The sequence below is a fragment of the Emys orbicularis genome, chromosome 5, assembly GCF_028017835.1.
Source record: "Emys orbicularis isolate rEmyOrb1 chromosome 5, rEmyOrb1.hap1, whole genome shotgun sequence".
NCBI lineage: Eukaryota > Metazoa > Chordata > Testudines > Emydidae > Emys > Emys orbicularis.
In genome coordinates, this window is record NC_088687.1 from 140,458,153 (window position 1) to 140,528,695 (window position 70,543).

At 53.2% G+C, this 70,543-nt stretch overlaps 1 protein-coding gene across 1 annotated transcript; it reads left to right on the plus strand.

Annotated features, from left to right (window-relative positions):
- The first annotated feature begins 26,383 nt into the window (after positions 1-26,383).
- On the plus strand, positions 26,384-57,994 carry FBXO41 (F-box protein 41). Its single transcript, XM_065405667.1, has 12 exons — positions 26,384-27,126; positions 35,891-36,101; positions 37,008-37,087; positions 39,803-40,158; positions 42,666-42,907; positions 43,725-43,840; positions 45,195-45,347; positions 53,133-53,228; positions 54,393-54,511; positions 54,977-55,135; positions 56,402-56,517; positions 57,932-57,994. Exons 1-12 carry the CDS (start codon positions 26,384-26,386, stop codon positions 57,992-57,994), a joined length of 2,454 nt encoding a protein of 817 aa, XP_065261739.1.
- Positions 57,995-70,543: the final 12,549 nt, after the last annotated feature.

Below are 70,543 nucleotides of genomic sequence, written 5' to 3' on the forward strand. Positions count from 1 at the left end.
TGAGGCAGACACCCAGCATGGAAGATTTCAGCCGAAACAGTTAAAGTTTGGCAAAGTTACAAGCAACTGAAAACGGGGTCTTATAACAGCCAATGTCAGGCAACCTTAATAATAGGCAGTTCTACCAGCCCTACCTATAATAACCAAGATGACAAGTGACCTACAAAGTGTGAGGGGAGGAGGATATAACTAGATACAACTTTGATTGCCATAGGACAGTTAGTGTTAGGAAACAGCTTTTATATTATGAACGGACCTTTGGATTTCAGCTAATGGGGAGAAAGAGGAGCATGTAGAAGCTAAAGGCTGCCAAGAATTTAGCAGTAAGGTCGTATTGCATGGTTATTAACCTTTAACCCTCATACAGGGCTTTGGCTTTGCAAACAATAACTAAGGAATACTAATGACATCCTGTGATATGTGCAAGTATTATCGGGGGGAAACTGAGGCACGGGATAAACTGATTTATCCACAGCCACACAGGTAACAGACCCTGGGCTAGAACGGAGGAGCTTTTAGATCCCAATACCATGCATCTGTGGAGGTGGGCCTACAACTCTGGTCTTTCAACTCCAACTCCTCCCCCCCACACCAAAAAAAACCTACTAGCGCTAAAGGAAACCTCTCTTAGCCAACGGCAATAGATGCTGTAGGAGCCCTTAGAAGGCGTCAGACACACAAAGCGTAGGCTTGGAAGGATTTTTATTGGTCAATGTTGATTTCACTGTACACATGCGAACAGAGGCAAAAAAACATCTCCACTGATGATAATCAAAATGCACAGAGAGGGAAAGTCAGAAACATGGTGCTTGAGAACTTAGACTTTGATTTAAGGCTTGTTACTTTGCATATTTTGACATGTGAGCGTGACCGTTCGTGTTTTAATGGGTTAACTTTTTTAATCTCAACATCTACAGTCATTAAATAATGACTGCCTGGCCCCCCCACACTCTGATCCCATAATTTCCTGCAACTGTGAAAATAAAAATAGAAAAAAATGCTTAAAAACAAACATGAATATTATCAGTCAAAATGATAAACCAATCAAAATCGAGTTCTCCCAAGTCTAGCCATGTCACGGATCTGGCTGAGCTCTGCCATTGGACACTCATCAGATTGCTGTGTCTGTGTGCTCTGAGCCTCTGGCATCGGAAGAGAGCCCAGACGCTGCCCTTGGCTTGGGATCTCTAGGTGCCCTCTCGGGGTGCGGATCCTCTGTCTAGCACCCCCTTCTGAGAGCTGAGACTCCACAGTCCAAATGCCTAGCCCCTGGGACCAGCGCTGCCCCTTTAGGGTCCCCATAGCTTACCCACACCTTCTCCCGGCACTCCAGCCACGTGCGGGCTCTGGGCTCACAACGGAACTCTTCCACGTGATGGTGACAGCCAACGGCCACGCACAGAGACGAGGCACCATTGCTCTTTACTTCACAGCTCGAGAGAGACACAGATCTATACAAAGAACAAACGCACCTACCTGCATTTCCCTGCCTCAGGTTCCTCACCACTCTGGAGAGCCCTCTGGGATGGCCAGGGTCCTTCCCCTGGAGCTCATAACTTCTCTTGCAAACCATGGAGTCTTTCCAGCCCAGCTAGCTTTCCTCTGACAAAGGCGGGTCTGCAGTTAAACCAGACCCCCTGCTTCCACTCGCCTGCCCAAAACTTCCTTTTCCCATCTGGAACAGGGTGCTGGCCAGCAGGTCCTGAGCCAACCCTCTGTTAGCCCTGCTCCAATTAAGAAGCATTAATTGGGGCTGGCTGAGTATGCCACGCCTAATTGATAGAAGGGAAGCACCTGCGGGCCTCATTAGCCAGGCGGCTATATAGGGCTGGCAGGAAGGCAGTGAAGGCAGGGGGCTGGACTCGATGACCTTTCAAGGTCCCTTCCAGTTCTAGGAGATGGGATATCTCCATTAATTTAATTTAAAGGGAGGAGCCAAGGGCTGTGCATTCCTGCGTGCGGGAGAAGCTAGCTATCCCCCAGGTTGCTAGTTTGGAGTGATCTGTAAATAGAAGGCGGTGGGAGCTGACACTGTAAATAGAAGGCACTGGTGATTGCACCCAGAAGTCGTCTCTGGCTGATTTTGTGGGCGCAGGGGTCCCATAGTGCGAGGGCCAAGCAAAGGCCTCGTTACACCATCTCAGTGAGTTTTCCCAGTTTATATGTTCCCTCTACCAGCACCTGGTTCCTTTGTTCTGCTGCTGCTGTTTTTCCACTCTCTACTTCACCATCTCCCTGCAGACAAGCTGAAAGAAGGAGCTTCTTGGGCTCCAGCCAACCTCCTTAGCATACCCGTTGTTTGGTCTAAAGCACAATCATTAACACGAATGACTCTCCATTGTCCCTCACTGTTCGGTACATGCTTCAGCCCATGTCAGCAATTGGTGGATTCCATATTCACCTAGAGCCATTCCCTGATACAGCAATTTTCATAACAACTTCATCCCCAGACGCTGTCATTTTGTACAGACCGATTTCCCAAATCATTACAACGTGCAAAGCAAATTGGGTTGAAATCTGAGTCCAGCTTGGAAATCTCTGATTTTCTAGTGGGTCTGAAGTTACGCTGAGCCAGTTGGATTGTCACCCTCTTCACACACACAAGTTTCTCCCTAGACCACAACTAAATTATTTGCATCCCTGTAAACATTTCCACCCCAGGAGGCTGGCCTTCCCTTTGTGGTTGCATTTGCAAGGCCTGTGCGTCCTACGGCCGGTCTAGCGGGAATGCAGGGGGTGTGCTGGTAGCTTAGTCAAGGAAGGACAGAGCAAAATGGATCCCATTTGTTTAACTGTTTTAAAAACTGACCGTAGTGCCCCTGGTAGCCCTAGAGACTGTGTTCTTCTGGCTACACACAAAACAGGAACAGCAGCCATGTGCCAATCCCGGTGCTGGAGAGCCCCGTAAAGGAGATAGACCTGGAGCACCCACTTCTGGGGATTGTGACAGTAACCTCTGGAGTCTCTGGATAGGCCCAGTCACATGACAGGGGTCAGCAATCGGGGGTGTGGCCTTGGCATGGCGCTCCGGCTAACAACTAAAAGGTCAGTCTCTTCCTGGCCCTCTTGTGCGACATGGGTGTATTACAGCGGCAGATGGACGTGCAAGCAAACGGAACGATGAAAGCCCCCTGAGGCCGTGTCTAGAAGGGAGCCTGGCGGAGAGACGCCAGTGCTTCCCCTTCTCCCTGGAGCCACGTGGTGTTGCAGAAGCACGGAAGAGGGTGAAATCCTCCCCCGCCACAGGGCCCCGAGGTGCTGGGGATCCACCGTCCTTTCCAAAGGGAGTCTGAAGGGGACTGCAAAAAAGCCGTTCTGCCCATGCAAGAATGCCACAATTCAGGCAAGAGAACCGCTTGCGACGGGCTGTCGTGCCCGGGTCGTGGCATTCTTGCCACTGGCAGAACGACACGGTTTTTTGCAAGGAAATAGCTGCCGGGGAGAGCATTGGCCTTTACAGCCTAAAGCCAAGTCATCTGAATGCGATCAGGTCCCGGATGAATTCATTAGAGGTCACCAGTCTCCTAGAGAGACGCATTCATGTATCTCACATGCACACCCTCTTCCGTTTATTCCAAACCCTATTATCCGAGCGTCGGCATTATCCCAATGCCTTCCCCAGCATAAGAGCGATGCTGCAGAGGGCGCGACTCTTACGTATCTCATGCTGCGGGACAAGGAACGGATGTGGATAATAGAGCCAAGATGCCCGGCCAGGACTGCGAGGAGCTCGTGAACAGCTTGGCACAGCTATTCCTGGGCACACTGGTGCTGGTGCCCCAAATCCATCAGGTGACCCATGTACATGGGGGGATTTCCCAGTGACACGGGAGCTGGAAAAGCTTCTGCGTATTGCACCCAGTGCATACCAGTGCAGGCCCCGCACAAGCTTCCCCTGCGGCTGTGCCCAGGCCCCTGGGTCCAGCACCGGGCTCTGTTGTAATCCTCGGGCCTGTAAACTGACCCTGATTGTGAGCTCACCTGTGAGGATGGTGAAGTGTCACATTAGCCCATAACCATCAACGCTGATGGAAAAAGCTGCCAAAGGGAGACAGACGGACAGACTGAAGTAGTCCAGCGGTTCTCAAACTGTGGGTCGGGACCATTTGCTGGGGCCCGAGGCCAAAGCCGAAGCCCAAGCCCCACCACCCGGGACCGAAGCCTAAGGGTTTCAGCCCTGGGCAGTGGGGCTCAGGTTACAAGCCCCCACCTGGGGCTAAAGCCCTTGGGCTTCGTCTTTGGCCCCGCCCCCCATGACAGCGGGGCTTGGGTGGGCTCAGGCTTCGGTCCCCCGTCCCCCTCCGCCCCCGGGGTCATGTAGTAATATTTGTTGTCAGAAGGGGGTCCAAACAAAGAGGCCTCCTGACAGAACTCAAAGGCTGGGTTAAGATCACGCCTGGTAAACACGAGACGTGTGGGACTGGAAATCAACGGACCAAACCTAGTGTCAGAAATGAGGCCTAATTGGTGCACAAAATAACGAGGGGATGGGCTGTTCTGCCCGTCGCTCCCTTTTGGAGTCCTTAAAAGAAAAGGCCTTTGGGGGAGGAGGGAGAAGAAATCAAGAAGAGGAGAAGCTGTCTGCCAACAACGCTGCCCCAGGCTTTACCATCATGGCTGGGATTTACCATGGGCCTTTGACGTCCTGACCAGAGCGGGACCCGGGTGACATCACCACCCTTATGGGCTAAATCCCAATCACCTGGGATGTGAGACTGTCACACACATCCCTCCCCCAGGCCCCATGTGTCCTTTTCTTTTCCCACTTTAGCTCTTCCCTTTCCCCTCTCTCTCCTTTTGCCTTGTTTAAGAGTTTGCTTAGCCGGCCAAGACTGTCTATTTGACAACACCGCTGTAAGCCCAGGGAGATACAGCCTAGTTCAGGGCATTGTTTTCAGCTGCTTCTCTGTAAGCCCAGAGAAGCAGCTAAAAACAATGCCCTGAACTAGGGTGACCAGACAGCAAATATGAAAAATCGGGACAGGGAGTGGGGGGTAATAGGAGCCTATATAAGAAAAAGACCCAAAAATCGGGACTGTCCCTATAAAATCGGGACATATGGTCACCCTACCCTGAACAGCCCGACACTGGTACAAGTTTGCCAGGGCTCGGACTGGCTGATAAAATCGTGTGCCAGGCCTGTTTTTCCAGCAGTGAGGTGGCAAGTGAAAGTCAGCGCCAGAGATGAAAGCTGTGTTTTCTCTCTGCTGTTCGGTTCTTTGCCCTTTAGTGTGGGTTCGTCTTGTTCGTCTTCTAGGAAACAGGATTGGACTAGAACAGCAGCAGCTCCAGCCTCTCTCAACCAGCTTCTTCTCTTTTCTCCCCGACGTACACTTACTACCATCTTTAATACCACCTCAGAGCTAGTCCAGCAGGGGTTAGAAGGGAAAAGGGAAGGGCCCACAGGTTGCTGGTAGAACAAAAGCCTTACTTGGTATTTTACAGTCCAAAGACTTTAACTGATCACCCTTCTTTTGCTTTATCTTTAATAAAAGATTCTAAAGGACGTTTAATGGTGTGTTTGCCATGTTGCTCAGCAGGCTGGGGTCTCTGTATCCCAGCCCCTCAACTTTGTTTAACACGGCTTCATGTTGGACAGTGACAGGGTCACGTTAACCCCTTGGACTCGTAAGGCACCTTCATTCCATCAAAATACGTACAACAGCTCCCCCACCGCTCTGCCAGGACCCCTCAGTCCTGACCTGCAGCCCCCCCTGCTATTCCTGTGCTGGGCACCCCCCCCCAGCTCTGCCAGGACCCCTCAGTGCTGACCTGCGGTTGCAGCCCCCCTGCTATTCCTGTGCTGGGTACCTCCCTGCCAGGACCCCTCAGTGCTGACCTGCAGCCCCCCTGCTATTCCTGTGCTGGGTGCCTCCCTGCCAGGACCCCTCAGTGCTGACCTGCAGCCCCCCTGCTATTCCTGTGCTGGGTGCCTCCCTGCCAGGACCCCTCAGTGCTGACCTGCAGCCCCCCTGCTATTCCTGTGCTGGGTACCTCCCTGCCAGGACCCTGCAGTGCTGACCTGCAGCCCCCACTGCTGTGCAACATCTTCACATGTGTTCCAATCACCCCTGGAACCGTCCCCTCAACCCCAGCGCGGTGTGTGAGCTTTACACAATTCTTCTCCTATGGACCACGGGCCCAGCCCGTCCCCTCTCCAGACACAGGGACGTGCCTGACGAAGCCCCAGCCCACCTGCCAAAGGCCCTCCCTGCACCATGCTCAGATACCAAGGGGAGCATAAAACCCAGAACAGAAGAGAACCAACCCCCTTCCCTTGACAAGCCTCAGGAAGCTGCCTCAGTTTCCCCTCCTATATGCTGGTCACCCTCCAGCCACAGGTTAAACCCAGGAGTGAAGAATCCTGCATCCCGTTCAACCAGCCGGGGGAATGGAGGGGGTGGAACGGAATTCAGCCAGGACCCCAGTGAACCCCCCTGGTCTTGCAGAAAGAGCCATGGCACCAGTGGTCAGGATCTTAGTTGTAATAGCTCACCTGCAAGGTGTGCCTCCAGCAGCACAGCACCCCCTAGCATCACACGGGGGAAGTCCTTCAGCACTGACCAGGAGACGAGCGCCACCTGCTCCGTCACTCGCGGCAGCAGCTGGTTTTTCTTTCCCGGTCTCCCATTCCGGTGTAGATCGGGCCCATCAGTGCTTAACATAAGTGAGGTGACAAGATCCCAGCCGCAGGTGAGACAGGTCTGGCTGTGCTGTTAACACCACCACCACCCTGGCAGAATACAGGCCGCCCGTCTCTTTCATACAGTAAACAATCATCACTCTTTCCCTGAGAAGTTTGTCATGCATGATGCATGAGCCCTTATTAATACCCCTCAGGAAACCCATCCATTATTGATGCCAAACCTGAAAAGCTCTGCAAAACCACCCGCCAGTCGTACAGCGCGTGATGCATCTCTGTATCACACAGGAGCATTGCATGCCCCTCTCCCATCCAAGCGTCCTCTGTCCCCCGTTAGCTGCCCCCTCCGGGCCAAGAGCGCTGCCTTCCTCTCTTTGTCCATTGGCCAGAATCTTCACGTTGCAATGCTGCAACGCGACATCATGATAATTGCCAATCGCCCCCTCTGCTTCTACAGTGCTTTTCACTGGGGCTGGCCAGGTGTAACTGAAGGTAGAATTTGGCTCTGTGTCATTGCATGTGCAGGGAACACCTCACGCACTGCTGAAATGCACCCACTTCTGGGGTGGGATGCGGCAGCTACTTAACAGTGGCACAGCACGATTTTGAGTTTGAGGCGTTGGTAGCAAGGCAACCCTGCCTGAGGTATCCTCATGTAGCAGGCTGCAGCACGACTGGTTCTTCTGCCTCAGTTTCCCTCCTTCAGAGTCCCCAGTTACACGACATAAGCTTTCTTGTCTCAGCCCTACCCGTCCTTGGGGCCGATGTATTGCAACGTGGCCCAAGTAGTCCATAACCGAAGTTCCAAACCACAGCCCATCTAGCACGCCAGCACATGTAGTCCTTGAAGTCCTACGCTAGCTAGTCAGTCAACGTGGCACATACCATGTTCTGGTGTCTTCTAGGCGCTTCCTCAGTCCTCTCCTGGTAGGACAGTCACCCCCCAGCCCTTCCAACTGGGGTACCACCCTGCGCTTCCCAGCAGAAACCCCCACAGCCTCCCTGCTGGGGGATCAGCCTCACTGGGGGAGCGTCTCTCGCTCCCCAAGGCCCTCTCACTGTTCTTCTGGGAGCAGGTCTCCAGCATGGAGAAGTCAGCAGCTGAGCCCCTCTCCCTGTTACACCGCTTCTCCAACTTCAGCCTTGGCTCTCCAGCTTGGAGGTCAGCCAGCAAACCCTTCTCCAGCCTCTGGCAGGTCTCCCCTTCCCCTGACAGGGGCCAGCCAGTTCTGATTTACCAAGTCTCCCTCCCCACTATGGCCCAGGTGCCCTCTGTTCAACCTAATTGGTTGGTGCTGATCAGTCATATTTACACTGGACCTTGCTCCCTCTTAAAGGGCCAGTGTCACCCTGTGACAGAGGGGTAGTGAATTATAAGTTCTCCAAACTAAGACCAGAGTGGGACTTTTTGCAGGTGGAATGCCATTACCCAGGCTGGAAATGCTGCAAAACTCGCCAGAGGTCTTTTAACAACCACAATTGATCAGAGCCTTGGTTTTCATTAAAATATCTACCTAAAAACTCCCTCCTACTGTTTCAAATGGAGGAGTTCTCCTTCACAGCCCCTCCTAAACAATCGACTTCTTGTGCAGTGCTGCTGGCTCAGAATAACCACCCCAGAAGTGGCTGCACTGGGACAACTTGATCCATCCCCACAGCATAGCATTTTGGGATAGTGCCTTGTGTGATAGAAGGCACTATAGAGATGTAAGATAATTATTGCCCTTCCTAGGCACATGACACCTCTTCATTTCCACTGGGCAGTTAGGTAAAGCATCACCCACCAATTCCTGGAGGGTTAGACACGGCAGGAGGTACCGCCTGAAAAGGCCAGAGTGACAGACACCTGCAGCTGCCTGATTGGTCCACACCAATTATTTAAACCAGGAAGTTGGCCCCAGAGAATTGGTTGAGTGACAGCGCAGGTTCTGGCTTGCTACTCCTACAGAGCTAGTCTGTCGCCTCACCTTGCTCCTGATGCCTGGCTTGGTGCCCCTCTCCTGCCTGGGATCCTGGCCCAGCAGACAGCAATGGCTTGGCCACCATCATGACGTGGGCTCCTGATACCAGGCCACATCTCCTAGCCCTACATCAGGCTGCACTCTAATGCCTTAGCAAAGGCTGTAGGGATGGGGCTGATATCCCTTAGCAGATTTGGAGAGGTGTTGGTGCTTCACACATGCCCATTACTGGCATGTTGCACCATCCCAAACTGGTGGTGACAGACTAACAAGGAAATCGATGCTGCTTCATCCCTCCGGGGAGCAGGAGGGAAGAAATCCGTCACTGGAGTAGAAAGAACGTAGACCCCGACTGCCGAGTAGACACAGCTGGGCCACTAGTGGTTTGTGCTGCTGGGGGCGGGACTGAGATTGTGCTTTGATTTAAGGGGGAACAAGACAGGCCGGGCATCCTTTGGACCCCAAGACCATGCTCTTTTGCGGATATGTTGGCAGCAGGGGCTGCTGGATGCTATTTAAAGTTGGGGCAAGGGGGAGGCAGAGAGGCCACACACACACACCCCACCCAGTGTGTGGGTTCACACAGGTTTGGCCTGGCCAAAAAGTGGTTGGGCCAGGGCCCAGGTAAACCCCCCTCACCTCCAGCTTTGCACCTTATGATGGGCAGCCCTGGAAGCCAAAGGCCACTGTTTATGCCCAGAACAGGCACAACACGGCCCTGGCCGTGCAAGCTTCCCACAATGCACCCTGCTACTGCCTTGAACCATAGGGACCGTGTCTAGGGATGAGGAGGGTTCTGTGCAGTTCTCTCTCCAGGGCTGGCTGCTGGTTCTGTCTTTGGCCTCACTGCAAAAGCTATCCACAAGGGGACAATGTGCTGTATGAAGCCAGCAGTCAGGGCAGCTGAAAAATATTGAAGCCAGTAGGAGCTTGGCCACTGCTTCTGTTGGGAACCCTGAGGCCGGGCAGTGATTTGATCTGACGCTCTTGCAAAGGGAGAGAGGGCCTCGCATTGAGAAAGAAAGGTGGGGTGGGGGTTTTCCCCCATTCAAATGGGCTTTTTTGTCATTTCTTTCTGAAGATCCTCATGCAGCGGGAGCAGACCCCTGGTTCTCTGGCTGCCAGGCGCATGGGGAACAGACCGGGGTTTGCTTATTGGCTAAATCCCAGGAAAAGAGCGGAGCCACCCAAAGGTCTTGAGGCCATCAAGCGGAGCAAGCGGTTTAGCGATTGACGCGGCAGACCTGGGAGATGCAGAGCCGGAGAAAGCCACATGGCCCCAGTGGGGAAGTTATATGCCACTTAGATGGAAGGCACGGATTGTGTAAAGGGGTTGACAATCCCCCCCTCTATATAAACCCCCATGTCAATTACATCACAAGTGAGCTTCAGCTCAAGAAGAGGCCTCTGAAAATCAAGAGCAGACCTGATGTAGGACGCCCCTTGGTGGGAGTGAAGCAGCTGTCTGTGGTCTCAGTTCCCTATGGCTGCTGGAACAGCTCCTATACCGCTGCTTTCTCATGCAGGCTGCTCAAGCCACGCTCCCTCTGTGGGTTTGTGGTGTTGATTATTTGCATTACAGCAGCATCTGAAAGCCCCAGCCGAGATCAGGACCCCCTTGTGCTCGCTGCTGGACTGACACAGTCAGAGACAGACCTAGCCCCACAGAGCTCACAGTCTGAATAGATACAGGCAGGACGGGGACACCAAAGCAGAGACAGGAGAAGTGACTTGCCCACAGAGCCGGCTCCAGCTTTTCTGCCGCCCCAAGCGGCAAAAAAAAAAAAGCGGTAGCTCAAAGAGGAAGAGAGGGAATGAGGGACCCGCCGCCGAATTGCTGCCGAAAACCCGGTCGTGCCGCCCCTTTAAATTGGCCACCCCAAGCACCTGCTTCCTACGCTGGTGCCTGGAGCCGGCCCTGCTTGACCAAAGTCACAGCGGCAGAACCAGGATGAGGTCCCAGGTCTCCTGACACCCAACTCAGTGCCTGGGCCCCTAGGCCTCAAGTGCTGGGCACTGTGGCTATTATAAATCACCATTATTGTCCGCGTTATGTATTTATACCGTGTCGTAGGTGTGCGCCGTGCTTTACACCGAAATAGAAAAGACCTGGTACTTGCCCAGAGGGGTTTATAATGCTGATCACACTTTGCAGGGTGGGTGAGGGTGAATGAGCTAGTGGTGGTAAAACCCTTCTGTGGGTCAAAAGCACCAGAAAGAAATGAATGTCCGTGATGTGCTTTGGAGAGGGAAGGGCAATATAAGTGCTAAATAGTGTCACTGTAGTGACCTGTGTTTGTCTCGCTGCCATCTACTGGAGGGAACCAGAACAGTGTGCCATAGCCCCCTACACTATTAAGAGTAAGGAAGATTCTCCTCAGCTCAAGTAGCAGGGTTCCTGTGCTTGCGTACAGGGGGATCTGAGCCCTGGCTACTGCGTGATGTGCAGCAGATGACAACTGTAATTTGAGAATCTCCACTAAGTTAGAGCAATATGGGCCTTATGACACACACTCCATCCAACAGAGGGCACCCGCACGCTACCCATTGCAGTGCCACAATGCCACTTAACTCTTCCCTGGCACTTTCCTTCCCTGGGCAGCCGTTCCCTGAGTTGGGAGATGCAACGTGTTGCATTATTGATACCTTCATTATGACCTAACCACCCAGTGGTTTACTGAGGTCAGGCGTCGCTTAGATCAGGCAAAGCCGCACATGGGCAAGGGAGTCAGACACACGGGAAACAAATAAGAACCAGACATTTAAAGCAGGGTGATTGGCAGCTAGACCAAGTACAAAATAACCCGGCAGGTGCTGTTCCAAGCTGCAGGGGATCCCAGCCGGGCACCTTGGGTGTCACCGCCTCACCCCTGTACCCACCCCCCGCCGCCAGGGACCTCCGCAGCCCCATAGCCAAGGGACCTTGCAAAGGGGGGGGGGGGGGGATTTCACCTTCCCCGAGCATGGCCTGGCGAGTTTGCAGACGCTCCCTGGCGTGGGGCCCCATGTGGCGCTCGGCTCCCCGGCTGCTCGAGGCGGAGGGAGGGGAGGACGATCAGGGGGCGGTGGGAGCGCGCTACAGCAGGCGGAGGCAGAGCTCGGAGAGGCAGGCCGGGGGGGAGAGAGGCGCACACGAGGCGGAGAGTCCGGCTGCAGAACCGGCAGGGATGCGGCGGCGGCTGCTGCATCCTCCCCGCTCCCCGGGGCACAAGCCCAGTCCAGCGGGGGAGCCGCTGGGGGTCAGGTGCAATCACTGAGCTCCTGCTTCCCCGGCCCTGGGGTCGCTCCTGTCGCTCTGCTGCTCGCCTGGAAATGGAGGTTTCTCTGCAGCGAGCTGGGCGCTGCTGAATTCATCACACGCCTCCTTCTCCTCCTCCTCCGGGGGTGGGTGGGGGGGTGTGTGTCTGGCCCCGCAGCCCCTCGGATGCGGCCAGGCTTCCAGCGCCCACCAACAAAGGCTCGGGTCGGGACAGCCCTAGCCAGCGGTCCCCTCCCTCCGGCTGGCCCCGGTCCCACCCCGTCTCGGTTCCGGCGATTGCTGCCCTCTCTGGAGGAGCCGGGGACAGGTATGGATTGAGCAGCGTCCCGGGCAGTGGCATCATCCGCCGCCGCGCGCCAGGAGCTCGCGAGCCCGGCTCCCCGGGGAGCATTCGGGGGGCTCCTCTCTGCATCCCCCCCTCGGCGCGGAGCGTGGCCGGAGGCGGGGGGCAGCGCACCCGCTAGCAGGTAAGGAACGCACCGATCCCGAGTTGGTTTAAAATGTCTTGGCGGAGGGGGTGGGAAATCGGCACGTTTCATGTGCAGGAGAAATGCACCAGAGAGGGAGACTGAGGATCGAGGATTTCATTTTCAGACTAGATCAGCACACACGTTTCTCTCTCTCTCTCACACACACACACACATGTGCGTGCTGACATAGGGGTGGTTTACACTGGGTTGGAATGAAACAGCTAAGATGCTGCTGATTTTTGCAAGAGCCTCCAGAAGGTGGGAAGAAATGGAGGTAAACAGAGGCTGGGGTAACGAGCAGCAATCGCATGCTGGATGTCTGAAGCAAGATCTTTTCTTCCTTCCCCTCCACCCCATTCTGCCTGTAAAAAAAAAAAAAAAACAACAACCAGGCAGTCATTTCTAGATGGATGGTTTGCATGATTCTCTGCTTCACTGGTTGTTAATTTAAAAACATAACAGATTTTAAGGCCAAATCAGTGGTGAAACTCAGGTGTAACTGATAGAATAATACTGGTGTCAATTTCATTTTCAAACCAGTTTATCCCTGGGTAGTGAGCTCAATCTGTCAGTCTGCATGCATACACAGTAATGCATTTTCGATGATGTTAATGGGAGGAATGACTCCGGTCATGATTCTATTAAATCCGGAGCATTGTTCATGTTATGGAGAGACAGATTTTATGGTCAAGATGTAAATCTCACTTGCTGATGACCATCTATGCATGGCACCCATAGGAGGATAGCACACACATCTTGTTGTCTCTCGAGATACAGAAAAAGGGCCAGATTCTGCTCCCAGTTACACCAGCATAAACCAATAAAAACTCCCTTGGTGCTGATGGAGCTACGCTAATGTAGGAAGAGATTAAAAACTGGGCCATAAAATGTTCATAGCCTCAGGCTGAATTCTGTAACTGTTATTAAAGCTGAAAAGCATCCGGAAGTATGAAAGACTGTATTAAAATAAAGTTATAGGCAGTGTATTGTGTGTCATGGAGTCACATCAGCAGACTGTAGCAAGCAGTAAGTCCTGTGATAGTCATATATTAAAATACAGAATAGCTGATTTATGTAACTCCCGCAAAATCTAAAATCAAGCTGGTGAAGGACCAGAATGTAAGTGTCCAACTTGGACAATTACAAATATCGGGGGGCGTGCTATAAATTCTTCCAGCATAAATGATAGGGGTATTTCTTTCCCTGGATGGTTTTCACTAAAAATGGATCTCCCAAGCCTCATGACTTCTGTGGGAGATCCGATCCCATTTTTCCAAAGCATTCACCGAGCCAAAGTAAAATCACTTAGTGCAGTATCCCCAGAATCCGGTCTGAATGGGACTGCGCTACATATTTCCCGAACTCAGATTGTCACATGGAAACTTATGCGGCCTTGGTATCTATCCATCGCCATGGGCAACTGTTTGGGAGACAGACGTGTCCACAGCACAGGAGAGAGAGCCTGTAAATAAGATGAGACTGAGATTAATGGAGTTCTCAAACAATTGCTTTAATGAAATGGGGGGTCGAGAGAAAGAGAGCAGCTCACATCAGCGGAATGGCTTTTCGGTGAAAGGTTCTTATGGCGATTTAACAAGCTAGAATTCCCGGGGCGTCCTTTGATTAAACAAGTGCAGCGCAGGTGAAGGCAGGAGAAAGCAGTGAAAACTGATGAATGGGAGCCTTGGGCTTCGAGTCTGTGTAGATCCAGAATGGAATTTGGTGCCTTGGGTGTTTTCATCCCACCCCTCGCTCTCTGGCCGGCTGGAAGTTGTGAGCTGGGAGCAGAGCCCAGGTGAAAGTGCTGGCATGTTTGGAAAGACATGGCCCCAGCTGCACCTTCCCCTCTTACCTGCTCACTGGACTGACACGGGCAAGTTTGTCACTCCGGTCAACCCTGCTCAAACAAAGCCAGCACAATGGCTGGCCCATTTCCAGTTGCAAAATCTTCCTTGCTGGCACTGGTGTGGGCCCTGGAGAGGGCTCGGTGGGATGGATGGTGCTGGCGCCAGCAGTTAGAACAATCCTTTTCTGGCTTAGAAAGGGAGCACATCTGATCTGGAGTCACCAAGAGGGAATAAACATGGAGCCGGGTGTTTTTCCAGAACCTCAGGGACTTTCTTAGCAATAGTGGGTTGTCAGCAGTGTCTGGGAGGGACTTTGCAGGCTCTTGGGAAATACACCTAAGGCAGGGGTAGGCAATTATTTTTTGTCAAGGTCCAAAGTCCTTGGTCAAGGTGTAGTCAAGGTCCAGGTTCCAGAGAAAATAATTAAAAAATAATAACAATAATGATGATGATGATAATGAGGAAATAAAAAATATGTCGGGGCCCGTTCAGAAGCGTCTGGCGGGTCTGATTTGGCCTGCAGTCTGTCTATTGACTGCCCCTCATGTAAGGAAACTTCAACTGGATAAGTTGCCCTGGCTAAACTCCTGAAGTCCTGGCCTCTGGGTAACACCTGGGGTGGATTGTCTGAGGCTTTGGTTGTCTCAAAATCCTGGTCAGGAGTATGGAGGGGACATCCCAGGATACAGAGGGATCAAGGACAAACCTTCATTCACGATGTGTCCTGAGTGCCTCCGATTAACGGCACAGTGGTAAAACCCTCTCCACCCTCGCATCCACCATGGAGCTAATGCGGTTCCGTGGGCCAGGGAAGCGGAGGCTGGCCACTGGCATCCCGTCCTTGGGCTCTGCAACTCCTGAATACCCTGGAACCGGAGGCCAGGGGGGTGGTCATCCTGGAGGAAGGCCAGGCTGGGGCAAAGCTGTTGCTCTGTGGCCACAGTGCCAGTTCTAGCATCCCACCAGGTTACTCAGCCTGGGTGCTGGGGCCAGGATCGCAGCACGCTAAAGACTTGCATGAGTTCCTGGGGGAATCGTCTGGCCACCCTTTGTCCCTGTGGGTACAGCTTGTGCCCCCCTGCCCTATACTCACAGAGGCAGCTGTACGTGAGCAAGGCTTTGCCACAGGAGAGATACCACTGACTTCCATCCGTCTTCCCTGGGTACCATAGTCCATGGGGTCCCATATCCCTGGCTCTGGATATCTCCGCTCTAGAACGGGTACCTCTTCCACCACTCAGCCATCTGGGTTCTGCCTGCTGAGGTTGTCCTTATGCACCGGGTGGTGCGTCTGGCCCAGTGCCTCAAGGCGACAGACGCTGCATTGAAGAAGCAAATCTCTTGTGACTCCGTGTAAGGTGGGAAGGGCGCTGTTTATGTGTGAGTGCTCCCCCATCAGTGACGAGGTGGGCCTGGGGGTTAGTTTACATAGGGGTCACCTTCCCATCTGGGGGAGGGCTGAGGAAGGGAATCTTGGCTGCTGTTTGGGTCTAGCTTCAGCATATTATTGTCTATAATAAACAACGGAGCCAGTGCTGTTAACGCCCTATAAAGTCTCCAAAATGGGTTAGGATGAAAAACTGGTTCCTTGTAATTTTTTCCTTTATTGTGAATCATAAAATACAGCTCACCAGGCTAGGTGTTCGGAGGGGGAGTTTTCCCCCCTTACTGGTGTTACGTTGAGAGGTGCTCAAGCCACCGAATATGGGTGTGGATCTGGGACTCTCTGAAGTCTGGGGGAATTTGGATCTGGGGGATAATCTAGGCCTGTGCCTTTGCTGTCGTCTGTGGCTTGTTTGTCTGCCTGTGTTTTGTTTCTAATATTGGAGACGTTCCCTAATTGCTGGTTGGGTTTACATTAGGTGCTGTACAGTGGGTGTCTGTGGAGGATATTCATTGGGCTCTGGGTAGGAAGGATGGGTCTGTGGTTAAGGCACCAGACTGGGACACAGAAGCTCTGGGTCCAAATCCTGGCTCTGCCAGATGAATGTCCTGACTTGATCAGAGCCCCAAGTCCATCTAGTCCAGTATCCTGCCCCTGATAGGGGCCAGAACCAGATGCCTCAGAGGAAGGTGTAAGAACCCCACAGTGGCAGATGTGGGGTAATCTGCTCCCCACAAAAGGCCTCACCCTGATCTCGAATAGCTAGAGATTGGCTTAAATCCGGAAGCATGAGGTCTAATATCCCTTCCAAAATGGTTAGTGTTAATTATAACCAGAATATCCAGAGTTGTTATCCATATAAATGTCCCAGCCCTTTGTGAATCTGGTTAAATTCTTGACCTCCGTTACACCTTGTGGCAGTGAGTTCCGCAGTCTAATTACACATTGTGTTTGATCGGTTTTGAATGTGACCACCTTTTATTGTATTGTATTTGACTGTTCCCTTGTTCATGTCAGACAGGGAGAACAGAAGCTCCTGATCTCCCTTCTCTGGACTATTGTATAGACTCTTCTCATGTCCCCATCTTATTTGTTTCAAAGTAACAAATCCCAGTGTTCTCGATCTCTCCTCACAAGAGGGTTTCCTCAAGCCCTTGATTCTTCTTGTCACCCCTCTCTGAATGCCCTCTAGTTCTCCAAAACCCTGCTGTGACCTTGGCCAGTTCATTGAATCTCTTTGTGCCTCAGTTCCCCATCTGTAAAGTGGGGATCATGATGCTTCCTTTCTCCCATCTTTTTCCAGTCTGATCTGTTTAGGTTGTGAAGCCCTCGGGGCACAACGGGGCCCTGATCTCAGCTGGGGGCTCTAGATACTACAGCTGATGAGAGGGTTACCCTTCCTGAGCTGAGAGGCTAACCAAAACCGTGAGGTCTAGTAGGTGGTTGCGGCTGGAAGTAGAAATGGATGGTATTTTCTCTGATGCAGTCTTGGTTATTTACAAGGAATGGCCAAAGTCCTGCTTCTCCAAATGCAGGAGGACCCAAAAAAACCCAGGGGACAGCTTCTTTGCTGATGGCCTCAAGCCTCGTTAGCCAGCACCAGACCTAGAACTTTCCCCAGGGTCACACCATGCATACATATTGCTACTTGGCTTTCTTCCTGCTGCTGTCTCTCTCTCAGGCCAGGCCTATGATACAGGGACTATAGCAGCATAACTAGGACATCACCCCATAGCTTAGACACAACCTACTGTGATGGGCGGGGTTTTCCATCAATGTAGGAGCTCCCCCGCACCACGGGAGAGTAGCTAGGTGGATGGAAGCATCTACACCGGCACACGTCTAGGTTGAATAGCTGCAGCACTCAGGGGTGTGGATTGTTCACCCCCTTGAGCACCTACATTTAAGTATAGACCAGGCCTCAGTTTTGTGTGTTCTGCTTTCCCATATGCGGGCACACAACATTCACCAAAACCCCTCCTGGGTGGGTTCACGACCCCTTTTGTCGTAGGCAGGGGGCCGGTGATTGACGTACCCCAGCAGTGCTGTTAACTGCGTGTCACCAGAGCTTTGTGAGCCATGCGATCACCAGTACCTCTCAGCATAATGAGCCCCGGCAGTGACGGGGCGCGTGGCGCCGGGTCCCCGCTCGTTGCTCTGTGGATGATATTTGGGATGGGGAACAAGGCAAAGCCATGTGCCTGAGGGATGGGTTAGCTGGGAGTGCAGCTTCCGAAGACCTGGCCTCTGGCACAAGGCAGAAAGCCTGCAGTTATGCTGCGGCAGCTTTGTTGGTGTCAGTGGCGAGATGCCAATGTGCCCAGGCATTCCCCCAATATTTGCCACACTGCGGGGACCCTCGGCCCAGTTTTCAACCCCATCCCAGAGCTCTTTTCCTGGGCGGGCCAATCCGCTCAGTCTGTGGCTGAGGTGGGGCAAGGCCAGGCACCCACACTGTAGTCCCCCCTTTGCCCCTGCCATGTTGCATCCATTTGGCACACTCCTCCAGCGGAGCTGGGCTGTTGGGAAGACATAAGCAAGGGCTCCCAGGAGCCGGCCACTGCTATCTGGCAGATCCCCCTGGAGCCATGTGGATTGTGGGGGATCAGTGGCTTCTGGGGGAGGAGAACCCGTGCCTGTTCCAAGGGGGACAAATCCAGCTTCCCCCCCTTCCTCCCTGGAATGATTTGGATGCCACTGAAACTCCCAACCCTCAGGTATTTTCACCGTTGGTTTTGACCACCACATCACCCAAGAGTCATGGCTGGGATAGAGATGGGTTCAATCCCTTCGTTCAACACTCCCCCCACAAACTTAGATACCAGGGTGATGGGCACCTGAGAAAACTGCTAAAATAAGAGGGGGCAGCACTAAGGGGGAGCCTGCCACTTTCACCATGGCGTTTCTTGACTTTGAATGCTCACCCATGCAGCCTTAGCATTCTCTTAATGGAGTTTTTTCTTGGAATTTCCTAGTGTAGTCAGATGTTTGGCTGCGTGTGTGTGTTCTCTCTCTGTGCCATTCCAGCTCTGTGCAGGTAGCAGACCTTGATTGAACTGCCCAATGACCACAAGATCCGTTAAGGGACGAAGGCAAATGGCCAGGTTTATTGTCGATTGAGCATGGTGCTAGTAACTTGCAAATTCTGCAGGACCACTAATACATGGATGCCCCTAACAATGGACCAGTTCAGTGAACGGTGGGACTTTCCGTTCCCCCTAGGCCAGGCAAAGACACTCCCTCTGAGATACCTCTTTATACATCGATACGAACAAGTTACGTATTGCCCCTCTGATGTTGCTAACCACCACCCATTACCTTGTACATGTTGGTTTGATCAAAACATCTCCATCCATCAGGCTGTCATCCTGACCTTATCTTTAAGATAGGTCAGCGTGTTCCTGTTCTCTTTGGGGAATGTGTTGGTATAGAGATGTTCTGGGACTACCCTTCTGGAATGTGTTTGCCGAAGTGCTCTGTGCCTAGCACTACTTAGGAATGTGTATTTCTGCAAGATCAGCCCCATTCTTGCCAGATTCTGTGAGCAGGGCCTGCCTCTTGCTCACAACTTGACTTTGCTTTATATCAGCAAAGCTTTGACCACTATGTTAGTTGAGGCCTCAAGCCTCTGATACAAGGGTTTATGTTTCAGGCTGTCTTCCTACTACACCTAGGTTTACAACAACAAAAACCAAAACCAACTCCACATTCTGCAATTTCATGCTCTCTGGCTGGACACCATCTTTCACATCCGGCAAGCTTTGTAGTAGGGAGCCCCTCTTCTTGTAATCCTTACCAGCTGCCCTGCTCCTAATCTCACAGTATTTGCACTGCCTGAGCAGGTGAGTATGCTCAGAATCACTTTACTTAGGAGCACGTTTTATGGGCCTGGTGAGCAGACTCTGTCTAGAAAACACACTGGTCATAACTCCCGTCCAATCAAACCCAGCGTTCACCAGGGTGCTTAGCCAGTTCACAGGGATGGTGATTTCCTGCCAAAATTTCTCTCTTGTACCCTGTCCCGGAGGTTTGACAGCATTAAAGCCGGTTAAAAATTTCAGCTTGAAAGGTAAAATTTTCCAAAATTTAGGCCTGGGCATAAGTAACACCTGGTCATAAGGAATCCCAAAGGTTACGATGGAAATGCTTGTGCAACCTTAACTCCAGCAGTCGCTGTCACACCCTCTATGATTAACCTCTGAAACTCCCTGCTGCAGAATAGTATTGGAGGAAATAGCTTAGGCAGAGAGGCAGTAGGTCATCCACTCCCAGGTTGTGTCCACTGTGTAGGGTCTGACATCTTCTGTTAGGGTAGAGCAAGCACAAAAGAGAGACCCACGTGGATCTTAGTACCAGAAAATCACCTAAAGGCATCCCCATTAGGCAGAGTCACCGTCCCTACTAAGCAGCTGTCAGAGCAATCGAATATCGTAGCTTCCCCGAGAGATGTCTCAATGAGATGGATTTCCCTAGTTAAGCCCGTGCCAGCCAAACTGAGTAGCACGTAATCCAGCAATGTTATATGGACACAGAAACAAACTAGCGCTCTGCCTTGCTTCCTTGTATAGCGTACCTGCACCTGTTGTACCCACGTTGCTCCAGCCTGGGGCTGGTTAGAGAATCTGTAGCCAACTCCCTGACGACGCCCCTCTCTGCAGTGCTAAGCACGCCTTCGCTGCAGCAGAGAATCTGGCTGTTTCTCCTTCACACCCTGTCCTAAACCCTTATGGACGACAGAGGCTGTGCTCCACCCCAGAGGAGGTTTCATTTCCTTGGAGGGCAGAGTGATTTCTGGTCAGTTTGCAAAGTGCTTTGGCTTTTCTTTTCGAGAAGCAAGGGGCTCTGGAAATATACATTGATGGATAATGCTTCGTCTTAAGAGGCTGGTTGCTTCTTGAAGGTGTGAGACCTTCCAGATGTCTCATTGTCAACAGCAACATTGGTGGCTGTGCAAGCTGAGCGTAATCAGCCTGTGTCAAGCCTCTGATGATCATGGCAGGGGCCAAGAAGGAATCCCCCTCTAAATCCAGCATTGTACAAGCGGGTAGAACGTGAAACTCGCGCTTCGCAACAAAGGATAAAAGGAACCATTGTGATCCTCTACTCTGAGCTCGTGCCTAGGACAGGCCAGAGAATCCCAGAGCAGGACTCTCCACCTCCTCAAACCCACTCGAGTTCAAAGTGGGACTGAGAGAGCATAGGCGCTGACTTTGTGCTTGCTCCGGGGCTGGAGCAAGGGAAACGCAGGGAAAAAAATAGTGGGTGCACAGCACCCACCAGCCACCCTCCCCTGTTCGGCAGCAGGTGGGAACTGCTGAGGAGAGGGGGCAGAGTGAGGACAGGAAGAGGCGGAGTGAGGGTGGGGCCTTGGGGAAGGGGCGGGGCCTCGCACGGAGCACCCACCTGGAAAGAAGAAAGTCGGCGCCTATGTGAGAGAGCAGACTGGGAATTTTTCGATGAACCGTATTGTGCCGAAAATGCCAATTCGTCAAAACCAACACTCTCCATGACACAGGGTCGCCATTAACGAATCTCCCGACTCACAAAGATATAGGGAGGGGGGGAAAGTTTCTAAAGTGGTGAAACACGCCCCTGCTTTAACGTTTTTGAAACAAAAAGTTGTGGGGGTTTTGAGTCAAACTGGCTTTTCATTTTGAGATGTTCGTGAATTTAGAGTGGGGAAAAAAAGGTTTTAAATATAAAAAAGGTCAAAATCAAAATGAAACATTTCCATAGGAGCTGACTCAGTGGGTGCTCCGGGGCTCAAGAGCCCCCTGAAAAAAATAGAGGGTGCTCAGCACTTACAGGTCTGGATTAATCTTTTGTGGGCCCCGGTGCCTGGACGTGACCCCGCTCCGCCCGCGCTCTGCCCTGAGGCCCTGCCCCTGCTCGGCCTCTTCCCCCAAGGCATCGCCCACCGCTCACACGGGGGGAGGGGGTGGAGAGGCTCACCCCCCGGCAAAAACAAAAACTCTGCCATTGACCCTGAATCCAATTTTTTGTTGGTTTGCAAAAAAATTTGAGATTTTTACTTTTTGTCCCAATTCAAGGTGGGAAAATTTGTCAATATCATGGACTATCTCAAAATTTTTTGTGAGATGAGTAAATTGTGTCCTGCCCAGTTCTGCGAATGGACTTGTGCATTGGCCTTCTGCACAGGGATGAGTTCCAACAGGCAAGCGTACTAGTCGGAGAAGGAGAAAATCTCCTTCTTCTGAAGCATCAGATATTGGCCGCTGCTGGAAGCCGGCTAAAAGACATGAGGGAGCCATGGTCTAATGCAAAACCGGCATGAGGAGAACTGTTCTTTCTGGCATGGAAACCTAATCTGCAGCCTGATCCTGCTTCCATTTTAGTCAATGAGAGTTTTGCCGCTGACTCAAGTTGGAGTGGGGATTACCCTGTAAGAGTCAGTTCTAAAGAGTTCAACCTGGAATGAGATCACGGGGACATTTATTGGATTCCAGTGGTGTTACATGACTAGAAAGGTACTTCTCAAAAGGCCAACATAGATTGGGCAACCCTCAATGGCAGGCGGCCCCAATGACTTCAGTGGATAACTCACTAGAGCCGCTAGGTAGCTCAGGGCAACGTGCTCCAGTCCTTGAATCTGAACAATACCCAAGGCCAGAAAATTTGAGTCCTGTCCTCAGCAAGCTCCTGAGAACATCTGCTGCGTACATCTGTGTAGTGAGCCTGAGTGGCCCCCCTCCGACCGGAAGAGTGAGGGAGCCTTACACACCCCTGAGGGGGCAGAGCCTAGATCACCACGCCCCCCCCCTCGCCGGAAGGACCGGTGTGGGGCTGGAAGTATAAGAGGCCGGCCCTGCAGCTCAGTGGGGAGAGAGCCGGCAACAGAGGAGGACGCTCGGCCTGTTCTCCAGAGGCTCCAAGAGGAACCAGCGCCCGACTGTTCCCGATTCCCAGGCGTGGACGAGGACTGGCCCGGAGTACCCGCGGGCATTTACCTCGAAGAGCCGGAAGAGGCCTGGAGGCCGCAGGTACCAAACCCCGGGATGGTAGGAAGTAGTCCAGGGGCAGCCATGGAGCAGCCGGCTGCAGAACCCGGCGTGGCTCAGTCGGCGTGTTGCGGCTGATCCCCGCCGACACAGGGGCAGCCAATCCTGCCCTTGCCAGGACCCTGGGCTGGGACGTGGTGGAGTAGGGTGGGCCCGCGTCCCCCTGCCACCCCACCCTGGGTGGCTGACCCCAGACTCGGTGCAAGGAGGCCCTAGCCCAGTATAGGAGCTCCTTCACCACTCACCTTTGAGACTATGTGCTTGCTGGCTGCCTGAGCTCCACGCAGGCTAAGGCCAGCCCTGAAAGACTGTGTGTTGGCTAGTTGCCTGAGTTCTGCCCAGGCCCCAGACAACCCTGATAGACTGTAGTTAAGGGCTGATTACCTGGGCTACCCCAGTCCAGGTTAAAGCCCAGTACTGACTATTTGCCTGTCTTACAGACTCTGGTCCTGACCCCATAGGACTAGCCTGAGTGGCCCCCCTCCGACCGGGAGAGTGAGGGAGCCTTACAGTCACTATACCCCTGATTGTGCGTGAGTTATGGGCTTCTTTTAATGCCTGGCCTAGGGGTCTGGCTCCTGCTTGTGGTGCCAGAGGTCCTGGGTTTGAGTCCTGGGGAACGCCCTAGCAGCAGAAACGATGGTGATTCTAGCTCAGACAGGAATGTCTGGGGGAGGTTCTGAGGCCTGCGTTATGCAGACGGTCAGACTAGATTATGTCAATGGTCTTTTCAGGCCTTTGTGCAGCCCCTGACTCCCAGATTCCCTCCAGCCCAGTGGGTGGACGACAAAGCGCACAGAGAGGAGAGACGCGAGCTGTATGTTAGATGCACAACGAGAGCGGCCCTCTGTTTGTGCTGGCTCCCTGTCAGGGCCTATCCGCTGTCCCCTGAGATTTCCACGTCATGCCCATGCACATTGTTTTCTGCTAGTCAGAATGGTTTAACGCTTTCCCTGGCCCTGCAGGGCGAGTGCTGCTTGGGCAAATCAACCTGCTTCTTCTGTGTGTTTCAGCCCTCACCTCTAATAACAAGCCTGCCCGTAGATGCAGCCGGTACAGTCGCTGGCTGTTTTCTGGGGCCGAAGGCAGTGTGGGAGCATATAAGAGATGGCCGGCTCATGCTCACGTCAAACTGGGGCGTGGCGCTGACCCTTGCAGCAGAGGACTCAAAGACCCATGGAGACCAAGTTCTCCAGACTCCTAGAGGTGTTCCCACCACATCAGGGTGAGGGGCTAGGTGTGTGCACACAGGGAGTTGGCATTGTCACTGCCCATGTTGTACCAGAAATGGAGGATTCTGGTCTCCAGGGCTATCACTCCAGGACTTTTCAGGAGTGCTACCATTCATTCCAGCATACTAGATACTTTCCCATTATACTATAATGTCCATGTGCACAAATACAGCCTCTTTGTGTGTCGGGGTGTTAGCCACTGAAGGAGAAGACTACGGTACAGGAGAAGCGACGTATAGCATGGGCTAAATAAGTAACCAAGGGTCCCCCATTTCTAAAGAGGCAAATGTAACAACTACTGCTAGGCAGCGTTTGCCCCACTTATCTTGTCAGTTGGGGCCTGTGGCTGATGCAAGGATGGGCTGAGACAGACGAGCAAACAGCAGGAATAAATGGTCAGTGTTCACCACGGGCATTGGGTATTTTTTTTTATCTTGCACTTAGCTAAAGGATCAGACGACTCAAAAGAATAAATATGGCTTGTGTGCACCCAACGGAAGGGGAAAGGGAGACAGGCAATTGCAAAGTGCCATGTGGGGAAATCAAGCACAGGGAAATTTCACACTTGATTAAATTCCCTTCAGCTGCCTAAAAGTGGTGGAAGTCCCATTTGTTTGGGACACTTGTAGGGTGACCAAATGTCCCGATTTTATAGGGACAGTCCTGATATTTGGGGCTTTTTCTTAGATAGGCTCCTATTATCCCCCACCCCCATCCCGATTTTTCACACTTGCTGTCTGGTCACCCTAGACACTTGCAACTGGACTGGGTGAAGTTGCACAGGAGAAGGTACCACAGAGTAGAATTGCAAGGGACGGTCCTGCTGAAGGGGATGGGCTAGGTGATCCAATAGGTCATTCCCATCATTAATTTCAAGGCTGCCGTCACAAAGAAAATCCCTCCAGTGCCCAGAATAAGAAGCCGCGCAGGAGAAGCCAAGCTGAATAACGAATGCATTTTCCAGTGCCGGCGCGTGATCAGTTCTGACTGGTTTCGGATAGCTATCTACACTGAGGCTTCCCTACCGTTAGTTAACAAGGATCAAGGGGGGTCTGGTATGTTTGCCCAAGGCAGATGTCAGTTTCACACTTGATTAAATTCCCTTCCTTTCCTCCCTCATCCGAAAGGGAAGAAGCATTTAGTTTGGTAAATAATGTTTTCCTTGCAGATCCTCAGCAGGGGTGGTAACAGTTGCCTCATTATCCTCAGGAAATCGTGTATTTCCCACACACACAGCTCTGCCAATGCCCCTCAATCCAAACCCGCAGCCCCTTGCTATCCCAGCCCTGGGCTCCCCACCCAAAACTCTGCCAATGCCCCTCCTGGGGGCCCCACACAGCTCTTCCAATGTCCCTCGCTCCTGACCCTCAGCCTGTTGCTATTCGAGCCCCTATGTTCCCCTACTCTACCTACTCTATCAATACATCTCAATCTTGGCCCACAACAGCTGTACCACCTTGTGTGCGGGTTTTGTGCTGAGGGACAGAGATTACTTTATGAAAGCCCTTCTCTCGGGCCCTCCATTGCAGATCTCCAGAGATTTCGATTTGTTGGTGCCTGGTGGTCGTCCCTGGATCACCTTCGGTCAAATTCATCCTTGGCGTTGAATCTGGTGGAGCCAGAGCCCACCCTGAGACAGCACACACACACACACACACACACACACCGGGCACTGTTGTCACAGGCGTTCCATCTTTCTCTTCTCCACAATTTGTTCCTCTTCTGAGTCTCATGTGCATGGGAGCGGGATGTTGGCCTCATGGGTTCTAGCGACTACATCTGAACCTGCTGTCTTTGCCTTCTGTAAGTGGCATCGCAGCCACCCAATGGGGTGGGCGCAAGGGAGGGGTTTGATGCCCATGGACGGGGAGCAAGCGTTTGGCTGGCTGAACTCGAGGGCAGAAGGGGCTATTGCGGTCAGCTAGTCTGACCTCCTGCAGGCCAGAGAACAATTCCCGGTTTGACTAGAGCAGATCTTCTCGAAAACCATCTCAGGCAAACATTCACAGACAGAGTGGGGCTTTAAAACCTCCAGCCTGGCGGGGAGAGGGCTGTCTCTTTACACATTATGGGCAAAGCCACCCAGGAGAGGAGCTGGGGAAGGAGAGAGATCCCGAGGCAGGGGAATAGGAAGGACAGGTGTTTGCGGGGGAGAGGACAGGGGAGGGGAGAGCTAAGGGGTCCTGGGGGAAGGGAGGGGAACAAGAAGTGGTAGCTGTGGTGGTGAAGGAGAGGGGTTGTGGGGGGAGTGATTGGGGGAAGGGACGGGGAAAGCACTGCCCATGAACCGCTGACGTTGTTTTTCTCTTTCAGTGCCTGGTGCCGGCGTCGCCCGATGGTGCAGGGACCTCCCTCAGGCTCACCACCCGCCCGCTCGCCACGTCTGCCTCTCAGCCCTTAACTGGAAATGCCCTTAAGGAGCCAGCACCCCGCCCCACGGTGCCCTCTTCCCCCCAGCGCCGGCACCCCTCCCTGTGCCCCCGCCGCCCCCTGGCCTGCACCATGACAGGGGCCCTGCTTGCTTCCTGCGGAGGGGTGCGCGGCAGGCAGAGTGGCTCTGGCTGAGGGATGGCCTCTCTGGACCTGCCCTACCGCTGTCCACGCTGCGGGGAACACAAGCGTTTCCGGAGCCTCTCCTCGCTGCGGGCCCACCTGGAGTACAACCACACCTATGAGACCCTCTACATCCTCTCCAAGACCAACAGCATCTGCGATGCCACCGTCTTCCCCTTGGCGTCCGATGCCACCCTGCTGACCCCGGCCGCCCGCCGGGACATCTTCGAGAGCACCTCCTTCCAGGGCAAGGAGCAGCGCTTTGCCTGCGACCTCATCTCGGCCGACGAGCTGGAGCCCGTCTCCTCCTCTGCGTCCCACTACGTGCACGAGATCGAGATCCCGCTGACCGAGATCTTCACCCGCAAGGCCATGAGCTCGGCCACCACCCCTCCCGCTCCCGCTGCCGCCGCCGCTGCCGCTGCCGCCGCGGTGGACGCCGCCTATGAGGAAGGCCTGACCCGCCTGAAGATCCGGGCCTTCGAGAAGCTGGAGGTGGACAAGCGGCTGGAGAAGCTGACGGAAGAGGTGGAGCAGAAGATCGCCTCGCAGGTGGGCCGGCTGCAGGTGGAGCTGGACCGGAAGAGCTCAGAGCTGGAGAAGGCCAAGCAGGAGAGTGTGAGGCTGAGCCGGGAGAAGCAGGAGCTGGAGGACCGGGCGACGGAGCTCTCCCGCCAGGTCGACGTCAGCGTGGAGATGCTGGCTTCCCTCAAGCAGGACCTGGTGCAGAAGGAGCAGGAGCTGACCCGCAAACAACAGTGAGTTTCTGCCCCATCTTCCTTGCAGGGGGAGGTGTGCATGTGCTCCCTTGCACACACTAACGTGCTTCCGTGTGTTCTCATGTTTCTGCAGCAGTGCATATGTCTCTGTGCTCCTGTGTGATTCTGTGTGTGCATGTTTCCACTTTCAGGGTGTGGGTGTGTGTGGGTGTGTGTGTGTGTGTGATTGTCACAGAAATACAGGCCAGCTCCTCGACTGCTGTCCATCAGCACCGCCCTATTGACAATAAGCGGTGCCATTGAGGAATGTAGGACTTGCCGGACTAGACCTTCTGCATCTAGATTGGCTTTACCAAGCTTAATGCTTTCGTACCCCTTCCAGACTGTTAGCATTAACTGTTATAACTGGGGCTACTTTGTCACCCATGTAAATGTCCATTCCTCGTTTTAAGCCCGCTGAGGCTCTGATGCTCGGACATGAGAGATGCAAAGGACCGAAGAAATCGTCCAACCCATACCTCACAGCCAATGCAGGGTTGGTCCATTACAGGAGCTTGTCTAGTGTTCAGTCCACTCTAGTTTTAAAATGTCCCAAGCGATGTGGCTTCCGCTCTTTTGAGGCTATTTCACAGCTTGATCCATCTCCCTGACAAGCAGGACTTCCTTGATTGAAGCCTTCCTATTTTCCTCCCATAACTCCAGTCATTAGCCCTCACATCTTCTTCCCCTTCTGGGTGTTTCAAGTCTTGCAAGTCCTGGGCTATCTGGTCATTGCTTAGCCACACTAGATCTGTTTCCTCTCTTCCCTTTAGTCAGTCCTTCCAGCCTCATGATGGTTTTTGTTGCACTTCTCTGAACTCCCCCCCCCCCCCCGGTTTGGGCACCATGATGCCCACCATGCAATACAATATTCCAGAGGTGGTCACAGCGCCCCCTGCAGTGAAGAAGTATTCCCTCTAGAGCAGGGGTTGGCAACCTTTCCGAAGTGCTGTGCCCAGTCTTCATTTATTCACTCTGATTTAAGGTTTCACGGGCCAGTCATACATTTTAACGCTTTTAGAAGGTCTCTTTCTATAAGTCTATAATATAGAACTAAACTATTGATGTATGTAAAGTAAATAAGGTTTTTAAAATGTTAAAGAAGCTTCATTTAAAATTAAATTAAAATGCAGAGCCCCCCGGACCGGTGGCCAGGACCCGGGCAGTGTGAGTGCCGCTGAAAACCAGCTCGCGTGCCGCCTTCGGCACCCGTGCCATAGGTTGCCTACCCCTGCTAGAGCTAGTTGGGAAATGTGTTTTATTTCTTGTGAATAATGTAGAAGAAAATGAAATTTGGAGGGATACATACCAGGGAGGGAGAAGAGCCATTTCAGCTAAAGGAGAGTGGTGGGCACAAGACCAAATGGGAATTAATTAGCCATGAGTAGGTCAAGGCTGGAAATTAGAAAAGTGTTTCTAGCCATCAGAGGAGGGCAGTTCTGGAACAGACTCCCAGTAGGAGCAGGCAGTGGGGGGAACCTAAGGAGGGTTAAGACGGAGCTTGGTAAGTTCCTGAATGGGATGATGTGACAGGGTTGCCTGGGAAAACATGGACTGGACTTGATGGCCCAGGAGACCCCGTCCAGTCCTACATTTTTCTGAAACATATTTGGTGGCACCGAAACGTCGGTGGAAAAACAGTTTCAGAGAAAAACGGACAGCTCAAAAAGCCAAACCTGATTCGCTTTTGCTTTTCAGTTGTCAGAATCTGAAACGTTTGCCGTGAAAACCTGAAAAAACATTGCCGACGCTAGACGTTTTCCTGCGCTATGTCCAGTTCTTCCAAAAGGCAGTTTTCATTGAAATATTAATGCTGGCAAATGATTTCCAACTAGCTGTCATGACATCCCTGTGCTGAAATGAGATGTCTCTGTGCATAGAGCCAAGGGAGTCCACCATTTGGGTTGGTGTTGCCGTTGCTGTACTGCATCACAAACTCAGGTCTGTTCTGCTTTCCCCTTCCCACCTGAGGGCTGCTTCAGCATAGTTGCTTTCCAGATTTCACCCTCCTAACAAAGATCTGCCCTTTGGATTATTTCCCCCCAGATGTCTTCCCTTGTATTTTCTGTCCATGTCTCCAGCTTCTCCAGGGGCCAGATCTCAGCTGGTGTAAATCAAAGTAACTTCATTGACCTCAGAGGAGCTACACTGATTTACACGAGCTGAGGACTTAACCTGGTCGGTCCTTTTGTGTTAGTTCTTGGTCCTTACGGATGTCACAAAGCCTCTCATTTAGGATCCTCTGTGGATTTAACTAATGTGACATCTACTCTGTCTTCCATATCATGAATGGAGATGTCAAATAAGATGGGACATCAGCCACTACTCCTACCCTACTCTCACATCCCGCCCTTCATCTGCTACACTGCCATGTATCATTACCCTTTGTTTATGGCCTTCCGGCCAATTTTCCATCCATGCAACAGTGTTCAGATCCCTGCCAGCTTAAATTAATTTTTCAAGTACGATTTCACAAGCCAAGGTATAAAATGTTTGACTAAAATCCCAGTACGTTACATCGGCTGCATTCCCATCCTCTGATAAATTTTTAATCCTATACAAAAAAAAAAAAAGCCAATCAAGGTCGTTGGACTCGATTTATTCCTTGTAACCTCTCAATGCTGCTTATGGCTCGCCGTCTGTTTATCCTGCGTACTCGGGATCTGTTTTTACTGTGGTTATTTGTTCAATCGTTTCACGAGGGCCGGCTCCAGGCACCAGCTTGTCAAGCAGGTGCTTGGGGCAGCCGCTCCGGAGAGGGGCGGCACGTGCGGCAATTCGGCGGACGGTCCCTCACTCCGCCTCGGAGCAAAGGACCACCCGCCGAATTGCCGCCGCAGATCGCGATCGCGGCTTTTTTTTTTTTTTTTTTTTGGCTGCTTGGGGCGGCCAAAACCCTGGAGCCGGCCCTGCGTTTCACTAAGGATAAATGTGGACAGATGGGGCAGTAATGGTTAAGGTCTCTCTTCTTCCACTGTCTGAATATCAACGCTACATTTGATTTTCCCGTCTTCTGGTCCCAGTCACCCAGGATTTCCCCCCAGTACTTGTCAGCAGTGTAGTGAGCCCCTCAGCTAGTTCCCCAAGATGCATGGCAGCTGGGCCAGAAGTTACTGTATGGGCCCATTTTCCAAATATTTCCTGACCTGATTAATATCAATATTCTTCCCAATTGCTCCTATTTCTTTTTTGGGAACGACGCATTTACAAAAAGGGCTCGACATCTTAGCCAGTTTCAGGTCATTAATTTCAACCTCCTCCTCATTTATCAGTGGCTCTGGGTTCTCCTTAGCCCTTGTTTCTCCCTGACATGGTTGTGAATGGCCTTGAGACTCCCATTAACCCCTTTGGCTAGACTTAACCTATTTCACTATTTTCTCTGCCAGCTGCTTTGTGTGTGCTTGCCAGCCGTGCCCGCACCCCCCCACACACACACTTTTGTTCCACTTACACTGCGGGCGCACTGTGAATGCATTTTTAACCTCAGAACTTCAATCCACTCCCACGTGAAGAGTTCATTGGTTCTTTGCCTAGTTCTTTTTCGGAGACTCTGCAGGCTCTTTGGGGCAGGGAACCTCTTTCTCTGATGTTTGTACCGCACCTGGCACAAAGGGGCCTTGTTCTTTGATTTGGTGGGAAGAAAAATAATACTAATTTATAATCACCTGATGCATCTTAATTATGACAGCCCTGCTCCCTCTTCCTCCCATCCCCTTTGACTCTCCCCTATTCCACCCCATCAACCCCCAAATACAAACCTGTGGGACTCTGGCCTTATCCTTAGACTGTAAGTTTTTGGGGACAGAGACCATCTTTTTGGTCTGTGTTTGTACAGCACCTCACACCATTGGGTCCCGGTCCATTACTGGGGCTCATAGGCACTACCGTAATACACCTGCCTAATAGCAATAAAATGTACAGCACCTAGCACAATGAACCAGGACCCCATTACTGGGGCTCCTAGGCACTACCGTAATACACCTGCCTAATAGCAATAAAATGTACAGCGCCTAGCACAATGAATCAGGACCCCATTACTGGGGCTCCTAGGTGCTATTGCAGAGTAAATGATAAATAACACCACTAATAATCTTGGCGCGTGTGGCCAGTCCTCACTGCTCACCGTGGCCCTGATTCTGCAAATGTACATCTAAGGAGTCCCATTAAGTCCAGGGGGGTTACTCACCTGTGTAGCATCACTCCAATGCATCCAATCTAGCTCCAGTCTGAGCTCCAGGCTCCTCTCCAGAGTCCCTCGGATGTTCTAGCGGGACGACTCCAGGCAGGTATTTATTCGGAGGGGAACAAAAAACAGTTTTGCTAAAGGGGGTGCGAGTGTCTTTACATGCTGTGTTTCTGCCGGTGCATTTCCTATGACAAAAAGCTCCTGTCACAGGCGAGTTTTTCCAGGGTTCTGCAGTGCGGCGGGTGGGTGGCAGGTGTGTGTATTACAGTGATCTATGCACACAGCGGTAATTGTGTTGGATACTGAGATGAAGCTGGTCTGTTTCTGGGCTTTGGGATTTTATTGTAAATTTCCGTTGAAACGCCGAGGCTGATTCCCAGTCTCCCTCCCGGGGGCCATCCTCTGGAGCACGTCCATCAGGCCGTGAGGCGCAGTCGTGGCGGGAAGCTATTAGCGGCGCGACGCAATGATGTGCCGCTGCTTGGGTTGCGGCGTGCGTCACAATACACTTGTGCGGGGCTGAGTGACGAGCTGCACGTCGGGGCAGGGAGCCCTTTGCTGCTAGCAGAGAGAGACAGAGCTGCCCTCCGCAGGTGGAGGCTTCTTCCTGGCTGATGTCCTGGTGCAGGCGTCACCGTGTGGCCACTCAACACTGAGTCCCCAAACCCTGTAACGATCCATGATCGTAGCGCGTAGGAGCTAGGCACCGGACAAGCCCCAAACTAAGAGCCAGCCTCTGCCCCAGCACTCGCGTTTTGCCAGGCGCACCCTGCCTTAAGCCAAACACCCCCAGGCTGGCATCTGGCTCGGAGAGACCCCGTCGGGCAGGCACTGAGCCTCTGTGCTCCCTTTGCAGCAGGGCTGCTGCTGGGCGTGGAAGATTCGGAGGCTGTCCCAGAGCTGCGGCGCAGCTCAAAGGAACAAGCCCCAAAGGGAGGTGAGGTGGATACTAAAGGGCACGGGGAGGCTGGTGGGGCTATGAGAACATATACCATTGCTCAGTTCCCGTCTGTGCTTAGTTAATTTAAAAGGGCATTTGCAAAGAGATGGGCTTTCCGCCCTCCTTTAATATAAATACACGGGATAGTCAGAGCCCCAGACACGACAGCTTCCCAGCAGTACCAAGGGATAGCACTGTCGGTACAACACAGCCAGGCTGGCCCCACTCTGGGGTAGAGAGCGTGGCTTGGCCTCCACAGGTGGGGGAAGCAGCTCCCCTCGGAACCGGACTGAGACTGACTCAATTCAGAGGCCACCCGCGATTGTTGGGCACTGCTGATCTAGGCTGGATTTGACCCAGTGACCCAGCCTGGAAATGCCCTGTCGCTTTTCACAAACCCTCTGACCCGTCCAGCCCTAATGTGCAAACAGCGCTGCGGTCTTTTTCTAGTCATAACCCCAAAGCCTGGTCGTGACTCCAGTGGTCGCTGTAGTGTGCGGGGGGCTGTTGCTGCAGGAGATCGCACTGGGTGGGTGGGTGTGGATGCAATAGGTGACTCGGACTGTAGCATTGTTATAAACTGGCATCTCCAGAGTTCCTCTGCTCCAGCTGCTGTTTTCACCCTCTACCTGACGCCAGAATTTCCTGCCAGGGCTAGCGCAGTGGGTGTCGGAGACGGGCTTGGCTCCCGCAGGGTTGTAACATTAGTGGTGGCACCATGCTGCCGGAGTAGCTGAGGCCCGGAGGATCCAAGCCCCAACTCTGTTTATTGGCGAGTGAGGGACACTGCTAGCCAGGGTCCGAAGTGCAGGGGGGCAGGATCAGGCCTGTAGGGGGCTCTTAGGCAGAATCTGTGCGCAGCTTTCCCCATTGCCCTGGCCCCACCTGCGAGGGGTGAAGTGACCCCCATGATTCCTGTGGCTCTGCTATTAAACGGAGTTTTCCGAGCCCTCTGTTCCAGCCAAGTGCCTCTGGCTGACAGAAGTGACCGATCTGATGCTGAATGTCCTCCGTGTCAGCCCCTTCCCAACACAGCCGATCTGGCTAGCGAAGTCTCCTGGCTCTGCCCCCTTCCGGTTGAGGCCCCCCCGCCCCGCCCCACTCAGGACCCTGGCCCTGCATACCAGTAAGTCCTTTAAGTTACTTTCACCCCTGGCCGAGATGATCCCGCCCGAGAAATCCAGTCTGCCAGGAGCTCTGGATCCTACTTCCAGCTCCGTTGCAGATCTCCTGGGTGAGCTAGTGGCTACCAGGATACCTGCATCTAACTGAGACTTGGTGGGCAAGTAATTTCACCACTTTGTACCTTGGTCTTCCCTTCCCTAAAGCAGGGCTTGTAATATTCTATCTAAATGCATCAGAAGGAAAATAGCCTGACGGCACCTCTTCCCTCAGTGATAAACCCTGCAGAGGGATGGTTACGGTCACTGGCAGGGCAGAGTTGGCCCCAGGTTAAGATTCCAGGGTTCACGTGCACCCCGTGTTCCCTGCCTGTCGGAACCTGGCACAGAAGATAAAGCTGGACAGTATCTTCCTGGTGTCCTGGGCCCGGCAAGGCCGGCCTGTGGGAGGATGAATGGCAGTCGGTGGAACTAGCCCCATTAAGGTGTCGGGTTAAACGGGTGAGCGGAGAGCGAACAGGGATATATTTCAGGAGAGACGTCCCCACTTAACGCGGTCTCTCTCGGGCGCCTCTCGTCATCCCTGGCTGGACGATCGACGGCTGCTGAGCACGGAGGGGGAGGATTCTCACAACACATAGACAGTGAGATCGGCCGGTTCGTTTAGACTCAAGCGCTGAGCACCTGCGACTCCTGCCAACGCCAGCGGGAGCCCTGACTTCTCTGTACCTCTTAGCCTCAGGCCCGAAGAATCCAGGGAGCTGGGTGACTCCTGCACTGGGGATGTACAGCTTAAATCCCTTGGAAATGTACCTCAGTGTACTATCCCCTTCCCTTCCCCTCTCCTCTCAAAGCCAGACCCCAGGGAACTGGAACTGGTTCAACAATTCTGAAGCACTTAGAGGAGAGGAAAGTGATCAGGAACAGTCAGCATGGATTCACCAAGGGCAAGTCATGCCTGACTAACCTAATTGCCTTCTATGAGGAGATAACTGGCTGTGTGGATGAGAGGAAAGCAGTGGATGTGTTATTCCTTGACTTTAGCAAAGCTTTTGATACGGTCTCCCACAGTATTCATGCCAGCAAGTTAAAGAAGTATGGGCTGGATGAATGGACTGTAAGGTGGATAGAAAGCTGGCTAGATCATTGGGCTCAACGGGTAGTGATCAATGGCTCCATGTCTAGTTGGCAGCCGGTTTCAAGCGGAGTGCCCCAAGGTTCGGTCCTGGGGCCGGTTTTGTTCAATATCTTCATTAATGATCTGGAGGATGGCGTGGACTGCACTCTCAGCAAGTTTGCAGATGACACTAAACTGGGAGGAGTGGTAGATACGCTGGAGGGTAGGGATCGGATACACAGGGACCTAGACAAATTAGAGGATTGGGCCAAAAGAAATCTGATGAGGTTCAACAAGGACAAGTGCAGAGTCCTGCACTTAGGACAGAAGAATCCCATGTTGCTACCGTCTAGGGACCAAGTGGCTAGGCAGCAATTCTGCAGAAAAGGACCTAGGGATTACAGTGGACGAGAAGCTGGATATGAGTCAACAGTGTGCCCTTGTTGCCAAGAAGGCTAATGGCATTTTGGGCTGTATAAGTAGGAGCATTGCCAGCAGATCGAGGGACGTGATCGTTCCCCTCTATTCGACATTGGTGAGGCCTCACCTGGAGTACTGTGTCCAGTTTTGGGCCCCACACTACAAGAAGGATGTGGAAAAATTGGAAAGAGTCCAGTGGAGGGCAACAAAAATGATTAGGGGGCTGGAGCACATGACTTATGAGGAGAGGCTGAGAGAACTGGGATTGTTTAGTCTGCAGAAGAGAAGAATGAGGGGGGGTTTGATAGCTGCTTTCAACTACCTGAAAGGGGGTTCCAAAGAGGATGGATCTAGACTGTTCTCAGTGGTACCAGATGACAGAACAAGGAGTAATGGTCTCAAGTTGCAGTGGGGGAGGTTTAGATTGGATATTAGGAAAAACTTTTTCACTAGGAGGGTGGTGAAGCACTGGAATGGGTTCCCTAGGAAGGTGGTGGAATCTCCTTCCTTAGAGGTTTTTAAGGTCAGGCTTGGCAAAGCCCTGGCTGGGATGATTTAGTTGGGATTAGGTCCTGCTTTGAGCAGGGGGTTGGACTAGATGACCTCCTGAGGTCCCTTCCAACCCTGATATTCTATGATTCTGTGAACTGGTGCAGGGCATGTGGGGATCAGGGTGGGAGGAGGTTGGGTGGGGTGGGTTATATGATGCGATGGGCCAAGGGACAGGGTTGGGGTGGGGTTATGGGTGATGGGATGAGGCTGATGGAGGGTGGGAGGCGGCAGGGGCTTGGCACCTCTGGAAATCAGACCACTAACCTTTGTGCCTCAGTTTCCTGGTCGTTCGAACAGGGCTGGTGATACTCCCCTGGTTCCCAGAGCTTTGCGAGCTGCCGTGTGGCGGGGGGGCGGCGGGATCCGCCGGGGGAAGGGCGGCCTGACTGCGTTTTCACCTCTGCCTCTCGCTGTCTCCCCTGCGCCAGGGAGGTCGTCCAGATAGACCAGTTCCTCAAGGAGACGGCGACCCGCGAGGCCAACGCCAAGGTGCGGCTGCAGCAGTTCATCGAGGAGCTCCTGGACCGGGCCGACCGGGCGGAGAAGCAGCTCCAGATCATCAGCAGCAGCTGCAGCACCACCCCCAACGGCAGCCTGGGAAGGTGCAGCGTGCCCGGCTCCAAGGGCGCCAGCAGACCGGTATCTCCTCTTAGCGTCGGGCCAATTGTGTCTGTTGCTTGCCATGCTCTATGGGAAGCCATGTTCCTCCCTGGGTGCTTTTGCCAGCCTTCTCTCTCCCGTCTGTGCTATTGTCTAGTAAGGGCTGCTTGCATTGCAAGCTAAGCAACATTGAGTGGGATCAAGGGTTGGATGGGAGACCCCCGTGGAAAATGTTGTTCTGGGACTGTGGGTGGTGGTGGTTCATGAGAGGCCACTGATTCAGTACTGAGCCACTGTCCCATCGCTACTTGAGGAGACTGGCGCAGTGGACTAGCTGACCTCTTGAGGTCCCTTCCATCCCGACGTATCTACTATTAAAAGCTCCCCTAGTGCTCTTGCTAGAGCAGGGCTGTTAGCCCCAGGCTCCGCCCACAATTTCCAACCTAGGGAACAATCTTCAACATTAAGAAAAAAAAAAAAGTGGATTTTGGGGAGGGGCCAATTTGCTCTTCAATCCCCCTTTCTGTGTAGTGCTCTTGGGGCACAATAGCATGCACAGTCCACCCCAGAAGTGGCCACATTTCAAGGGCAAGTCAAGCCCAGCCTGTAAAGTGCAAGGCGCTGTATAAATGGGATCTCATCCTGCATCTTTGGACTGGGGAGCAGACTCCAAGGTGGGCTGGGAGTGGTGCCGGGGCTGGAACCAACCCTGTTTGCCCATATGGCACAGCTGGCCAAGGAGCTGGGGCTGCGGCATTGCATCCTGGTGATCTACTGATACGGGCGTCATTACACCAGTGTCACCTCTCAGTGCCTGGCATGTCCACACGCAGTCAGTCAGGTGATCCCCTGGGGGAGGCTTTAGCCAACTGGCTTTTCCCTCATTGAATGAGTCTGAAAGGCTTTCAGTGTCTGGTCTCCTTTTCTTCCTTCCTTTCGCCCCAGAGGGACAGGCACGCCGGCCCCGGGGCAGCTGCCCACAGCTCCTACGCGGAGTCCAATCAGAGATCGTCCTCTAGCACTGGGTAAGCAATCTCCATACGCCTTGGCCTTGTCTTTTGCCCAGCATCCTTTTCCCATAGGGGAGCCTTTCCCAGCATGAAACAGGGCTGGGCCCGGATCAGTGCCTATGTCGTCCATGTCTGTGCGCCCACACAGCATGGGCAACTCCTGGCTCATATCCTCTCCAGCAGATGGGGGGCTGGCTGAGTGGGTTTTGCTGGTGGTCCCTAGGGCGTGGAAGAAGCCTGTGGTTCCTTTCCGATGGAATTCTCTGCCGGCGGCTGGCAAATGCCCACCCAGAAACTGTCTTCTGCGACAGCCTGAAATTCTGCTTCCTAGCTTCTTTGCATGTGCTGAGCCTTCCCGGGTTACAGCCAGTCGGAGTAGCATGAAGGATGGAGTTTTTTTCCTTTTGATCTGCCTTTCCTTTTCTTTCAAACTTGGACCTGGGTGGCTGCAGGTCTGCCCGGTCCTTTGGAGGGGGGGGGGGGGGGATGTCACAGCTGGACATGTCTGTATAACTAATCTCAAGCTGTTTGCCATGTTGAGTTGTAGAAATGCTTTGAAGTCAGAGATCTGAAGGAACCGGGATAGGTGGGTGGGTTGATTCTTCTCCTCTCTCCCTGTGATCTTGTGGGAAGCACCAAGGTGTAAGACTGGGCTGCAGAAATCTTTACTAGAACAGGACAGGGACGTTTTGACATCCGGCCTCCTTTGATAGTGTGTTTCCAAGCAGTTAAGGTGCATTTGACCCAGACGTGAGGCTGAAGTTGCATCTGAATCACGGTGGTGTCTCTGAAAGGTTTAATGGAACGGTATAGCTGGAAGAACGGACTTTTCCGCCCACGCCCCAGCTGGGGCTGGTCTCTGAGATCTGCGCTTTCAGCTCTATTAAGCGGGTGACCCCAGGTACCAGCAGGAGAGGCGGTTCCCATTGTCTCAGGTGTCGGGAATGAGAGAGAGAGAACAGGACACTCAGTTCACTGGCTCTCGCTCTAGGACTGACTGTCCGCTCAGATCTTTTTAAATGCAGTGGATTCCGCTCATTACCGACCCCTCGGTTGCCAGCAGAAAGTTGCCGTTATCTGACGGCTGCCAATGAGTGAAGGCAGGTTTACGAGGCTGCAGCCAGGGAGGGAAGTGCTGGGCTGTGCCATCCCTGGCTGCCGCCCTGCCAACCTGTATCCAGGCAGGGCAGCAACGGGGGCTGCAGCCCAGAGGCCAGGGCTTTCTAGAGGAAGCAGGGGAGCTCGGAACCCCACAGAGCTGTCCGGTACCCCCTCTCTGGGGGTCATGGCTCAGCACGTCCCAGCACTTCCTTCCCTGGCTGCAGCCTCCTGGCAGAGTGCAGGGAGAGATACCATGTAGTTCTGGCACCCAGGCTGCAGCAGCCTCTCTCCCCGCTACTGCCTTGCCCACAGCAACCCCTTAACTCCTGTGTGGACCTGTGCGCAGGCAGGTTTGCGGGGCTGCAGCCCCGGAGGAAGCTCCAGGACATGCTGAGCACCGGCCACAGGCAAGTAAGGCACATCCCAGCACTTCTTTCACCGGCTGCAGCCTTGCACGCCTGCCTGCAGTTGGGACCTTTCTTCCACAAAGTGCTGATCGTAAGTGCATGCCGACAGCCGAATCCCATGAACTTTAAAGTCACTGGGATGGGACTGGTTCCCTGCAAAATGTTGTTGTTAACCGGGAGTTGTCCATATCCAGGTTGCTATTAAGCAGAACCTAATGTATGTTAAAATAGCTGGTGGTGCATCTTTTTGCCATACGGAGGTAGATTCATCCCTAACATAACTCTCTTGATTTAGTGGCATTACCCAGGAGATGGGTTTGGCCCACTAGCTCTTTGTAAGCATAGGGGAGTTGAGCCCTTTATCCTAGACTCTGCCTCCTAGGTATCCCCCTCAAATTCCCTGGAGCTACAGTATGGACTGGCCAGGTGCCCGCTTTCTCCTCGTTGCCTGTCCTGCAAATGGCTGATTTCTGGGAAGTGCTGTCTAGAGCCCACCGCCGCCCTCTCTGGGTCTGTCTGCACTGTGACCACAGGGCGTGACAGCCGTTTGTGTAGATGGAGCCTAGCTAGCCCAGCTACTGGCCGCAGCCTTCAGCACGGGTGAGTCCCACCAGTAACTACCCAGGGTTCCAGGTGGCCCATGCTGAAGCGCGGGTTGCCCTGGCTTCCCTGCTCCAGGACCCAGGCTAGGGAGAGGAAAGCTGAGCTGCACTCACGCCCTGTGATCACAGTGTAGACATGCCCTATGAGGCAGGGGCAGGGGCAGGGGCAAGGGACTAGAGGAACCAAATGCAGCACAACCTCTGTTTTAATGAAGTCCCAGTTAAACCAGGTTCATGCCGCCCAGGCTGGCCCCGAGCCTGACTTCTCTCCAGCTAATCGGCTGGCCTCCTCACCACCTGCTGCAAAGGGCTGGGGGCCCCCCAGCGCCAGGTGAGGGAATGTTGGGCGGCTTTAGGCAAACTGTCCTAGAAACTCAGGGAAGTTGCAGGCTGGGAGCATCTGATGGGACACTGCTAGCCCTGCCTGCTCCAGATGAGCTATCCCCTAGCCACGTCTTCGCCATCGAGATACAGAGACCCCTCCATGTGCCTGAAATAAACAGGGGGCTCTTCTGTAAGAAGGACTTTGGGGTTTGGGGTGCGCGGCCACCCCACCATCCCTGGAGCTCTGGATCCAGTTCCCCACCGCACCCCCTTCACCCAGCTGTGTATCCCCGCAGGGCCTCCAGCCGGGTGAAGGCCGTCTCCCAGAGCTCGGGCTGCTACGAGAGCGATGGCGCCGAGCCGTACCAGCCGGAGGAGAATGCCGACGGGCACCCCTACCACGGCGGGCAGAGCCGGGGCGTGGACGGCGGCTTCGAGCGGCCTGCGGCGGCCCGCAGCTCGGGGCTCCGGAGGCAGGCCATCCAGAACTGGCACCGCAGGCCGTACCGCAACAGCACCGAGGGGGAAGAGGGGGACGTCTCGGATGTGGGCTCCAGGACGACCGAGTCGGAGGCCGAGGTGTGGGAGCAGGACCCCCGGATCCCACCGGAGGCGAACCTGGCGAGACCCCTCAACAGCTGCAGGCTGATGGGTGAGTCTCCATCCCAGTGGTGAGGGGAACCCCATTGCCCGGACATAGGGGCGACCCTGACCCACAGTTGGCCGGGAAACCCCGGCAGTGGTGGTGACAGTTCAGTAGGTGGTGCTCTTCCCTCTGAACCCTGCACCTCCAGCCTGGTGAAGGATGGGGGGGTACTGGCGCCTGGGGGAGATGGAAAACCGAGCTCTGAAGTAATGCACGTTAGGCTACTCAATGGACTGTACCTGCTCTTGTAACGGACCTGAGCACCATTGTGGGCAGCTCAGTGAAAACCTCTGCTTGACGTGCCGCTGCAGCCAAAAATCACAACCAAGACGATGGGATGAAGCAGGAGTGGAGTGGAGAATAACACGGAAAATATTCCAATGCCTTTCTCCAAATCAATGGGGCGGCCTCATCTGGAGACTGGGTGCAGGGCTGGGCACCCCACCTCACACCAGATATTGCAGAATTGGAGGGGGTCAGAGAAGGGTGACCAGAACGATCAAGGGCCTGGAAAAATATGGGACTGTTACTTGAGAAAGACGACGAATAGGAGGAGACCGGATAAAAGTCTATAAAATGATCCCTGCCCTCGAGAAGGGAGATTGGGCTGCACATGGTCTCCGGCTGAGGCCGCCCCCTGGATTGATAGAAAGTCAAGAATTTAGCAAGTTGCAAAGAGGGATATGGCTAGTGGGAATGTCCAGACCTTGCATAACTAATGATAAAAACACTGGAAGAGATATTAGACCTCCTGCTTCAGGGCTATTAGAGACCAGGACAAGACCTTTCTTGGGGCAGATCATCTCACATCTGCTACGTTGGGTTCTTACGCCTTCCTCTGAAGCAGCTGGAGCTGGTGACTGTTGGAGTCGGTGATCTAGATGGACCCTGGGCTGGATCCAGGCCAGCAATGCCAATGTTCCTACCCCTTTGTGGTTGTTAAAGGTCCCCTGGCGCTTTCCATAAAAACGACACGAATCCCCATAATTAGGTTCTGCCTCCTTCCGTTCCCCCGGCAGCTTCCGCAAGACACAGCGCTCTTCTTCACCTCTTCACAGACCAGAAGGGTCCGTCCCCATCATCTAGTCTGATCTCCTGCCTAACACAGGATGTCCCAGACTATAGTGGCATGCCGCTAAGCAGCTGCTGTGTTCCGCCCCAGAACTGGCTGCACGTCGGGGCTGAGTGACATGATCTAGAGAGCGTGGGCAGGAGTCTCCCAGATGAGAGAGGCCCTCTCAGGGAATGTGAGGTGTTAGCATTGTAAATCAGAGCCCTGGCTTTTTCAATCCCATTCTGCCAGAGAGGTGAACTCGGTTACCATGGCGATGGAGCAGCTAAAATACTACAAGCCGGGGCATCAGGAATGTTTTTTCTTGCACATCCAAAGTGTGTTAGGGGACGATTGAGGGGGGTCCAGGCCATCTGAGCTAATGCTGAGACACGAGGCCGGATTCAGAGCCCGTGTAAGCAGTTGCCACTCCGTTTAGGCCACTGGAGTTGCGATTGATTACACCAGGTCTACGAAATGGCCCGGGGTCTCCCCTCCGTGGGAGTTGTGCTTGGTACAGTACCCGCACTAAAGCCAGGCCCTCTCTGCCAGGGACGAGGAGGCTGGGCCAGGGGGGTCGATAAAAGGAGAGGACGCATTTCATGGCCGCACCCCAGATCTAAACCCCAGCCCGGTTCGCTCGCGGCTTGAGTGAGATGAGTTGCGGGGGGAGGGGTCACACTTCGACTCTGGTCAACAGGTGTCTGCACTGCAAGAACTGCCCGCACGTTTGAACACACACACACACACCCCCGGCACGTTGGTTGCAACCCGGGGTGAGCCTGGAAAACGAACTAGCTCTCGCCGCGGGAGGAGCCACCCCTGGCTGAGGTTGAGACCCATGGTGGGGCAGTGCGGGGGCCAGCTGGCATACCCTGCTGCTTTCATGGAGGGATGGAGGTGGACTCCTGGTTCCATTCCTTGGGCAGGAGAGGGCCGACTGGGATTCAGGACTCCTGGTTCCATTTGTGGGGAGGTTGGAGGTTGCTGAGGTTCAGGACTCCTGGGTTCTATTCCTGAGAAGGGGGTGGGGCTGGCACTCAGGACTCCTTGATTCCATTCATGGTGAGGAGGGGACAGACTGGGATTCAGGACTCCTGGGTTCCATTCCCGGGGTGATGGGGGGCTGGGATTCAGGACTCCTGGGTTCCGTTGTTCTCTTTGACCTTCGGCAACTCACTGCACCACTCTGTGCCTCAGTTTCCCCCTTGTTCAAATGGGGATAACGATACAGACCAAACTCCCAGGACATCTGTTGTTTATAAAATATTCCGGGATCCCCGGAGGGAAGGTGCTAGAAGAGGGTGAAGGGTTATTATTTTGAACGCACGCTGAGGCACAGGGAGCTGTTAAATGCCTGGGAAAACTTTATCCACAAACTCCACCCCTGCCCCGCAGCCGCTCTCCTGTATTGTCTCCCCCTCCCTGCACAGTGCCCCCGCTGATGGTGTTTGTCACACAGCCAGGTCTGAGGGGGGCGGCGGGAAGGCAGTCCGGCCCGAGAGAGGCAGCCCGTCCCGCTCCAACGAGGTGATCAGCCCGGAGATCCTCAAGATGCGAGCTGCTCTCTTCTGCATCTTCACCTACCTCGACACCAAGACCCTGCTGAAGGCTGCCGAGGTCTGCAAGGACTGGAAATTCGTGGCGCGCCACCCTGCCGTGTGGACCCGGGTGCTGCTGGAGAACGCCAGGGTGTCATCGAAGGTAAAGGGCCCGCCAGCCATGGGGCTCCAGCCAGGCCCCACAGGGAACTTCCTGGGGCAGAGCCGGGCCCACAGAAACATCAGAGAGGGCAGCAGTGTGGGGCCCATTTCTTAGGGGCTAACGCAGCCCCGCCCTTCCTTTCTGAGCCCCGGTTTTCTGTCGAAATCGGGATGGACATTTTTTAATACATGAAAACCGGGTTTTTCCCGTAGCTGAAATGTTTTCATTTACCAAACAAGCTCTTCGGTTGGCGTATGCGCAGCGATGTAGATGTACATGTGTGTTTGTGCGTGTTGTCCTCTGGGCCTGTCTCCGAGGTCTGTGATGGCAGCTGTGTATGTGTGTTTGTGCATGTTGTTTGGGGCCGCTATCTCCAAGGTCTTCAGTGACCGCTGAAAGCATGCGCACCTCTCCCTCTATGGATACGGCCACGCTGCAAAGAAAAACCCACGGCACCGAGTCTCAGAGCCTGGGGCTGCGGGGTTAAAAACAGCAGGGTAGACGTTCCGGCTTGGGCTGAATCTTCCCCCTTTGCTGGGTTTCAGAGCCCAGGCTCCAGCCCGACCGGGAATGTCTACGCTGCTATCTTTAGCCTTGCAACCGGAACGCTGGGACTTGGCGCCACGGGGGACCGGGTGTTTGTTTGCAGCGTAGACACACCCTGTGCATGAGCGCATGTGTGCGAGTGGTGCTCTGGCCCCACCATCCCCACCCAGGGGCAGGGGGAGAGGCCGGCGCTGTCTCTCCTGGTTGCAGGTTCTCCTGTCCCGGTGCGCGTCTCTTTCTCACCGGGGGTGGGTCTGGCTTCCCCCTGCAGTTCCTGGGCATGCTGTCACAATGGTGCACCCAGACGCACTCCCTCACGCTGCAGAACCTCAAGCCACGGCTGAGAGGGAAGAAGGAGAGCAAGGAGGAGTACATGAAAAGCACCCGGTGAGCCCCCACGAGATGCTCCCCTTTCCACCTCCGTAGCCAATCCATCCGTTTCCATAAGGAGCTCATTTGCCAACACGGGCAGCGTCACTGACCTTTTAATACCCGGGTCTCTGTTGTCCCATAGAGACATCACTGCTGCGGTAGCTCTGGCTTGTCCATTTAATGCTCCACTGGGAGAACGTTAATAGCTTCCAAGCTACAAGGGCTCCTGCCCTGAAGAGACCCCCGGTTATCAGTGCTTTGGTTCCTGTCCCTGGGATTGCTTAGTGCTGGTGGATCTCAGCCTCTTCCATACCAGAGCCCCCATTCCCATCCCAGTACCTCTGCGGGACCCCTGGGAAACCCCTCTCATTGACTGGTACAGAACAGGCAGGGTGGCCCCCAGCCGCGGTTGAGAACCCCTCCTTTAGTGCTTTGGTCGCTATCAGAAATGCAGTCCCTACTCATCCAAAATACTAGGGTCCCCGCACTGTTAATACTCCATTGCCGGGCAGGACTGAAACTCCCGCTGGCAGGAGCTGGGGATGTTTGCTGTGGTATTTGTCTGAACAAAGCTGGGCTTGAAGGGCACAGAGCCAGCCGGGGACGGGCTGGGATGGTGGAGGCAGGACTGGGGGACAGGTTTGATGGAGGGTCGGTAAAGGCCAGTCTTAGATCCGTGTAGCAGAAGTCAATGAGACCTCGGCGGTGTTTGTCTGCAGCCGGGGTGAGGGTGCTAGTGACCTGCCTCCAGGACGTCTTGGGATGGGAGAAGAGGAGCGGGAAAGGCAAGGATGGAGGAGAAACAGCCTGCAATGAGGCAGGGGAAGGAAGAAGGAGCAAATCTGTCACCCACACTAATCCAGGGTGCTTGAGACCCTTCCTGTGGGGTCTGGATCTGCCTTTGGTATTGCACGAGTCTGGGTCAGGCGGACAGGGCGAGGGAGGGGGAATACCCGCGTACGGTTGCCTGGCCTGGGCCCCCGCCACCCAAACCAAACGTGACGAGCAAGGCTGAGGAAGAGGAGGTGGCCTTCATCGCAGCATGGTTGCACTGACAGGTGGGAGCGAGCTATGTCGTCTAGGCCCGGATCCTCAAAGGTACTTCGGCAGCTAATTTCCACTGAAATCCCTGGACTCTAGTCCATGCCCCTGGCCAGGGCAGGGCTGCTCCTTGTGCCTTTTTCTCAGTCCTGGGTGAAGTGTCCCAAGGAATGGGGCTCCACCTTTCCTCCCAGCAGCTGCTCTCTGGCCTGGCCACTGGGCTTTCAGGGCTACGTTTCCCACGTTGCCCTTTGAGAGCAGGGGTAGCAGTGAGCGCTGCCGCTGCTGAGCTCTCTCTCCCCCTTCCCCGCTGGTTCCGTCTTCTCAGGGGCTGCCTCGAAGCCGGGCTGGAGTCCTTGCTGAAGGCCACGGGCGGGAACTTGCTCATCCTGCGGATTTCACACTGCCCCAACATCCTGACAGATCGCTCCCTCTGGCTGGCCAGCTGCTACTGCCGGGCGCTTCAAGCCGTCACCTATCGGTACGTGCACGAGTCCTGGGCCCGCCGGACCTCGCTGTGGGGCACGCGCTGGAGGGAGGCGGGTTGCCTGCCGCTCAGAGCATCTCGCTGAGCTGTGCGTGGGAAGGACCGTGGCTTGGGACTTGGTGGCTTAGTCCTCAGGCTCCTGCTTGGTGTCTGCTCTGCTGCTCTTATGCAGAAGGGGGTTGAGGTAGCCAGGAGCTGGGAAGAGCTGAGCCTGCCCAGACCCACGTGGAATCCAATCGGTGCCCCAGAGGCTTCCAGAATCCCCAGCACTAGGCCCAGTCTGTGGGACCTTCTCCTGGGTGACTAGGTCAGACTGGGCCCCCTGCCCTGATACACAGACCCAGCCCTAGACATCTGGGGATGCAAACTACCCTACCCTGTGCTGGTCAGTGGCAGTGCCCTGGATTGTCTGAACACCCTTTGCAGCCCCACCTCTCCAAGCTGGGCTGTCTGTTAGTTGCCCTCCAAATCTTGTTCCTCTCTCAAGTGCCGGGTGCTTCCTGGTGCAGCAGACAATGAGCCTCTGAAGAGACTCTGCGTGGGGGGAGGAGGGGGTTGTGAGCTGAGGGTTTGGTGGTATCGGGGATGTCTGGCTCTGGTCAGTATGAGAGACAGGTGTCATAGAAATTTCTGTCCGTTCCAGCTGAGGAATAAGGAGAGACAGACACAGCTAATCAAGCAAGGAGCCCTGGGAGGGGTGATCCGTTTATTTCAATTGCAATTGGGTTCGAGCTCATAAGTCAGCAAGAACAAAGAAAACACTTACACCAAAGCATTATATGCAGTTGCTTATGATAATCTATCGCTCTATGATTGGCCAAAATTTGCCATCATTACCATACATAATTAGCAAGCTACATGTATCTGCCCCTCTTATGACCCCTTATTGTTCATCTATTTGCCCCCTCCTCCTTGCTTATTTTGCAAACTAAGCGGTTAGCTATCTACAGGACGCAGGCACAGAAAGGTCCATTGTCTCCAGGTTTGGAGTTTGGCTACATTTCCTCTTGAAGGAACTTCCTGACTACCTATAGCTGACCCTGCATTTTGTCCTTCTTCTTTCTCCCATGTGTACATGACAAATTTGCCCCCTGGCAGTTAAGCAGAATAATTTTATATCACAGGGATGGCATTCTAGGTCCTTCCTACTGTAGGCGTGCTGTCTAGTGCCAGACCGACAGACCGAGGCTTCCCGGCCTCTTTATCCGCAGTGTGGGCAATTGCAGGGCACCGCCCTACCCATGCACGCATTGTCCCTGACCTGGGGAGAGCCCTGGGAGGGTGGACATGGTGTCACCCAGGCCTGCTTGGTGTGGTGCTCTGTTCCCCCTCTAGTGGCACCTAGACCATCTAGAGAGTCATAGAATCATAGAATATCAGGGTTGGAAGGGACCTCAGGAGGTCATCTAGTCCAACCCCCTGCTCAAAGCAGGACCAACCCCAACTAAATCATCCCAGCCAGGGCTTTGTCAAGCCTGACCTTAAAAACCTCTAAGGAAGGAGATTCCACCACCTCCCTAGGGAACCCATTCCAGTGCTTCACCACCCTCCTAGTGAAAAAGTTTTTCCTAATATCCAACCTAAACCTCCCCCACTGCAACTTGAGACCATTGCTCCTTGTTCTGTCAACTGGTACCACTGAGAACAGTCTAGATCCATCCTCTTTGGAACCCCCTTTCAGGTAGTTGAAAGCTGCTATCAAATTCCCCCTCACTCTTCTCTTCTACAGACTAAATAAGCCCAGTTTCCTCAGCCTCTCCTCATAAGTCATGTGTTCCAGCCCCCTAATCATTTTTGTTGCCCTCCGCTGGACTCTTTCCAATTTTTCCACATCCTTCTTGTAGTGTGGGACCCAAAACTGGATACAGTACTTCAGATGAGGCCTCACCAATGCCGAATAGAGGGGAATGATCACATCCCTTGATCTGATGGCAGTGCTCCTACTTACACAGCCCAAAATGTGGCTAGCCCTCTTTGCAACAAGGGCACACTGTCGACTCATATCCAGCTTCTCATCCACTGTAACCCCTGGGTCCTTTTCTGCAGAACTGCTGCCTAGCCACTCGGTCCCTTGTCTGTAGCAGTGCATTAATGAGTCTGTTATAGCCGTAGCTAAGAGCCATCTGGCTTTTAGCTCATGCAGTAGAGGCTCATACACTAAGCTTCAGAGGTCCCAGGTTCGATCCCGCCCACCGCCGAGCGGGGTCTGTTGGCGTTACACTAGCCAATCCCCTGGCCTTGGTGCTAACAGGGTACCTAGCAGGGCCAGCTGTGGCTGGGAGCGCTGGTGGTGTGGATGGGGATCAATTGTTCTCCATGTCCACTGAAGGCAGGACAAGATGCAATGGGCTTAATGTGCAGCAAGGAAGATTTAGGTTGGATCTGAGGGGAAAACTTCCTGACTCTAAGGGGAGTTCAGGTCTGGAACAGGTGGTGGAATCCCCATCACTGGAGGCTTTTTAAGAACAACCCCCTGTCAGGGATATGGCCTCGGCTTACCTTGTCCTGCCGCAGTGCAGGGGGCTGGACTAGGTGACTTCTCAAGGCCCCTTCCAGCCTGACATCACCTGTGACACGTGTTTACTGAGACCGGCGCTTCCTGGGTGCAGTGCGTTCACTGGCAGAGAGCAGAGGGGGGCAGAGGTGCTCCAAATCCTACCAGCGGGTATGGTGAGGTTAGCACCCGCGGCTGCCTGGGGGGTCTGTCTGTGTAGCACCAGTATTTGTTACAGGGCCAGCCCCAGGGGGTCTAGAGGAGGATGTAGGTTGTTGGTTTCCCCAGTGCTATAAGGTTGCTTAGTGCTTAGCAGACAAATTGATAAAACAACAGCAGGCTCCTGTCCTCTCAACTGGCACAAACCTCGCCAGGGAAGATCGGGCTGGAAAGGGCAGGGCAAGGCTCTAGCAGCAGGAGATGGAGAAATGTGTAGCTACCTGCCCCTTGGGCCAATCTCAGGAAGGAGTGTTTGTTCTTACAGCTGGGGAGGAGTCTGCTCTGATACGAGGGCACGGAGCCGACATGATGCCCTCCTCCGGACCCCGCGGCCGGGCAGGAGGTTGCATGGAGATGGGGGGTGGGGAAGGTGGAGCGGCTTGTGGGGGGAGGAAGCCAAGGGGAGGGACAAGCTGCACTGAGCTGGCAGGACATGGGGCAGCACGCGCAGGATGGATGGGCCATCATTGCTGCCCCAGTCACGATCCAAGGGAGAAGCCCCCAATGCCGTCACCAGCCAGCCCCTCTGCTGCTCTCCCCTCCTGGCACGGCAGCAGAAGGCCCAGCACAGCCAGTGTTAATGCTGGTTCCTGGCTCTACCCGCCGAGGGCAAGGCTGGAGAAGTGACAAGCTGAGAGGGAGCTTTCTGGGCAAGTTGGCACGGGCCTTCCTCTTTGGCAGGGTCACCAGGGGAGCGGTTGGGAGCGTGGCTCTATTTACTAGATGGGGCATTGTCCCCGCGTTGGGGCCGCCATGATAAACCTCACTGAAGCAGGTTGGAGTCAGCCCAGGGGTTTGCCTTTGAGAGGAGCTATTCACTGCTCTTCACAAGCAGGCTGCATTCTTTGCTTCCCACCCTGGCTGGGGGATGGGGTGTGTGGGGAGGATCAGTTGGGGGCGAGTTAAAGATGCTTCTAAATTGACCCTACATGGCCCTGATGATCAGAAATCTGCAGCTCTTACTGAAATCAGGGACCATCCCTGGAAAACCAGGGCCTTTGGTGTTACCTTTTTCTGCCCCAGCATTAAAAGGAATTGGGTTCGGGGTCCAGTGGCCAGGGCTTGGGGTTGGCTTGTTCCCAAGAAACAAGGAATTAGTTTAAACATTAAACTGCGGGAGGGATAGCTCAGTGGTTTGAGCATTGGCCTGCTAAATCAGGGTTGTGAGCTCAATCCTTGAGGGGGCTATTTAGGGATCTGGGGCAAAAATCTGTCAGGGACAATACTTGGTCCTGCTAGTGAAGGCAGGGGACTGGACTCAATGACCTTTCAAGGTCCCCTCCAGCTCTATGAGATAAGTATATCTCCATATTATAACACCTATTGAACCTGCAGAAAAATAAGGGGAGAATTTTAAAACACAGTCAAAGCATTCAACAGTCAGTTAATCTCCATTGTAACAAACTTGCTTCTTTCTACCTGCGGTACTTACATGGCCCCATTAACACAGTACCAGAGCACGGCACAACCTTTAACGGATTTATCTTCACCACACCCCTGCAGCGTCAGGTACTGATGTTCCACACGGAGAATAAGTGATTTGCCCAAGGTCACGCAGGAAATCTGGGGCGGAGTCAGGAATCAAACCCAAGTGTTCTGAGCACCAGGCTGACAACCGAACCACAGGCCTGTCCTTCCTTCTTCTCCCGGTACTTGGGCAGAATCTTTTAAAGAGAAAAATCCTCCTAACTTGACCATCGCTTGAACGGCATCAGCTCCCCTGTTTGGGGGGCAAAGGAAATTGGTTCTGAGCAGCAGCTCTCGGGCTCTGTTGCTGACTTCTGATGCTCTCTCCTTCTTAAGTCAAATGTATATGAAAAGGGAAGAGAGAAAAGGCAGCTTCTTTCTCTGGGTTGCAGTTCAGTGGCTGGCAGGCGAAGCGCACCACAGAGCACACGGTCCTGGACACTGGCTTTGGAATATACCTGGCAGGTTCCTTTCCTTTTGTCTGCCCAGTCTGTAGGGTGCTTTCTTTACCAGGACTCGGCTGCTCAGGGGTCTGCCACGCTGGTCGCAGCAAATTATTGTGAGGTTAGATCTGCCCCGGCTGGCTTAGCTGGGCTCTGATTAGACAGAAGGCAAAGAGAGGACAAAAGGTAGGAGGAGTAAGATGAGAAAGGAAATTAACACAGCACGGAGCAGGAACCTTGGCTCCCCAGCTCAGGATGTAGCCATGGAGACGGGGATGTCATCTCGTTCCTGCCTCGTCTGGTCTAGGTGACAGCATCTCTCTGGATCAGGAAGATGGAGGAGATGGCCGCGTGGTGGAGATGGCCACGTGTGTTTTGTGGGGTAATCCTCCTTACTATGCGCTGTCTCACTGCCAGCTGCAAGCAGAGCCAAGAACGTCTGGGTTTTCAGCCTCTAGCCTCACCACCAGACCACGCTGCCTCTCGGTCACAAGACACAAACTGCTGTGGCTAGGAGTGAAAGGCTGTGTCGCCCATTACCAATCCCTGATCTATCTAGTCTCCCCATTGCCCTCGAGTGCAGTTATAATCTCTGTGTATTATGGTAGCCCCTAGAGGGCCCCAGTGAAATGGGTGCCCCATTGTGCTCGGCGCTGCACATACATGTAGCAAGCGGCGGCTCTCGCTCCGAAGCGCTTACAAGTATTTCCAGCGTTAAAATGCAGCTGTCGAGGGAGATATGTGACATCCAACCCGCTGGGATGGCAGCGCTGGCTGCATTCCCTCCGGATCCTCTTCCAGCACCGCTCCCATTGTGCAAAACGCGTTAGACCCTGATTCAGAGCCCGGGCCCGCAAATGAATGCGAGTGGGCTGCGAGATGACGGTCTGTCGCTTAATTTATCTGCTGCTGCGTCCTTCCTCGCTTTTAATGGCTCCAGCAGCCCCGAATATTCCTGTGCACTCGAGGCGCTTGGCAGCTTGTTCACCTGTCACCATGACTCATATGTTTTAATTAAGGACGAGCCGAACTCGTAAGGGAATCTTGGCAGGCGGCTTTGTGGGAGACGTACGAGCGCTCAAGATAACACCATTGGCTTATTTTTAGGTTCGCTTAAAGTTTAGAACTGGGTCATTCAAAATTAGAAGGATGGGCTCACTCCTCAGGGGTTCCCATTGCTCTGTGGGACTGGGTAGCACAGGGGGTTGGTAACACCATGGGAGGCTGCTGGTTTGAATTTGGTCTGGGCTGCTAGTCCGGCTTCACTCTGGACAGTCCTTTTTCAGAGACGTTTATCCCCTGTGGGATGTAGTTTTGACCAGTATTGGACCGGAGGGCGCCATTTTGAATAGCACACTGCTCCACCCCCTCCGGCATGACCTCACACACACGCTGCATACGAGGTAATGCAGCCAGGGGCAGGTCCCCACTGTTCCCGCAGGTGCCAGAATGTCCCGTAGTCCAGGAACGTGAAAGTGGTCACCCTAGAGTACGCTCTAGAGAGACCCAACCCATTAGGACTAATTAACACCCTTGCTGGCAGGCTCAAAGAGCCAAGGATTGCATGGAGATTTGGGGAATCAGAATTCATAAATTATACATGTGAGATTATGAACTCTCTATACATCTTTACCAAACTGCCAACTTCATTTTGAATGTGGGAGCTAGTTACCTTCTCTGTTGCCTTTTTACCTCCATATTGGACTGAAATGCCAGTGGGCAGTGGTACAGGGCTGACAATGGAGAGTTGTCATGAGCACACAATAGTTATGCTAAAGAGGATGCCTGAGTTGGGAGACCAGTTTCGGGAAGTTGGTCTGCAGGCTGGGGGTTTAGACCGTGGAAATTCCCTACGCAGGACAAAGTGAAGGTGATGAAAGCAGGAGATTGTAAAAGGAGTCACAGAGGGGGGAGACTGTCTCAGAGAGAGATGCAGGCAGTTGGAAAGGAACTGATCTATTCAGGGTCTTCGTCTTTGGCCATTTTCACCAGCTCAAGCTGAGGGGAGTTTCTGAGCAGCCTGATGAGTCAGGGGAACTCTGCCTACCTGGATACAGACAGTCTCTCAAAGGACAGGTGAGCTAGAGAGAGGGCGCTGCATGCAGGATGTGTGTTGTGTTCTACATGATCTGGATTCTCTCCCTATTTCTCAAGCTTAAGTAAAGAGCAAGAGTGTTTTGGGATCTTGTGCCTGCACATTGCATGGCACACGCCCCTTGACTTTGGCTGGAGTTCTGGCTGAGGGGGTGTTTAAGCTCATGTGTGGGGACGGGGGGGTGTCTGAGGAGTTAACACTGATTCTAGGGGCTGGGCAAGGGGACAATGAGGTCTAAACTCCCAGGAGCGGGTGGTGGAGAGAGGAACTGCACACAGAGTGTATGCCCAGGGACCCCAAGCCCGGGGCATTGACTGGACTCTGTTCAGATCCTGAAGGCTTAAAACACACATGATCCAGCAGCTGCAGTCTGGGGAGTGAGTAGCCACGAAGGGGTGCTTGGCTAGACCTGTGACAGTACGTACGACTCGGCGGGCAAGACAAACAGGAGTGAGATGCCCGACTCCTATTGGCTCCCAATGAGAGCTGGACGCCCCCTTGTGCCTTTGGATATGCTCTCCCCCCCAACCCCACCCTCCAGTTCCCCTCTCGCTCACAAGAGCGGTCGGGATTGAAGCCCATTGCTAGGACGGGGAGAGGAAGTTTGCACAGCGGCTGCCCACGCTGTCCCAGCTCAGTGCCTGGATGAGGGATCTCAGTCTAGAAACACTCGAGTCAGGGCTAAATTCCTCTTCTTTCCTTCTGGTGGTGCCACGTGTGCACGGGCCAAATGTAAGGTGGAACTTACTTTGGTCACCCTGATGGTCCCATCTTCTTCCATTAAAAGATAAGAACTTGGTTCCTGCAAATGGCTTGAAGAATAAGAGGTGATGGTGGTTGTTTTTTTTCCCCCAGAAAGAATATGGAGCATTAATAATAACCTTCTGCTGTTCTCCAGGCCTGAATTTCCAGACACAAGCCCCTCCCAGATGCAAGGGCTATGGAGATTAGCCAGCGCTACGTTAGGCAATTCCACCATTTGGCACCGTAAGATTTCAAAAAACCTCTTGGGCTGCGTCTCTGCTGGGGACTATTAAAGCAGGTTCTTTGTCTTGTTCCAGGAGCTGTACAGACCCTGTGGGCCATGAAGTCATCTGGGCATTGGGAGCAGGCTGCAGGGACATCATCTCACTACAGGTGGCGCCGCTGCACCCTTGGTAAGAGTAACACCGAATCACCCGCTCTGCGGAGGGACAGTCTAGAGCAGCGGTTCTCAAACTTTAGCAATCTGAGGACCCCCATTTTGATTTAAAATTTTCCGTGGACCCCCCAAGCTGGCTTCTAATTTTTCCCAGGAGTGCTCAAGCCCCGCTGAACCTCAAGCCCTGCCCCCACTCTACCCCTTCTCCTAAGGCCCCACCCCCACCTCTTCCCATCCCCGCTCCACCCCTGGACTTGGAAGAAGTTGGGTTCCAGATCCAAATGTCATAGCTGGGCCCTCTGGGCTGAACCAAAATCCTGGACCCAAACTCTGAGGACGTTGGGATGGGGAGCTCAACCCCGTCTCTAGATATAAAGGCTAAAAAGTCTTAGGCATCTGCAGCTGCATCTAACGGTGATGCAAACGTTGCAAAGGGTCCTGAGGCATCCGAGATGAAAGGCATGGGAATCCTGAACATCAAACCGCTGCCAGAGCTCTTTGCTGCTTATGTAATAGCAGCCCCGAAGGGCTTGTGTGTTTATAGAAGGGTGTTGAGTCTCGCTGTTTAATAGATGACTGTAATTTCTCTCACTTTTAAAGCCTGTGATCTTCTGGCATTAAGATTCTGGAGGTCTCCCCACTCTACAAAGTACAGAAAAAATCTCTAAGTGCTAATAGGTGCATGACTTAGATAACAGCACAGTTCAGGGGAGGTAGAAATCAGGTCAGGTTATTCACCTCCTCTCTTCCGTACAGTTGAGAATCTTCCCTTTCGTTTGCCCTCGTAGATGTTAGGCAATACCATTACGTACCCTAACTCTACCTGACTTATGGCACACCCAGGTCAAGATATGTGGAAATGACTTTTTTCAGTGGCTGGGCAGGTGGACAAGAACTTTAGAAATGGGTCACTGAAGTACCCAGTACCTCTGCTGGAAGGAACACCAGGCCCTCTGAACATGCATTGCCTTCTAGTGTGACAAACACACACAGGGTATAAGACCTATTGCTACAGGCTGTGAGTAGTGTTACTTCCTTAGTTCTAAGGGTAGCAGCCTGCATTTTGAAGCAGAAAGTCATGAGTTCTCTTCCCAATGCTGGAGGACTGTGTTTCAGTGACATTACGGTAACTGGGATAATTTATCAATTTCTCATTTCCCCCCCGCCCCTTCCTCTGCAGCCAGCAGCCGACACGTTTCAGCAACCGCTGCCTTCAGATGATCGGCCGATGCTGGCCGCATTTAAGAGCGCTGGGCGTCGGCGGCGCAGGCTGCGGAATTCAGGGACTGGCTTCTTTAGGTAAATGCAAATCGACGCTCTCTTGCTGCGAAGTGGAGGTAGAACGTGATACGGGCACAGGACGCCTTCCGCTGGGGGTGTGGCCCCATGCTGGGAATGTTGATATGTATGTGGTGTGATGTGTCTGTATTGGGGGAGTTCTCTGATATTTCCCTGGGCACCACAAAATTTCCACTCGCTGCATTCAGCTCGGGGGCGGGGCGAGTCTCAAACATTTCATAGTGTGGACCATGTCTTAAGAGAGAGTGTTACATAGGCCCCGCCTCCTCGCCACACAGGTCCCGCCTCCGGTCCCCATTCGCCAACACACAGGCCCCGCCTCCCTTCCCCTCATATCCTTCATGTTCCCAACATCAAAATGTTCAGGCAGCTTCAGGCCAGACCCCCCACCCCCACACACACCCCCAGGCTGCTTCTCCCCCGGGAGCGCTGACCGAGCCGACCCTGTGTTCTTCGTCTCGCCAGCTCGGAATTGCATGCGGCTGCAAGTGCTGGAACTCGACCACGTGACGGAAATTAACCAGGAGGTGGCGGCAGAGGTGTGTCGGGAGGGCCTGAAGGGCCTGGAGATGCTGGTGCTGACCTCGACGCCTGTCACCCCCAAAGCCCTGCTGCACTTCAACAGTGAGTAGCGACCGCCGGCTCTGCAGAGCCTCGCTTTAACTCCCAGCCACAGCCCCCCCTGCAGGACTGTCGTCGGAGCAGCTAACGGGCAAAACAACCCATCCTGTTTTAAATAGTCACTGTGGACAGTCTCAGCCCCTTGCTGGTGTCCTAGGCTACGGGCCAGATTCTGCTTCCGTTTACACCAGTAGAAATCTGGAGTCATTCTACTAATTTGTCCGTGGATTTACCCTGTTGTAATGGAGGTCACAATCTTGTCCTCAGCACATGCATGAGGACCGGAGATCTTCGTTGCTACAGATCCCCAGCAGTGTTAAGCAGGTGGGGTGTGTCACTTCCAGCCTTGGCCGGCTCAGTGCGGTGGGGAGTATGGTTGAGGCGGTTTCGCCAGGCGTCCTGGGATGAAACTGTAGGTGGAATATCCAGAAACGCTTCCCAATGGTGAGAGGTGTAAAAGTCTGCTGGGGTCGTGGTGGGTGCCTCCATTTTTGGAGTCATTGCAAACTGGAGTGGACAGCAGGAGAAAACCTTCGAGGGGGCAGGATCAGGCCTGGGATAAACAGGTCAATAGAGGGCCTTTTCTGCCTCAAGGGTGGGGTTTTCAAACGCCTCTGAATCAGTTAGAGGCAGGTAACACCGTGACCACCCCCTCATGGCCAGCGGTTGCTCAGCAGGTGCCCTGCCTCAGTTTACCCTCTCCAGAGCTTCTTAAATAAACTCCACCCGTGCAGAGTCTTTAAAACGTTCCCCTCCTGGGTCTAATATCTTTATATATAATTCACAACAATACTCCGTGCTGGGGCTTCTCCCAGAAAGGGAGCCTCGTCTCCCCTCGACCCGTCCCCAGCCTTCCCACCTGGAGTGTTTTGCCCGGGAGAGGATCCCAGCCTTCCTGCTTCAACCTGGTTCTTCCCTGCTTTTGCCAAGCCACTCCCAGCCCTCCCTGGACTTGAGAAGTCCCCGACTCACCTGCGGCTTCATCCTGCCACAGCTTCTTCCCGTTCCTCTCTGGCTCTTCATAGAGCCCAGCAGCCCTCTATCGGGCCCTATCCAGAGGCTGTTAATGAGGTACAGATGGGCTGGGCCATTCCTTCTTAAAAGGCTCGGTCCCCCTTGTGACACAGCACGAGTGCCACTGACTGTGAATAGGGCCTGTGCTCCGGAAGTCCCTGTGGCCCTACTGACCGTCGCAGCCTGCGATCAGCGCGGCACCGGGGCGCTGCTCCCCACACGTCACGCACCCCAACCGTCTCTCTGTCGCCCCAGGTGTCTGCCGGAACCTCAAGTCCATTGTGGTGCAGGTGGGCATTGTGGACTACTTCAAGGAGCCGAACAGCCCCGAAGCCAGGAAGATGTTTGAGGAGATGGTGAACAAACTCCAGGTAAAGGGAGCCAGGCGCGGTCCCTGGGCGGCTCTGAGCACGGACTCCTGGGCTCAGTCAAAGTCGATAGACTGAGGACATTGACAGAGGCCTCAAGGCTGCTCCGATTCCCAAGGCCCCCGCCCGGCAGTGGGAAGCACAGAATGGCCCCAACTTGCTGGCCACAGCGCACCAGGAACTGGGCACGCGGCCAGCAGAGAGCCCTTCTGACAGCTGTGCAGCAGTTGGGGAGACTCCTGCACAGGGCGATCCTCAGGGGGCATTTCCACCCCCTCTGCTCTGCCTTAGGAGCATACGGGGAAGCAAATATATCTGAGAGCCGGGCTGTTTACTTCCTGAGTGATTTCAGCAGCAGCGATCTAAGGCCTTATTAGCAACAAGGTTAAGAAATGCGTAATAGACGGGCCCCGTTCTTCCCTCTGCACTTGCTTGTGCTTGTGGATCTGAGCATGCAGAACACAGAAGTGAGTCACTCTGGGCCCGTTCTTGGCTTGGCTTATTGCACGTGAGGGGCAGGGAATGTTCTGCTGGGCCAGGCTTGTTCCCCGGGCTTTGTGCTTGCCCTGAGATGAGATCCAACGCAAGGGCTGGTGAGGAGGGCTGGTGAGGTGGATTTCCTTCCACCTTTCAGTCCGTGGCTGATCTTTGGGAAGACTATTTGATTGCAGGGCAGGGCTTGAGGGTGGCTCCTGTGCAAGGCACCAGAGCTCGATAGGATCTTCCCCTGGTAGGATTTATTTGGAGGTGCAGGTGTTTCACCTTTCAGCTCTGGTACCGCAGGGGTCTAGCTGATCTGTGTAAATCACGGGGAATTATTCATACCCCGCGGTGAAAGAGGTGGGCTCCCGCACTGTGTTCTCGGGGGAGTTTTCTCTTTGGCTTTCTCTCTCTAGGTTCTTTTTTCATTCTCTCTTTCTCCTTGGGGAGTCTGGAGATTTACATGCTAGTGCTAATGAGCTACAGAGGCAAATACCAAAGAGTAACAATTCCAAACAAATGGTCACGCTGAACATTCCACCAGGGAAGTCAACGGAGATGCTACAACTTGGGTCCAGTCCTTATCAGTGCCACCCAGGGCCCGGAGCCCAGTGCAATGGAAGAGGTTGTGGGTAGGATGAGGTTCCTTCACGCTGCAGAGGGAAAATTGGGTCTAAGTTCATTCTTTTTCCATTGAAAATCTATTTCTTACATAGTAAAGTCCATGGGGCCAAATTCTGAGCTGGTGTCAGCTGCATTGGGATGAGTGGAGTTACCCCCGCTCTGAATTTGGCCCGATACTCCCCTTCCTTTGTAGTGCTTTGAGAGCTACAGGTGAAGAGCACCATACAATTAATTGGCTCTGCATTAGTATTAGCCAAATGCATGCCTACGCTCTGCTGTCCGTGCATTTAACCCCCCCGCCCTTCTCTTCCAGGCCCTGAGGAAAAGACCCGGCTTCTCAAAGATTTTACACATTAAGGTGGAAGGAGGCTGTTAGCCCTGCAGGGAACAACGACACGTGTCCTCCTCCGTCCACCTGAGCAACAGAGACAGTGAAACCCAACCCACCGTCCGCCCTTTGTTTGAAACCCGGAGCCACAGAAGAGCCAGCCAACGCACACAACTCGTGTAGGCCTTAGTGACTGGAAGTGACCCGTTCCCTCACTGGGGCAGGGTATGTAACATATCGCGGACGTGACGGTGCTACAAAGATAGCTTCTCGGCCTGCCGGAGAGGGCCCGGCCACTCTCTTTCTGCCTGAGGAACTAGGCCGGACACCCTGTTGCCAAGGAGCTTTGCGTTGGGGACATTTCTTTCTTTGAGCCCCGCTTTCGTTTAGCGGGAGCTGGGGATCTCAGTGACTCGGCACGTGACCCAACCAAGCACAGCTTCCCCCTCCTTGCCACCTGAGTGGATGAGTCTAAGACTGAGGTAAAGCCAGGCCCCGAGCCGGCCATACGTTGACAGTCTCGCCGTTGGGATCGGTAAACAGCGCTGGGGAGGTCGGCGCTCCCTGCACAGCCTTTCTTGATGTGTGGCTCGACTGAAACCCAGCTCCCATCCGAGCTCCATTTTAGGGGGGCGGGGGCAGTGCCACCAGGTGAACCAAGGCCCAGCATTACTGTATATTTTACACTCTTTTTTTAATTTACCCAACGTGGGTAAGTGCCTCCCTCAAGCCAGCAGCCGCAACAGCACAACCACCGCAGCCACAAAATACAAAGCTCCTCCTTCTCGTGACCCTTGGGGCGCTTTGGGAAGCTAGCTGGCGACACGGAGCTAACTCCTCCGCCTAGGACACCAATCCAGCCTCGTCTCCTCTTCACCCAGTGAGGAAGCCAAATTCCCTTCCTGCAAAGGCAATAAACCATCTCATCAGGGGAATCCTATGGCATCAGCTGTGCCACCACAAGCATTCCCTGGCTCGTCCCCAGGGGAAGGCCTCCATCTTCCGCAAGGCAGCTCGTTCTGGGGTAAATTGCCCGCAGTTGGCACAGAGATGGACTAGTGCCTGGGAGAAGAGTCAACGTTGCTGTTCGGAATACAGACAGACGTCTGCCATGGCGCGTCTCTCCCCAACCAGCTTTAAGTGGCTGAAATTCCGATCTCCAAAGATCTACAGTTCTGTAGGTAACAAAGCCCCCTGCCTTGATCAGTGATGGCAACCCATGATGTAGTCGTTACACATGGGCACCAGTTTGTACCAAACTTGTTCTTTTTGCAAAAGTTGATCTTATTACCGGACAGGAGAACTTGCTCCTTCCAAAGGAAATGGCTTCTTGAGGGTCCATGTCTCTTTACCCTCCACCTCCAGAGAGAAGCAGCCAACAGGTTTCCATGCCACAGGGTGACGCCTGTAGGAGCGCTGCCATCACCGGGGCGATGCAATAGCTCTGATCTTTAAAAAGCAACAACCCCTCCCCCCCCCAACTGCAATCAACGCTTGAGCAGTGATCGAGAAGCCTGCTTCCTTGCCCCAGCGAGAGAGGGTGTGCTAGCCAGTGGTGAAAGCACTGTGCCGTGCCCCCGGTGCTCTTCTCCTGTCCTGCCTGCCAGAGGCAGAGAAGTTAGCTGATCTGGGTGGTGGAGGTGGCACTCGTCGTCCACTCTGGGCTGCCAGTATCAAGAAGCCATCAGCCACACAGTGTGACTCGCCTGAAGTTGGGTCTCTTTCAGGATGACGGGGGTGCGGTGGCGGTTCCAAACATCAGAGGCACCTTCCTCCTCCATCTGCCCTTCGTCAGGCGACCAATAGGTGTGGCACCTTCTCTGGTTCCCCTTCATAGGAACGAAGCGATGGTCGGAGGCCGCCTGAGCCAGCAGGTCAAGCTGGCCCTCTTGCAGTGGGTGGGATCCAGGACAGCCTCCTACACGCTGATGTGTCATGAGAGCGCCAATCTCAGAAGTTCCCAAGTCTGAAGAAAATTGTGTGGGGAGGGAGGAATGTAGGAGTTAATTCAAGACCAATCCAAACCACCTCGCCCTTGGTAACTCCGACACAAACCCCCTGCGCTTCAGGGGCAGGCTTTCAAAATCCAAAACCAGATCCAGCTCTGAATTTTGCAAATAGGCTCTCCCTTCGTCACGGGCTGAACCGAACTCCCCGATCGAAGCGCCCATTAACTAAGGGTGTTTGAAATCCAGATCCCGTCGTTAGGGGGCTCGAGCCCCCTGCTGGATTTAATTTGTCTCCTCTGAAAGCAGGGTGAGTTAGTTAGGGTTTGCTTTTGTAACACGCAACTCTAGATCAGGGACACCCAAACTTCGCAAGCTGATGGGAGCTTTCCAGGTGTATGGGAGTTGCACATAATGTGCATAAAATGGAGCCAGAGAGGCAATAAGAGATTACCAGTCCCAGCATGCAGTGCGCCATCCTGCCCCTTAGCCACATCAAGTGGGAACCATTGCATGCTGGGATTTGTAGTCACCTTGGACCTCTTGAAAAATAACAGTTGACCATATTGTTGAATTCTGTAGTTTTACTGCCCTCTCTGCATGGGAAGGAATATGGGGAAATGAGCGAGGACTTTTAAGCAAATCCACAGGCAGAGGGGGGGAAAGGATGCCACAACCAGCAAAAAGAGAGACGCTACAATACAGGGGAAAGGAAAACAACACAGCCTCCGAAAAGCCACATTTTGCTACCTTTTAACATAAGTCAGACTAGTGGCTACAAGTCCTGTAAACTGAGATGTCACCTTCTGACATTGTGCAGAGACTATGGAATGATCTTAAAAGAAGCAAAGTAAGTATTTATTTCTGTAAACTAAACAAAAAAGACTTTAAAGGAAAATTATATACTCAGCATGTTTATACACTATGCTTAAAGACGATCATATTTGAGAGTCACGTCTGAAGACTGAAGATTCTTGCTGCTAGCACAATTATTTTTCTGCCTCCAATACTATTCAAGCTGTTTCCAATAGCACATGGGAAGCCTGCCCATCTGACATCGGGAGAGTTAGGTATGTTCTGTGGCAAATTTCTTTCCTGGTTTGGGTGGAGTGGGGGGAGGAGGAGAGCCGAAAATTCTTTGAAAATTTTATTTACTGGTTTTGAAAAGCCAGACTTTTTTTATAGTATTTTCTGCTTGTGGATCACAGTGCAGTGGCGTGTGGTTCATCTGTGTGTGACACACATCCCTTCCACCCCTCACTTGGCTTTTGTGAATCATGGCCGTGTAATGTGGTTTGAATTTGTTACTTCACTGTGCCATCTTCCCCCACCTAGAAAACGAACAGGTCATGGGCTCGAGTCCTTCTTCGGACTTGTGCCTTCGTGTTCTGTGGCAATCCTTTAATCAAAAAACCACATGTGCGCACGCACACCCCCCCAAACGAGCCAGTCTTTTGGGCATAGAAAATGAAACGTAAGCCACACCGTTTATATAACTTCTGATCAGCTACAGTAATGCCTGCAGTGCTTTGAAGTCGAAAAGCATTCTAGCCAGTAGCTAAGGAACATTACTGATCATGTGCTGAGTTGCATGGTACAAATACTTCAAAGAGAGACCACTTTTTTTTCTAATGGTTTGTGTAGTTAGCCTGAGGGACTCCCTGCTGCAGAGGCAGAGAGAGAGGCAGAGAATGGGACATGGCAGGACGACTCTGCCGTTCCATTGTTAGAGGGGGGCCTAGTTTGGAACCCCGAAGCTGAGTGCCCTAAACCTGCGAAGAGATCCCATTGCAGTTTGGATGTGAACTGCTGAACTGAATTTGCAAGGGCAGGGAAAACAAGCGCTGACGAGCTGTTCCTTGGCTCTGAACATTTAGGCCAAAAATAGGATACCTAAGGTCTAGGCTGCTAAATCCAGAGTTAGGCCCTGATCTTGCAAAGACTCAGGGTACATCTACACTCCCCGCCGGATCGGCGGGTAGCAATCGATCTATCGGGGATCGATTTATTGCGTGTAGTGCAGACGCAATAAATCGATCCCCGATCGCTCTCCCGTCGACTGCTGAACTCCAGCTCGGGGAGAGGCGGAAGCAAAGTTGATGGGGGAGCCGCGGCTGTTGATCCCGCACCGCGAGGATGCGAAGTAAGTGATTCTAAGTCGATCTAAGATACGTCGACTTCAGCTACGCTATTCTCGTAGCTGAAGTTGCGTAGCTTAGATCGATCCCTCACCCCTAGCGTAGACCAGGCCTTACACGCAGACTTAGCTTTACTCACGGCTTTAGGCAGCTACGTCAGTGGCCTGATACTAAGAGGGGAAAGCAACTCCAGGTTTAACCGTATTCCCTTCCTCGTCTGGGAAGGCCTTTTTCTTCGTCTCTCTCTTTTTCCCATGGTTTACAGGATCATTTGCTAACCACATCATGGCATGCCCTTCGCCATGCACTCTGCAGCTCTGAGAGCTTTGGACGGCTCCACCGTGGGGATCTTCACAAACAAAGGGCTACTTTGGGAAATAAGCCGACTCTCCCGCTGGGGTCTGGAAGAAATCCACTTCCCCCCTGCCCTAGGGTGGCATTGCACAAGCAGCCAGGGGTGTTTGGGGCAGGCCAAGGGCTGGGAAGTCCCCTCCTCCTCGGAAGTGTTAGGTGTAGGTTTATTAATGTCAGAAACAGGGTATTGGGCTAGGCAGAGCAGCGTTCTGTGCCGACATGGCAGTCCGTGTGTTTAATGGCATGCTAACTACATAGGGTGTAGTGAAGTCATGGGGTGTGCCTGGTCTTCATTGGCAGGGTTGGTAAAGTCAACGGTCACAGTCACTGATTAGTTTTTCCCCATTTCAAATATCCTGTTGCTCACCCATCTGCTGGCTCGACAGCGAGACAGTAAAGGGGCTCCTCTCCTGTGCCTTTCCTTGGCAATTGTGCCTCCCGGCACGTAGCCGGCATAATGACACGCCAGTGCGGCAGCTACCGTGCCCCCGCCATGCAGAAGTGATTTGCGGACTGTTGCATCCCGAGACGTTGATGGGTAATGTGGAACTGTTCTCTGTACGGTGCGACTGTAAGCAACTGGTAAATCAGCTCTATGTCTTTAGTGTTGGCTAGTTCTTGTCCCAGAAGCGGAATTCCCCAGCAACTTGCACTTGGGTGTCTGAGCCCCTACCCTGCAGTCCTTCCTCAGGCCAAAGCCCCATTGGCTACAAGGACTAAGGGCTGCTGGATTGTAAAGATGTGGGCACCACATTGGGCCTGGCACTGTAAATTCCCTTGTGGCTGAAGGGACTTTTCTGCGAAAGTCCAGCTCTCGGGCCCGTTGCTCCACAGGATACGTGTGTAGCGTGAAAAGGGCCAGGGAACCCTGGATTTATGTGCAGCGGAACTGTCACTGTCCACCCCAGATCTTGTGGGCTGATGCAAACCGACTGAATTCACACCCCAGCTTCCCTGTGAAGACAAGCCCACGGGTGGGAGCAGAGGGGGCGGAGAGTGGTACATAGTTGCTGGATTGAGCAACAAGGGGAGAGGTGTGCTGGGGGCTGTGACTCTCCAGACCGACTCCGTGCGCTCGGGGTTAGACGCGCCGCGAGGGAAGAGTAACTGGGCGCTGCCCTCCCCACCTGCAGTGCACAGCGGTCTAGTTCTGGGATTGGGCTCCAGGCCAGCCAGACCCCTTTGTGTGAACGCTCTCGATTCCCGTTACTAGCTGTTTATGATCAGTCAGGGCTTTTCGCCCACCATCATTTCCCAGAGCAGCCATTGTACCAGGCCCCAGCTGCAAAATCCTCCCCTCCTGTGTCTGGGGGAAGAGGGGGTGCTTGGCCCCCAGCCTGCCAGCTGGTGCCACAGACTCTGAGGAACGTGGGAAAGGCGCCCGGTGAGGGCAGGGGAGACCTGCTCTATGATGCTAAAACTAAACAACCCCCCCTTGATTGTGGGGCAGGCGCCTTCTTTGCCTCTCGGGCTTTGCAGGGCCAGGAGTGGAGGCCCAGACACTCGTGACATGAGGTAGCTTTAAGCCACGTGGTGCGACATTATTCCTGAGCTGTCAGCAATCCTGCTAGAGGGGGTCCCTTCTGGCTGCATATTCCAAGGGAGGATTTGTGTTTGTCTGGGATTCCTGCGGTTCCCCACGCAATGGACTATTTGTAATGAGGGGCGGGGTCTTATTTACAGGGGTGGGGCCTATTTCACAGGTGGCAGGGCCTGGCTTCTTACATCAAGTCTTCACTTACAGGAAGGCAGGAAACATACAAGACCGGTTGTCTCCTGCTACTCCAGCTCGTTATGTTTTTCTCCCTAAACATGTGGCCACCCTGCTCCCTCAATGGAGGGGACACAGTTGGGATGAAAGGTGAGAAGCAGGGGGAACCTGCAAGGAACATGGTTTTCAGTTCCTGCAGATGTGGTCACCCCATCTCAAAAAAGATATATTGGAATTGGAAAAGGTACAGAGAAGGGCAACAAAAATTATCAGGGGTATGGAACAGCTTCCATATGAAGAGAGATTAATAAGACTGGGACTTTTCAGCTTAGAAAAGAGATGACTAAGGGGGGATATGATAGAGGTCTATAAAATCATGAGTGGTGTGGAGAAAGTAAATAAGGAAGTGCTATTTACTCCTTCTCAGAACACAAGAACTAGGGGTCGCCCAATGAAATTAATAGGCAGCAGGTTTAAAACAAACAAAGGGAAGTATTTCTTCAAACAACGCACAGTCAACCTGTGGAACTCCTTGCCAGAGGATGTTGTGAAGGCCAAGACTATAACAGGGTTCAAAAAAGAACTAGATAAGTTCATGGAGGATAGGTCCATCAATGGCTATCAGCCAGGATGGGCAGGGATGGTGTCCCAACCTCTGTTTGCCAGAAGCTGGGAATGGGCGACAGGGGATGGATCACTTGATGATTCCCTGTTCTGTTCATTCCCTCTGGGGCAGCTGGCATTGGCCACTGTCGGAAGACAGGATACTGGGCTAGATGGACCTTTGGTCTGACCCAGTATGGCCGTTCTTACAGTGGCGCAGCCGCATCTGTACAGCCCTGCCACTGGAAGCTCGCTAGTGTAGACATGGCCTAACTCTGTGGGTCTGAGTCCTAGCCAAGCTTGTGTAGCAAAGTGCTCGGACTGCCAGGTGGGGTGTGTGTGTGTGTGTGTGTGTGTGTGTGTGTGTGTGTGTGTGTGTGTGTGTGAAAAATGCGTCACGGACCGTGAAATCTGGTCTCCCCCGTGAAATCTGGTCTTTTGTGTACTTTTACCCTATACTATACAGATTTCACAGAGGAGAGCAGCGTTTCTCAAGCTGGGGGTCCTGATCCAAAAGGAAGTCACCGGCAGGGGGTTGTGGTATTGCCACCCTTACTTCTGCACTGCCTTCAGATCTGGGTGGCCGGAGAGCAGTGGCTGCTGGCACCAGCAGCGGCGCAATACCATCCCCTGCCACCCTTACTTCTGCACTGGTGGCGGCGCTGCCTTCAGAGCTGGACTCCTGGCCAGCAGCCGCCGCTCTGCGGCCGCCCAGTTCTGAGGGCAGCACCACCGCCAGCAGCAGCGCAGAAGTAAGAGTGGCAATACCATGACCCCCCTACAATAATTTTGCAAACCCCCACCACCACCACCACTACTTCCTTTTGGGTCAGAACCCCTACAGTTCCAACACTGGGACATTTCGGATTTAAATAACTGAAATCATGAAATTTATGATTTTTGGCAATCCAGCCCTAAAAAACGCTCCTGCAGAAAGCCCCCTTTGAGACTGGGAAATACAGGGAGGCTGAGGAATAGGAACAATGAAGCGAGCAGGCCAATCCGCTAAAGGACTGGGGCAGGCAGACTTGTTTTATGCAGTACACAGACCCTTGTCAATTGCCCTAAACTGGAACAATGAAACTCAGATTTGCAGCTGCCTTCCTCTCTTCTCCCTGCCCCCCAAACACTGCAAGGGACGGGGGGATGGAAGGCAGCACCGGGAAGCCAGCAGGTTTCTCTCATTTCTGGATTCTTGCCGGAGCGCTCCCTCCCCAGGTACCCTGGAGGAGTATGTGTCTCTCACTGTTGCTGTTCTCTTATCCGGAAGCGATGGCTGTTTATGGCCAGCTCAGACCTGAGTCACGAGATGATTTCAGTGCCTGAAAGACTCCAAATTAGGTGAATTTGATTGATTCAGAGGCCTGCTAATTTTCTATTTCTTTTATTCCCACCCTGGTTTCTCTTTAGCTCTTGGCAATTTCTCTCTTAAATGTCATGCTCATCTCTTAGTCCCTTGCTAATAACTGATTCCGAACAACTTCCGTTGCAAAATCTGACTCCTTTCCCCTTTGATCTCCTAGCCATCTCTTTTCCTTTCTGTTGTTTGCTGCTGCCCTGTGGTCAAATTTCAGAGCCTTTTCCCCCCAGAACTCTGCTTCATCTCTTCCTCTCCATCTGTAATTCCAGATACACCCACCAAATAGAACAATGTTGCAGGCAAAGCTATACATTAAATAAAAACAATCATAGACTTTAAGGTCAGAAGGGACCATTATGATCATCTAGTCTGACCTCCTGCACAACGTAGGCCACAGAATCTCACCCACCCACTCCTGTATCAAACCTGTGTCTGAGCCATTGAAGCCCTCAAATCATGGTTTAAAGACTTCAAGGTGCAGAGAACCTTCCACAAGTGACCCGTGCCCCACGCTGCAGAGGAAGGCGAAAAACCCCCAAGGCCTCTGCCAATCTGCCCTGGAGGAAAATTCCTTCCCAACCCCAAATCTGGCGATCAGCTAAACCCTGAGCATGTGGGCAAGACTCACCAGCCAGACACCCAGGAAAGAATTCTCTGTAGTAACTCAGATTATCTGTTAGTCTTTAAGGTGCCACCGGACTCCTCGTTGTTTTTGTGGATACAGACCAACACGGCTACAACCTCTGATGATTAAATAAAAACTGAGCAGTAAATCTCCAGCCACAGGAGGGCTGTTGCGGGGAAAGCCGAGGGAAACGGGTAGCTTTTGCTAACGGGTGGGGTAGATGCGCTCTTTTTTCTGGGGGAAGCAGGATGGATTTTCGGAGTAATGCTGAGACCCGGGATGCTCTCATGGAAACATGTAGCTTTTGAGATCTCATCAGCAAGAAGATCAGCTATAGCATGTTGTCAGATCTGCTGTGGGCTTAGAGCAACAGTCAGGTTTCCACCTTCATTAAGAGGATGAGCTGGTCAGTTCCTTCCGGGGCAGTTCATGAGAGGTGGTAAGATGGGAGAGAAGGTAAATCTCTCCTCAGATCCCTGCTGCAGGTGAGGAGGCCACAGAAACTGAGCATCCCAGTGAGCGCAGGTGCGTTCAGAGTCTGGCTGCCGTGGGAACGGACGGCTCTGGGAGTCAGGGGGCCGCCAGTGCCTAATGAGGTGTCAGTGGTGTGAGGGACCCTGTTGGTTGCTTGTGTGTGGAGCTGGGCGTGACCAAAATGCCAGATGCAAACACACCCGAACTCTGGCACGGGCCAACACAAGCACCCACGTCTAGACTGAGCTAGGACACCCGATCCAAACCGTCTGCACTTGTGAGGAGTTCCTATCTGAGCTCAAAGGGCAGCTTGGGCCCGGCTCTGTGTCTGTTTCATATTTCTCATGGAAAGGATTGGCCAATCAGGCCGTGCAGCTGCTCTCCATGCAGTCTGGTCTATTCCAGAATGGAACGGGTGCTTGAGTGAGCATCTGGACTCAGCCCTACCATTCCTCCCCTCCTGGGCTCTGCACCCCATCTCCTGCTTGGGGGAATGTCCCCAGGAGATCTGCACAATAGGCCAAGGCAGGTGGCTCACTCATACTCATGGGCTCAGTGCCTGGCTGCAGAGAGAACAGTCAGCACCCCACGGATCACGCCGAAACGTGTCGCTGCTTTGTCAGAGATTTCGTCTCCTGTTTTGATCTGGGCCTGTTTATAGAGCTCAACAGCTGGGAGGCCGAGTCCTGCTAATGCCGCAAGCAAACCCGCCACGACATTCTCCAAAGAGGGAGCGACCTGTTCTTCAGCAAGATGCACGCTGTCTGCTAACCCTTGTGTCTCTAAGCTGTGCAGTGCGGGGATCCAGGAAGGGTTCCAGGTACAGGTAGCGAAGGGGAGTTGGGATTTGCTCAAGGAGGCAATGCGGCCCCGTGGGCACGCAGGACCAGGAATCTCAGGGCAGTGGTTCTAGTCCCCTGCTCTGCTGTGGACTTTGGACAAGTCACGGACCTGTTCTGAGCTTCAGTTTCATCATCAAGGTGGATCCCAAAGGAAGGTCATCTCTGTGGAGATCCAAGCACCACCTGGATCGATCTCTGGTTTAAGTCCTCAAGGTGGTCTGGGTGGATATTCAGTCTGCGTCCATCACTGGCAATCTTATCGTGCCATTGAAGCTTTTGGGGTCCTCCACATGGCCACCAGTCAGGAAGCAACATTCCTTGGCACGCAAATTTCGTAATTCATTGGTCTTCCCTCCTAATAGCATGTCTGCACCAAGAAAGCCTCTGAACCCGACCCAGTGCTGATGGAGGCAGTTGCTGGGTTGCTGATCTTGTCGATTTGACATGGAGCAGCTGATGAGAATTGCCAATCTGCCAATCTTCAGCTTTCCTCAGTGCCCACATTTCACTGCCATACAAGAAACTGTGCCTCGGTTTCCCCATTCGTAAATGGGGGATAATGACACTTTGAGATCTACGGATGAAAAGTGCTATATAGCTGCAAATTATCGTTACAATGATTAGGTTACAACCTTGAGCTGCCCCCTATCCTAACTGCCAGAAACCCTCCCCATCCTCTGCCATAGCGCTCCCTCGAAACTCCCCCCCCCCAAGCCAACCAGTTCTGCAAAGGGGTTAAACAGCTTCTTGAAGTTCCAAATGCTGCTGCCAGTCACTAGCTCTGTGTCTTCTGTTTTGTGTAGCGTTATGTAACATCAAACTCGGGCACTGCTTTGTATTGCTCAAACGCTGGCGTTAGACCGGCAGTGCTCCCTAATTATGTTAGACAATAGAAAAGCAATCAGATTTTTTTTTCCTTGATGAGTAAATGAGTTTGGGGAATAACTTCAATTGCACAGACGTCTTAATGTACAAGAGCCTGCAAATGGGGGGGGGGGGCGGGAATGAACGCGAAAAGCACATCATATGCTAAAGGGCCCTTCAGTCTAGCCAAGAAAGGCATAACACGAACCGTGGCTGGAAATAAAACCAGACAAATCAAATTAGCAACAAGGCACACGTTCTGAACAGGGAGGGGCTTAGGAACTGGGAGCCTGGAGCACATGACTTATGAGGAGAGGCTGAGGGAACTGGGATTGTTTAGTCTGCAGAAGAGAAGAGTGAGGGGGGATTTGATAGCAGCCTTCAACTACCTGAAAGGAGGTTCCAAAGAGGATGGAGCTCGGCTGATCTCAGTGGTGGCAGATGACAGAACAATGGTCTCAAGTTGCAGTGGGGGAGGTTTAGGTTGGATATTAGGAAACACTATTTCACTAGGAGGGTGGTGAAGCACTGGAATGGGTTACCTAGGGAGGTGGTGGAATCTCCTTCCTTAGAGGTTTTTAAGGCCCGGCTTGACAAAGCCCTGGCTGGGATGATTTAGTTGGGGTTGGTCCTGCTTTGAGCAGGGGGTTGGACTAGATGACCTCCTGAGGTCTCTTCCAACCCTATGATTCTATGAGGGGGATCAGCCATTGGAACAGACTGCCAAGGAAAGCTGTGGATTCTCCATCTCTTGAGGTCTTCAAATCAAGCCTGGACGGCTTTCTGGAAGAGAGGTGCTGAGCCCAATAACTTGTGCCTGGCTAAAACGGGCAACTAGGTGGAATCCTCTGGTCTGTGTTATACAGGAGGCCAGACCAGATGAGCTAATGGCTCCATCTGGCCTTAAACTCTATTCCCACCCCAGCCACTGAGCTGGAGATCAGCTTGATCAGTTACTCTATGCACTTCCAAGCCACTGTTGTGGAGAAGTGCCGGGCAGGTGTGTCCATTGGATGGATCAAGTCTGGATTTGATCTGGTTAAAGCATGTAGCCCGTGACCAGAGCCAGCCGGTCTCTTTCTCCATCTCCTCGGAGCGCCCTCCTAATGAAGCTCTTGCAGACGAGCTCCCACTGTGCTCTTCATTTTAACAATAGGGAGCCCTGGGCAAAGCAGTCAAAAGAGAGACCCTCAGGAAAAGAGCAGCCCTCTCCATCCCTGGCAGATGGTGTCTGTACTGGGTGGTGCATTTGCCTTTCTTCCATCCAAATATAGTTTTAAATTTCCTTCCAAAGCTGGGAGCCGGAGATCTGACAGTAGAGCATCAGTTGACATATACACTGTATTTACATGTAAAGAAACACTTTACGGACAGTAGACCTGTGAGATTCTGGGGTGACTTTCTTCTATTTCTCATTTCCGGGGTACCTTTACTACGGCCATTAGCTCTGTCATTTCGGCTTCCCGTAGATCTTGGTCCGTTCTTACTAAAAAAAAAATCTGAAGGCTTGTTTTTGTCTTAGAGAGAATAATGTCTAGCTACTGTTCACCTCAGAGCTATGTCAGACCCACCTCTGCCCCATTCTTCAGGTCTGGGGCGGCTACTTTTTTCTGAGGCTATGCATTTGGTGGTGGTTGGTTTTTTGTTTTGTTTGTTTTTTAAGGCCATTTGCCAAATTTA

What these genes read in the sequence shown, in the direction of transcription:
- FBXO41 (XM_065405667.1), top strand. Translation starts at nt 26,384, where the DNA reads ATGGCCTCTCTGGACCTGCCCTACCGCTGTCCACGCTGCGGGGAACAC. An exon ending in CAACAGCTGCAGGCTGATGG is followed by an intron (nt 40,159 to 42,665) that starts GTGAGTCTCCAT and finishes TTTGTCACACAG; the next exon opens with CCAGGTCTGAGGGGGGCGGC. An exon ending in GAGTACATGAAAAGCACCCG is followed by an intron (nt 43,841 to 45,194) that starts GTGAGCCCCCAC and finishes CCGTCTTCTCAG; the next exon opens with GGGCTGCCTCGAAGCCGGGC.